The sequence below is a fragment of the Rutidosis leptorrhynchoides genome, chromosome 11 (genome assembly GCF_046630445.1).
Source record: "Rutidosis leptorrhynchoides isolate AG116_Rl617_1_P2 chromosome 11, CSIRO_AGI_Rlap_v1, whole genome shotgun sequence".
NCBI classification, from domain to species: Eukaryota; Viridiplantae; Streptophyta; class Magnoliopsida; order Asterales; family Asteraceae; genus Rutidosis; species Rutidosis leptorrhynchoides.
In genome coordinates this window covers 360,455,072-360,527,160 of record NC_092343.1, presented here as the reverse complement: position 1 = coordinate 360,527,160, position 72,089 = coordinate 360,455,072, and the positions used below count along the sequence as shown (strand labels likewise).

The window sequence follows — 72,089 nt, the reverse complement described above, 5'->3', positions numbered from 1 at the left end:
TAGCTTCTGATGACGAGACTCCGTTACCTTCCAATCTTTTCTCCTCGGATAGGAGCTTGCTAGTAACATCTTCAAACTTCAACGTTTCTTTCCCGTACATTAGAATAGGTTTCATGTGCTCATATGACGATGATAAAGATAATATCAACCTCAAATCTTTATCTTCATCATCCGTTTTAACTCCAATAGCCTCCAGTTCCGAAACAATACCGTTAAGAATACTTAGATGATCTGAAATCTTTGAACCCCCATCCATACGCAGAGTATGAAATTGTTCTTTAAGACACAACCGATTTGAGATGCCCTTGCCCTGGTACAACTGCTCTAGTTTAACCCAAAGCTCCTTTGCCGTTGATAACCCGTGCTCATTTGCAAGCACGTTCTTTGCAAGACACAAACAAATCGCACTTGCTGCCCTCAAATCCATATCATCCCATTCTTCTTCATCGAACTTACTGCTAGAATCACTGCCAGGAACAAGGGTGGGTTTACCCTTCAAAGCCTTGTGTAAACCGGACTGAATCAACACATCTTTGACTTGAACCTGCCATAAGCCAAAATTGATCCTCCCATCAAATTTCTCTACATCAAACCTCATTGGACTGAACTTCGACATCGTATCCGTATCCTATAAACAACACTTTCTCTGATTTTGCTCACGTTTCAAATAGCCAAAAGATGTAGCAGGTAGCCAGGACCCTTTAAATCGGAAATCCACAATTCGCCACTAACAAATCCAACTATTACTACGAATCAGAAAAATATTGTCTAACCAGATACCCTATACGATCAATAGAACTCGTTTCTGATGTGGACGATCCACTCCCGTGGCAACCACAGAGCATACTCCGACTCATATAACCGATACCCCCGTCAAACCTGACGCTCTGATACCAGTTGTTGGAAAATTACGGTCTCACTAATTCACACCACCCAGCCCAACAATAATAGTAAAGAAATAAGAACAATACACAACACAAGATTTAACGTGGAAACTCCAAAACAGGAGAAAAACCACCGGCCCCCAAAGAGAGAAATACACTATATCACAAATTGTTACAATGATATAGACGACTCTCTTAAGCCAACTACACTCTCCAAAATATTTAACTAATACAACTCTCAAACAAGGGTAAGAAAGAAAGAAATAATCAAATACTTAAAGTGTATTGATTGGTGCAATTTGAAAGTGAGGCTTAACATTCCTTTTATAACCAAGTCACCCCTTCCAAGTTCTTCCTCCCACCTATGTGGGATAACATCCATTTTACCAATATAGCTAGCAACCATATTCATCTTCTAACCAAAACTATAACCAACACGAAGTAGACCACGAAGAACGAGGATAATGATCGTGAAAAGTAAACCAAGAAGACCAAACATATGCCTCTACAAACGTTATTTACGTAACCCATTTAATTTTAAAGATATTTCCCTAAATCATATATAAATTAAAATAGATAATACATGAGTTTGGGATATATTTTTCAGTAGACGTGCTTGGTAAATAAGTTTTGTATTGGCATGAGTCTATGTTGGAGCTAATTGGTTAGGGTGTCCAACATAGGAAGTAGAAAGAAAAATATGTATGCATATAAGGTACTTGAGAACCTCTCTATCACCAATTGGTTTTAGAGAAAAGATGGACTCATGAGCTTATATGCATGGCATGTTGGTGGACCTAAATTGATCCTATAAATGGTATCAAAGCGGGTGGCATGGGTGTAATCATTGTGGCTGCGGCGGTTCATATCGGGGTGACTATGGACGTGATCAGGGAAAGAGGTCGGGTGTCCGGGAAAAGTCAAGATGTAAATGAACGGTTCAAGGATAGAAAGCTACATTGTATGATACGAGTGCATGAGCAAACCGATTAATGGGGAGATTGTTGGAGCTAATCGGTTAGGGTGTCCCACATAGAAAGTAGAAAGAAAAATATGTATGCATATAAGGCACTTGGGAACCTCTCTCTATCATCAATTGGTTTTAGAGAAAAGTTCACGGATTTGTATAAATGAAACAGTTTAATGATATGTTTTAGGTATTAAATGAATGTAAATGATAAAGTCATTTGGTTTAATGACCCGTGAAACCACGGACTCCGACTAAGAAACTTGTCGTTCTTTTTACAAATATATTGATGTACTTAACTTGATTAGAATAAATGAACTACATTTATTTTTCACCACCCTTTTCTAATTTCATCACAATTACTATTTTTCTTGTTATAAAAGTCTACACTATAACCTTTTATTGAAACATGTATTTCGCATACTTATGTGACATAATTAATTCCGTAAAAAGAACCCTTATTTATATAATAATAATATAATAATTATAATTATAATTATAATAATATTAATAAATAATAATAATAATAATAATAATAATAAAGTTTGCTTAAAAATTAAGTATTTATATTTTTAACAATAATTATTAGTAATAACAAATGACTCTTGAAATTTTTTTAAAAAATTAAAATACAATTATTAAAGCTGCTAGATTTATTTGTTTGTTGGTTTTTTCGGAATTATTTCTGAACCCGCTCTACCATAATTTAAATTTTAATTTAAAGTGGTATAGTGAGAACATTTTACAGCAAACACCTCAAATAAATTTACATACAGCAAACATTTTCCGAATCTTATTCTAAAATAGTTCTATCTCGCTCCATTTTTATTCATCTTTTTTGGGGTGGGATGTTACATTTCAAGATGGATGCCTTATTGGTGAAGATAATTCGGCAAAAAATGGTTTTCTATTGTGTAACAAGGTTAATTTCTCTTTATTTGGTGATATGGTTTACCAATACGTTTGAGTTGCAAAAACGTTATGCACATTGGAACTCATACTTTGGTATGATTTTAATGATTCCGTATACAACGATCAAATTTTTGATAACAATGGTTTGGAGACAGTATATTTTTTGTCTGAGAGGAACCACAATATCAAGCTCAATCGAAGTTAGGTTGGCGAGCATCATTCCTACACAAGAATCTCATTTTGTGAGTCATATGCATAATATTATGCAATCCTCTCAAAATATTCAATATGAGCACGGAGCTCCATCCACATCTCACAACCATGAATATGTATTTGAAGATGAAGCCGTAGAGGGAGAGAAAGGTGAAGATGCTGATGATGCATTGTCACAAGAAAGTAATGAAACTGAAGAGAGTTTTATCATCCAAGGAGAAGTTTCAGAAGACTATGAAAACTAAGAGGATGTGGAGACTGATATGACCGAAACGGGCAGTTTTGTTTATGCGGTGTCGTTAGTACGCAAGGCGTCAGAATCAGCTATCTAGAGGGAGAACAATGGTTTATTATTTATATTTTGCGGGGCCAAAATTTTAAGTTAACCTAGGGTCGTAATTTTGAATGGTTTAACGAATTGAAGATCAAGTGGATAATTGTCTTTGGTTAAATTACCTAAATGAACGAGAGTAGTTGGTTTTAAGCTAATGATCCTAATTAAGGAAAAGTAAAGGTGATGGAGGGATATCCGGAGTATGCAGATCAGGGAAATGTTGACCAAGATATCAGTTTGGGCTAGGGAAAGGTAATTATGTTTATGTTAAAGTTATGATTAGAACGGTGTAGATCTGGTTGGATGAGCCAATTACACTATAACGACCCTCATTTTTTCATTTTATATTTTTCCAATATTAAATGCCCAAACGATATAATTAAACTTAACGATTAAACTTTAATCAATAATTGATAAGCGTTAAGAATTATAAAACATAATAATTAACTTTGTGTAATAAATGACAAGTTAATAAAAGGCGGAAATAATAAGCTAATTAATTTTTGTGAACAAAATATAATACTCTAAAACTTGTAGCCTTTAAACAATTTAATTAGAACCTTTAATGAGCTATTTAGGCTAAACCAAAGTACAAGGGTTAAAACAAAAAATTTCCAAACACTCCCTTGCTAACCCTAGCCGAAATTTAAAGGGTAAAATTACCCTTTTGCCCCTCAAATTTTCGGCCATAATCATCCCCATCACCTCCTCATTTAAACCTAACTTGTTCCCTAAGTATTACTTGCTAAACCCTAATTCTAGAATTCTCTAATCACTCCTATAAATAGAGACCTAGGCTAAAGCTTTTCATGCACCAAAACATATTTACAATTCTCTCTCAAAAATCACAAATCTCTCTCCCCTCTCTTGTGACGACCCGGAAATTTCCGACCAAATTTAAACTTTAATCTTTATATTATTCCGACACGATAAGCAAAGTTTGTTAAGTTAAATCTCAAGAATTTTAAACTGTGTTCATACATTCATTATAACCTCGACCAAATTCCGACGATTCACGAACCGTTATATATAAATAGATATGTATATGTATATATATATTATAACTTGAGAATATTAATAAAGTATTAAACGTATAATACTTTACACGAACGTATTTGTTTCAATATGATTTTTGACGAAATTAAAAAAAAATATATTAAATGATTGAATTATCAGAAACATTGAATTATGATTACAAGTCTCTGTTGAGAGGTCCACTATGATTTGAGAAAATCTATTCCTCTTAACGATATTCAGAATAATTTGTAAAGCTATTTATAAATAAAAACAAAAAGTGTCATTTACGAAAGTTAGACAAAAGTTAGTGGAGAATTGGTTTCCATAATATTCTATTAATCAATTTTCAAACGTACAAAGACGTTTTTAGTTTAAAAAGAACTTTATTATTAAAACGTATATAACTTTTATAAATATCTAGAATCACTTTTGACAACTCATTACTTAACCAGTATAATAAATATAACGATATTTATATTTTATTTCATTAAATATATATAACGATTTAAATTAATATTATATATATTTATACGCGTATTATACATACATACTTTTTATACTTTTACTATACTTTAACTTTACTTTTACTTTACTTTTACTTTACTTTAACATTAATAATTCACTTTAATAATTCATACTTTAATAATTCACTTTAATAATTCATACTTTAATAATTCACTTTAATAATTCATACTTTAATAATTCACTTTAATAATTCAAAAAGCTATTATAAATAGAATTCAATAGGTTTCATTATTTCATAGAATTGAAAATATATTTCTCTAAACTATCTCAATCGATTTATATATATATATATATATATATATATATATATATATATATATATATATATATATATATATATATATATATATATTTGCTCTATATTATTTCAAGATATTATTAGTATACATAAAATATTACGACGGATTGCTGTCCGAGTGATTTCAAAATAGTTTTTTTGAATGAGTCGAAGCTAAGGAAATTATGGGTTATAGCTATGGAGGTGATGGGTATGGTTCATGGGTATGCTCGTAAGGTCAATCTAGTGTTTATCATCTCCGTTGCGTCTACGTACTTTCCTGCAATATTGAATCTCAATATTGATACGTTCGTGAATCCGAGGCCAACCTTGCACTTGTTAAATGACGTTATATGTATTTTTACTACGAAATACAGTATTGTGAGTTTCATTTGCTCCCTTTTTAATTGTTTTTGCAATATATATTTTTGGGCTGAGAATACATGCGCTGTTTTATAAATGTTTTACGAAATAGGCACAAGTACTAAAACAAATTCTACGTGGGTTTAAACCAGAAATATACCCTTAGCTTGGTAACATTAAACTACTTGTCTATGTACGGTAGGCGTGAATCCTAAAGATAGATCTATTGGGCCTGACAAACCCCATCATGACTATGGGATGCTTTAGTACTTCGAAGTTATATTAAACACACCTGATCTGGTGTACTTAAGAGGGTAAAATATGAACGTTAAGGCTTGTTACCGGGTGCCTACAACTTATAGAATACTTTTATACACTTGCGAGTGTACATATATTTATAAACGGAAATCTTGTGGTCTATTAATATATTGAAATGATTGTTATGATAAACCTATGAACTCACCAACCTTTTGGTTGACACTTTAAAGCATGTTTATTCTCAGGTATTAAAGAAATCTTCCGCTGTGCATTAGCTCATTTTAAGGATATTACTTGGAGTCATTCATGGCATATTTTGAAAGACGTTGCATTTGAGTCATTGAGTTCATCAAGATCATTATTAAGCCAATTATAGTTGGATGTATTATGAAATGGTGTGCACGCCGTCAACTTTTGTTGTAAAGAAAGTTTGTCTTTTAAAAACGAATGCAATGTTTGTAAAATGTATCATATAGAGGTCAAATACCTCGCGATGTAATCAACTATTGTGAATCGTTTATAATATATATGAACGGGTCCTTTCAGTTGGTATCAGAGCGATGGTCTTAGCGAACTAGGTCTGCATTAGTGTGTCTAACTGATAGTCGTTAGGATGCATTAGTGAGTCTGGGCTTCGACCGTGTCTGCATGTCAAAAGTTTTGCTCATCATTTTTGTCGGAAATTACTTGCTTATCATTCTTAGTCTAGACACATCTTATTGCATTGATTGCATGAATAGTGTATAGACAAAATTCATATTTTAGCGTATCTGCTAATTCATATCTTAGCGTATCTGTTACTATAAACTTTTCCTGACATATTCCGTAAATTCCTCCGTAATCTACGAAACCTTTTGCTCTATATAATTAGAATACCACCCGATAGCCGGAAAATCATTTCATATCGAAAAATTCTTTATTCAATCGTATGAAATGGAATTCGTCATTAGTTCAAGTCCCTCGGATTCCGAAATGGAATCCCACTCAAGTTCCGAAAGCAGTGTGACCGGAATGGATCAACCAATTAGTCATCATCTATTCTGGATGAATTGGGGATGAGTTCGTAGCCTCCTTAATCATTGGAGACAAGAAGAAGGTGATCCCTTCCATCCACCACATTGCCCTCATGGCGAAGAACATGAAGCACTTACCGGCGAACCTATCCGAAACACCATTTTCTCTCTTATTTCTAGAGTATCTCGTCATTACATACTACACCAAATTCTAGATGTTATTTATCCGCTCGTCCGAACCGACAATCATCCCGGTGTAATAGAAGAAGTCAATGAGCTTCGCGCTCGGGTAGTGGCTTTGGAGAATATGGTGCAAAGGTTACAAACACCAGCAGCAGCACCAGCAGCATAAACAGTACCACCATCAGTAACACCAACAGTACCATCACCACCACCACCAACAACATCCACATCCCACACCGCAACATCACAATCTGTATCTCAAACATCAACGTCATACGCCCTGTAAATATCCAGGAATATCAACAACAACAAACGATGAAGTATTAATTCATAAACTTCATTGAAGAGATATCTCTGCGGCAGTTATGTAATCTCCAAAATCTTAGAGATTATTTAATTCTGACCGTAAATCGGATGAGTGAACGGAGATGGTAGAGTAGAAACTTTGATCGGAAATGGTGTACGATTTACAAGCTAGAATTGTTTTACCAACAGCATCAACAGGACCGTAGCATCATCAACACAGTCAGTGCCGTCAGTATCGTTAGAATTAACAGCACCTCTAACATCACAAACTCTGTCAGTTCAAGAATCATTGTGGACATCATTACGAATCAAAAACAAATATATTGTATCAACGAGTTATGAAGTATTAACTCATTTCCAATCGAAATATTTATATGTATATTTTATATGTATAAATTTTTAAACCATAATAAATCTTCCCGTACTAAGCTATTATGTGTGAATCTTAACTACCCAGTTAATTCATATTACAAATATGCAATGATGTACGTCCTTCGTCCGCAACTTAACCATCGTTAATTACAATCTCTGTCTCAATTCAATAAATTCCAATTCATAATAAATCAAGTGTATTATTCAAATATATGTTTGATTTTACACTTTCATCATCGATGTACTCGAAACTTTTCAAATAACATCATTCGTACCTTGCGAAGTTCACAGGAATTTCACGAAAACCAACAAATAACAAAGTAATGATTCATAATTTCAATATTATTGAAGAAATACTTATGAAATTTATAAAGTTTTAGGGATTACTCAATTCTAGTTCCAACCATAAAACAAATGAGTTTAATTTAATATTAACTCATTAAATCTATATTACATCTAAAGAAAATATACACATATATTTTCATAAAGACTGTAATAAACTTCTTTTGTACAAAATATTAATTGTGAAATTTTTTTTAACGGGTAGGTAATACCCGAGAGATATATAAATTCACAATTAATATATTACATTTTTCGAAACTGATTCAGCAATCATCAACTATACTCCCTACTTTCACAACAATATCCATTCTTTCATATAAATCAAAACAATCATACTCATTCAAATTCAATTACATATTCTGATTTTGAAATCGCATAATTCAATTCGAAATATAACCAGTATCATCACTCTTAGATTCCTATATCTTTTAAAGCTATACTTTGACTTCAAAACTGTGTTAGAACATCATATGTATTAACGATTACAATATGTGCTCAAACCCTTCGAAATTCCTGAAGACACTTCAACTAAGAAACAATCGAGATGATGATCCAACCACATGTTACCCACAGTTATACACCTGAAAAACTCTCAAAACCCAAGTCATAGTTCGACACGTATCCGTGTTAGACCCTTTGGCATTTACTAGCTAAAATAACTTTTCAATTCTGTTTCAAAATAGACAGTTTTGTCACAGCTCCAGCAAGTCAACTTCGACTTCTCAATCAAAACAGTCTTATTATAACCTCGATAGATACATTGCCCTTTCGCCAACGTTACCGGGGAATCGTTTATATTCACCACATTAGCAATAAACTTACCAACAACTTCACTGATCTTTGACTTTCCAAAAAAAAAATCATTATAATTATCGAAACCCTATCATATACTCATTCGTACCTTATAACAAGAATTGTCATACCAATTATTGAGAATCAGCAATCAGTATTTTGAAACCTCGCAGCATGTCTACATCAACAATTACATATACACACAACGTCTACCTCCAAGACTTACATTATTTGAATGAGAAATTTCTGAAAAACACCCTAAACTGCGAACCAGTTCTCGAAATTTTGAAAAATGCTGATGAAGCAGCAAAAACTATAAATGACCTTAACATTAAAAAGTTGGATGATAAAGGATAGTATATTGGCAAAGTTCAGAAAAAGAGAAGCTTTGGAACTGGAAAACGGATTGAGCAAAGTATGGAGGAGGCTGTGGACAAATCACAAAGGCTGAACCTGCCTTCAAAGAATCCAAATGATTCAGTACTTGCTGAAGTCATTAACGAATACCTTGCTCCTGACTCTAAACCCCTGCGGACAATATCCTTCATCATCCTCTGATATTAGACATTCTAAGATATCATCGTATCTTTCATTATAAATATCATCCATACTTCTGAAGATATTTTTATAATTATTCTTATCTGAAATCATTTACCTCTTCGCGCTATCTGTATTATATCATAAAAGAAACTATTTTAGTTTCTAAATTCTGAAACATTCGAGTTTAAAATAGGAATATTCTTGAAGAAGTGTTGGGAGCTGAAGCATGAGTTAGTATAATATAATCACACTTGATCAACGTGATTATATTACAGTAATTCATGCTGAGTTTCTAAATGGAACATGATGATTCACAGATCATAACGTCATCATGTGCTATGTTACACGACTCTTGTATTCTCTTTGATCTCTAAATATCAAGAAAATATTTCTTGATGATTCGGCCTTTTCAGAGGTATTCTGGTAATTTGACAAGTCAAGATCGTGTCATTACAATTTCCTTCTTAGAACATTAACAATGTTCATTCCGAAATTTATATCTGCGAATTCTGGACCATTACAAGCGGTGCTTAATCGCAAGAAGAAGAAACGAAAGGACAAAGCTCCGAACTAGAAATGGGAGTATAAATCATAGCAAATAGAAGAGAGCATTAACTGTGGATGACAATGATTATAGAAGAAGCAAGGACTTTGAAATATAAGGGAAGATATAAAACCCAACAACAACCCAAAAATCACAAACCGTATATATCAATGCATATAGCAATATAAAGACACGGGAAAACTAAAAACACTATAAAACCAAGAGTATAGTAGAAGTAAATAGATTCTTCCGGAGGTAGATGAAAAAGAAGAGCGACAGATATGAAAGTGATGAGTATATCAAGAATCAGCACTGGATGAAACATATTGACAAATACTTTAAAATATGAGTTGAGAAGGTGTGAGTTGTAAGAAAACAAATGAGGTGGATTTATAGTGAAATATCCGACAGAGAAATCAAAATGGATTACCGCATTAATTCGAAAAGGATCATAATTTCCTTAATCGTCGAATAATCAAATCCAATATAGATTACAAAGATTTTCTTTTCGGAAATCAATCGTGATGATGTCAAAAGATACGACGAATCACTATTATCTTATTTCATTCATTTACGATAACTTCACTCACACGCTTCGAGTAATCGAATTATTTTATCCATTCTTCTTGAACATGATAAAACTCTATAATCATTATAATAACATTCTCATTGTTAGTCATGACGACCTCTATCAAATTTCGGGGACAAAATTTCTTTAACGGGTAGGTACTGTGACGACCCGGAAATTTCCGACCAAATTTAAACTTTAATCTTTATATTATTCCGACATGATAAGCAAAGTTTGTTAAGTTAAATCTCAAGAATTTTAAACTGTGTTCATACATTCATTATAACCTCGACCAAATTCCGACGATTCACGAACCGTTATATATAAATAGATATGTATATGTATATATATATTATAACTTGAGAATATTAATAAAGTATTAAACGTATAATACTTTACACGAACGTATTTGTTTCAATATGATTTTCGACGAAATTAAAAAAAATATATATTAAATGATTGAATTATCAGAAACATTGAATTATGAATACAAGTCTCTGTTGAGAGGTCCACTATGATTTGAGAAAATCTATTCCTCTTAACGATATTCAGAAAAATTTGTAAAGCTATTTATAAATAAATAAAAAAGTGTCATTTAAGAAAGTTAGACAAAAGTTAGTGGAGAATTGGTTTCCATAATATTCTATTAATCAATTTTCAAACGTACAAAGACGTTTTTAGTTTAAAAAGAACTTTATTATTAAAACGTATATGACTTTTATAAATATCTAGAATCACTTTTGACAACTCATTACTTAACCAGTATAATAAATATAACGATATTTATATTTTATTTCATTAAATATATATAACGATTTAAATTAATATTATATATATTTATACGCGTATTATACATACATAGTTTTTATACTTTTACTATACTTTAACTTTACCTTTACTTTACTTTTACTTTACTTTAACATTAATAATTCACTTTAATAATTCATACTTTAATAATTTACTTTAATAATTCATACTTTAATAATTCACTTTAATAATTCAAAAAGCTATTATAAATAGAATTTAATAGGTTTCATTATTTCATAGAAACTTGAAAATATATTTCTCTAAACTCTCTCAATCGATTTATATATATATATATATATATATATATATATATATATATATATATATATATATATATATATATATATATATATATATATATATATATATATATATATATATATATATATATATATATATATATATATATATATATATATATATATATATTTGCTCTGTATTATTTCAAGATATTATTAGTATACATAAAATATTACGACGGAGTGCTGTCCGAGTGATTTCAAAATAGTTTTTTTGAATGAGTCGAAGCTAAGGAAATTATGGGTTATAGCTATGGAGGTGATGGGTATGGTTCATGGGTATGCTCGTAAGGTCAATCTAGTGTTTATCATCTCCGTTGCGTCTACGTACTTTCCTGCAATATTGAATCTCAATATTGATACGTTCGTGAATCCGAGGCCAACCTTGCACTTGTTAAATGACGTTATATGTATTTTTACTACGAAATACAGTATTGTGAGTTTCATTTGCTCCCTTTTTAATTATTTTTGCAATATATATTTTTGGGCTGAGAATACATGCGCTGTTTTATAAATTTTTTACGAAATAGGCACAAGTACTAAAACAAATTCTACGTGGGTTTAAACCAGAAATATACCCTTAGCTTGGTAACATTAAACTACTTGTCTATGTACGGTAGGCGCGAATCCTAAAGATAGATCTATTGGGCATGACAAACCCCATCCTGACTATGGGATGCTTTAGTACTTCGAAGTTATATTAAACACACCTGATCTGGTGTACTTCAGAGGGTAAAATATGAACGTTAAGGCTTGTTACCGGGTGCCTACAACTTATAGAATACTTTTATACACTTGCGAGTGTACATATATTTATAAACGGAAATCTTGTGGTCTATTAATATATTGAAATGATTGTTATGATAAACCTATGAACTCACCAACCTTTTGGTTGACACTTTAAAGCATGTTTATTCTCAGGTATTAAAGAAATCTTCCGCTGTGCATTAGCTCATTTTAAGGATATTACTTGGAGTCATTCATGGCATATTTTGAAAGACGTTGCATTCGAGTCATTGAGTTCATCAAGATCATTATTAAGCCAATTATAGTTGGATGTATTATGAAATGGTGTGCACGCCGTCAACTTTTGTTGTAAAGAAAGTTTGTCTTTTAAAAACGAATGCAATGTTTGTAAAATGTATCATATAGAGGTCAAATACCTCGCGATGTAATCAACTATTGTGAATCGTTTATAATGTATATGAACGGGTCCTTTCATCTCTCTTTGGTTTACGGCCAAGATCACCACCACAACACCACCATCTTCAAGCAATCTTCAAGTAATCTTCAAGGGATCTTCATCGTGTTCTTCGCATTCATCAAGATCTTCAAGTGTGTTCTTCATTATTCAAGTGTTTGATCTTCATCTTCAAGCAATCATCATCTTTTCTTGTTAATCTTCATCATTGTTCATCAAGGTTAAAACCCTAGATCCAAATCTTTTAAATCTTACTTTCATTTCATGTTTATGTTCATAATCATATTCATGTTCTTTATCTTAATTCGTAATCATATTTTGCATGTTAAAAAAACTAAAATATATACATACACATACATTCCTACGAAAAAAAGAAAGGAAAAAAAAGAAAAGAGGTTTAGATCTACAAAACCCTAAAGATTTGTTAAGGTTTAGTTAATAGTTAAATAAGGTAACAAGATATATACATACTAAAAATAGATACACCATGCATATATATATATATATATATATATATATATATATATATATATATATATATATATATATATATATACATATATTAAATACATAAAACCCTAATATTACTTGAACCCTAATTAACCTAACACTGATTTATTAAAACCCTAATTTACTACCTAAACCCTAAACATTAATTATTAAACCCTAATTATATAATAATCATTACCTAATAATTTAATCATTAAACCTAATTATTACTAAACCCTAATACTACTTTAATTAATTAAACCTAATCAATTAATACTACTACTTATTACTTACACACCTATACTACTACTAACACTTATAGGGTACTACTTATATTATAACACTTATGTTATAAGATTTAAAACATACACAATAATGTGAATTAGCTCGAACGTCAATGCTACTTAAGGCCTAGGGTGATCCTCGGTACCACTATGGGACGCTTGTGGATTTTAAATGCCAAACTTAGATTTTAGTCGAGAAATCCTGGGCCAACCGGTAACAATTGGTCATTCTGGTGACTCGGCGGTGGAATAGATGTTTGGGTATGATGCACAATGTCAAACCCGACTATAGTAATCAAACACTTAGTTACTTTCACACTTAATGAGAGGTAGACTTAATAAGGACAACTCACTAGTGTTCAACACTAACTTACTATAAATGGAAAATTTATAAATGTGGAAACTATCTAAACATGGAAACTTACTAAAAGAAGAAACTTACTAAAAGTGGAAAACTTTCTAGACATGGCAACTTTCTAAATATGGCAACTTTCAAAAAATGGAAACTTACTAAGGATAGAAACTTAGCAAAACGAACTACACTTAAGTACATACATACTTAAACTTAACTTAACTCGGGCAAAACATCTAAACTATTCTTAATGTCATTAGGTTGACATTCGGCTCACGATCATCCAACTCATTTATCTTTCTCTTCCAAGGAATAACTCTCTCATCTGCTTACTAAGGTGAACTTCATAGCCCCACTTTACTTTGTGCACAACTTATTTAACTTATTTGGGGTGAGACACATGCTGCTTTTACTATTTACAATTTAGACACAAGTACCAACTGTTAAACTATGCTATACGCGGCTATGTCTGACTAAGTTCCTACAATGATATTTTTAATTGCTCGTTGAACGCATTCTTAATTATTGGGGGTAGGCCTATCGGGAGTAATGTCCCTGATACATTTGGCCAAGTCATTGTATTACTTAATAATGAAATTAAACCTACAAGGACAGACACAACTTGTCATTGGGGGAAACTTTGAACGTTTAGTCTAAATATCACGAACTGGCATAACTTTTTGATCCCTGCGAGATCAACTTTTAAGATCTTTGTGATCTTCTGTGACAACTAAAGATCTGTGTGATCTACTTTTGAAAACAAAAATCTTGTGATCTAAAAACAACGATAACTACTTTTGTTAAACCTATGATTTCACTCAACCTTTTTGGTTGACACTTTAGCATGTTTGTCTCAGGTGCCGATTGATCAAGCTTACTTATTTACTGCTTATGTGGTGCTACTTGGAGTTAGGATCAAGAGATATTGCATTTATTATTCTTGCATTTGAAACAACTACTTTATTGTAATTTCCATTCTTGTAACGACATTTCATTTTCCACTGCGTACTCAATAAAATCTGTTTTCATCATTTAGTATTGTTCTCGTAATTATAATATGTTGGTTTATTTGATATTAGTGACGTATTCTTTCAGACCCTATCTGGAGGACGGCACAGAGTGGTATCAGAGCATAACCAGGCTGTTATAGAGAACCAGGATTGCATCTTTATGTGTGCCTTACTTATTAGCTAGGGTGCCTTAGCAATCTAGGAAACTATAACCTTTCCTTCCATAGACTTTAAAGCACTTAGGATTGCCTTGTAATCTTAAAACATATGCTTTACAATCTTATCTTAAATCTTTTTCCTAATGTTAGGATGCCTAACTCTCATCAAGCGAAAAAAATGAATCTTTTCAAGCCAACCGAAAAAGGAGCTGAAAGGTCTTCCACTGAAAGACTTGTCCAAAGTCCACCTTATGGCTTTGGTAGTCCTCCCTCACCAAATTATAGCCCAGATACTCTACCTACTTCTCCTGATTTTCACCCGACTCAAGGATTTGAAAAGCCCTGCTAATTCTGCCGACTCTGGATCTTATCACTCACTGGTATTTAAACCAATGAGTACTCCCAAATGGGATGCTCTTCAAGATCTCCCTAACTACGACAGTGACTTCTCAAATTATGAGCCGGAAGAAGAGCCTATTAAAGAATCATCTGAAAACTCAACTCTAAAGAGAAAGCAACCCGAACCCGCTACTACTAGTGAAACCAGTCCATTATTTTGTAATAACATGGAGCACGTAATGGTGAAGCTTGATATCATCAACCTTCAGAGTAGTTGTGAGAAGAATAGAGAGTATAGCAGACGCCATGTTGCTCGGATAGAAGTGCGTCTAAACAACCTAGAAAAAGAAAAAAAATCTTGAAGGAAATCATCAAAGAGTCCTTCGACTCTCAAACCGAAAGGCTAGAGAAACTTGTGAAGAATAACATGGACAAAGTGATGGAGAAAGTGATGGCTGAGAAAGAGAAGAAATGAAGCGTATCTTGTTCTTTGTTTTCCTATTTATTTATTTTCCATTTTCCTATCTATGTAAAGGCTATGCCTTAAATTATTCCCATTTCTAACTCGTGTAATAAAGGCTTATTTATTGCCTCTTTCTTAATAATATAAAGTGTTTCGTTTATCTTTATCCCGCTTAAAATTTTTCAAACTTATGACCTATCAGATTTATCAAACTTCCATACACCCCTGTGTAGTGAAGAATCATGGTTCGTCCAACCGCACCAACTCTTACCACGACGTTACATAACTTTCTCGTTTGACCACGTCCATTTCATGACTTCCATAACTTTCAAAGATATGAAAGTTGACCAAGTCTATAAAGACTGTAACTTAAAACTAGCCAACCATGACTCGATAAGTTTGTAACTGTTTTCATGGATGACATTTTGATCTTCTCCAATAGTGAGAAAGGATGTGAGCAACATTTGCAAATTCATTCTTGAACTCTTAAGAAAAAGAACAACTCTACGCAAACTTTTCCAAGTGCAAATTTTGGCTTAAAACCGACATGTTATAGATCCAGCTAAGATTACTGCTATCCTTAACACACTATATTAGAAATCATCATTGATCACATATCCTGACTATATGGAGTGACCTTGGAATGGAAATATGAATTAGTGAAATATAATGACGGTGGCCAACATGATTATATTCCGGTAATTCATAGAAATATTCCAATATCATGACATTTGGAATAGAAAGTGAATCAAAGAAAACTCTCAAGCTATCTGTTCAAAAACCCAAATGCAAGGGCATGAAAGGAGAACAATGATCATCTTGATAGTTAGTAGATATGAAGAACTCATTCTAATCAAACTATATATCTATCTCATACTCATTTAACAAACTTTCATGTACCATAAAGGTTGTAAACAATCGAATCTTGAAATTTTACGTTCATTTATCCTAAATGGATATATCATGATCATTGATACTTAATCATCACTTGTTATATCCAAATCCTCTCGGTTATTACACTTTCGGTGTAAATTTTCATATGACTTACAAAAACCCATGTCATTTGAACCCTCGAACGTCGGTATTGCAAACGCCATGTCTAATATTACATTTTCTATTTCGAGATGATAAATATATCTTATGCATAATCTTTTGAAAAATGGAACCTCCATACGTGTATCGTGTTGACTATCATAGTCAAGAAACTTCTGTACTCGTACATCTACTTATAATAGACTACTTGGCACCATGCAAGTAATGGTGTCATACTCAAACAATAATCGATCATTGTCAACTCAAAAATCAAAGGTGATATACACTATGTCAAGTTGTGGCTTGAGCTAAACTCATCACATCTGAAAAACTGCTGTACCAATTGAAATGATTCCATCATACTTTAACGTATGCTCCTCTCGGGCCAATTAAGGCTGAATTCAAACGATCATTACATAGTTGAAAGTCATTGCTTTAGCACTTATTTATACTTGTCTATGCGACTGTCAGATTATTCATGCCTTGTTCTCGAACTCTCACTATCACTCGAACAATTCAAAATTGCAAATCTTATTTGAAGTTCTTTCATACTTAACTCTAAATCCGAGGGATTTACTCATTTGATGATAATCACATTATCTTCCTTCTTACTTTAATGTTAACATTTTGAGTCCAAGAACTCATGCCCTGATAAAAGTCAATTCATTAGTTTTCACTACCTTGAAACAATTATTACACAATTATCCTCCAGAATTTTTAAAATCTTCAATCAAATTTTCTCAAACAAATTAACTCTTAAATACAAGTACCTCGTTTTCCAAAGATTTCTTACACGAGCCTTTATTTTCAAACTATCTCGGAATTTATAAAAATAATTTTTCACTTATGCGATTTATAAAATCTTATACATAAATTTAACTTTACGTACTTTGACTAATACATATCAAATTATATTTTTGCTTCTACAAATTTCCACTTTGATTAAATCGGAATTATTTTACAAAATTTTACGTAACCCTAGTTTTACTATGAACATCATTTTGTCACCTCCTCTAAAATTACTTTCACTAATTATATAAACACTTTCGCATTTTTATCAATTTACCTTTGTTTTATCAAACTAAACATTCTTTTAATCAACTCTTTTTCGTAATGTTCAAATTATTTCACGTAAAATAATATGTGTTGTATATAACTCAAGTCTTACTAATAGCTTCGCTTCATTTATATTAACCCATTAAACGTCACAACTTTTCAAAAACTACTTTGGCTTATTACTAAAACTTTCATATTGCTCTCCAATGTGTTTGGATCATTCTCCGTGCAAGAACGAAACTTATCTCCCTACAAACATCATCTCTTCCTTGCTGTGATAGTCATTAAGAAATTTCTACTTTCGGTATTTCATGACTAAACCACAACACCCTCGTAAACATCAATACTACGATCATTCAAACAAAGAAGCAAAGGCTCCTTCATGATAGAAACAATACCTTATAAACAATGATTCACATTTGAAATGTCCCGTTCTTATTGATTAAAAACGTTCCATATTAATTGATTTCGTTGCGAGGTTTTGACCTCTATATGAGACGTTTTTCAAAGACTGCATTCATTTTTAAAACAAACCATAACCTTTATTTCATAGATAAAGGTTTTAAAAAGCTTTACGTAGATTATCAAATAATGATAATCTAAAATATCCTGTTTACACACGACCATTACATAATGGTTTACAATACAAATATGGTACAACAAAATAAGTTTCTTGAATGCAGTTTTTACACAATATCATACAAGCATGGACTCCAAATCTCGTCCTTATTTAAGTATGCGACAGCGGAAGCTCTTAATAATCACCTGAGAATAAACATGCTTAAAACGTCAACAAAAATGTTGGTGAGTTATAGGTTTAACCTATATATATCAAATCATAATAATAGACCACAAGATTTCATATTTCAATACACATCCCATACATAGAGATAAAAATCATTCATATGGTGAACACCTGGTAACCGACATTAACAAGATGCATATATAAGAATATCCCCATCATTCCGGGACACCCTTCGGATATGATATAAATTTCGAAGTACTAAAGCATCTGGTACTTTGGATGGGGCTTGTTAGGCCCGATAGATCTATCTTTAGGATTCGCGTCAATTAGGGTGTCTGTTCCCTAATTCTTAGATTACTAGACTTAATAAAAAGGGGCATATTCGATTTCGATAATTCAACCATAGAATGTAGTTTCACGTACTTGTGTCTATTTTGTAAATCATTTATAAAACCTGCATGTATTCTCATCCCAAAAATATTAGATTTTAAAAGTGGGACTATAACTCACTTTCACAGATTTTTACTTCGTCGGGAAGTAAGACTTGGCCACTGGTTGATTCACGAACCTATAACAATAAATACATATATATCAAAGTATGTTCAAAATATATTTACAACACTTTTAATATATTTTGATGTTTTAAGTTTATTAAGTCAGCTGTCCTCGTTAGTAACCTACAACTAGTTGTCCACAGTTAGATGTACAGAAATAAATCGATAAATATTATCTTGAATCAATCCACGACCCAGTGTATACGTATCTCAGTATTGATCACAACTCAAACTATATATATTTTGGAATCAACCTCAACCCTGTATAGCTAACTCCAACATTCACATATAGAGTGTCTATGGTTGTTCCGAAATATATATAGATGTGTCGACATGATAGGTCGAAACATTGTATACGTGTCTATGGTATCTCAAGATTACATAATATACAATACAAGTTGATTAAGTTATGGTTGGAATAGATTTGTTACCAATTTTCACGTAGCTAAAATGAGAAAAATTATCCAATCTTGTTTTACCCATAACTTCTTCATTTTAAATCCGTTTTGAGTGAATCAAATTGCTATGGTTTCATATTGAACTCTATTTTATGAATCTAAACAGAAAAAGTATAGGTTTATAGTCGGAAAAATAAGTTACAAGTCGTTTTTATAAAGGTAGTCATTTCAGTCGAAAGAACGACGTCTAGATGACCATTTTAGAAATCATACTTCCACTTTGAGTTTAACCATAATTTTTGGATATAGTTTCATGTTCATAATAAAAATCATTTTCTCAGAATAACAACTTTTAAATCAAAGTTTATCATAGTTTTTAATTAACTAACCCAAAACAGCCCGCGGTGTTACTACGACGGCGTAAATCCGGTTTTACGGTGTTTTTCGTGTTTCCAGGTTTTAAATCATTAAGTTAGCATATCATATAGATATAGAACATGTGTTTAGTTGATTTTAAAAGTCAAGTTAGAAGGATTAACTTTTGTTTGCGAACAAGTTTAGAATTAACTAAACTATGTTCTAGTGATTACAAGTTTAAACCTTCGAATAAGATAGCTTTATATGTATGAATCGAATGATGTTATGAACATCATTACTACCTTAAGTTCCTTGGATAAACCTACTGGAAAAAAGAAAAATGGATCTAGCTTCAATGGATCCTTGGATGGCTCGAAGTTCTTGAAGCAAAATCATGACACGAAAACAAGTTCAAGTAAGATCATCACTTGAAATAAGATTGTTATAGTTATAGAAATTGAACCAAAGTTTGAATATGATTATTACCTTGTATTAGAATGATAACCTACTGTAAGAAATAAAGATTTCTTGAGGTTGGATGATCACCTTACAAGATTGGAAGTGAGCTAGCAAACTTGAAAGTATTCTTGATTTTATGAAACTAGAACTTTTGGAATTTATGAAGAACACTTAGAACTTGAAGATAGAACTTGAGAGAGATCAATTAGATGAAGAAAATTGAAGAATGAAAGTGTTTGTAGGTGTTTTTGGTCGTTGGTGTATGGATTAGATATAAAGGATATGTAATTTTGTTTTCATGTAAATAAGTCATGAATGATTACTCATATTTTTGTAATTTTATGAGATATTTCATGCTAGTTGCCAAATGATGGTTCCCACATGTGTTAGGTGACTCACATGGGCTGCTAAGAGCTGATCATTGGAGTGTATATACCAATAGTACATACATCTAAAAGCTGTGTATTGTACGAGTACGAATACGGGTGCATACGAGTAGAATTGTTGATGAAACTGAACGAGGATGTAATTGTAAGCACTTTTGTTAAGTAGAAGTATTTTGATAAGTGTCTTGAAGTATTTCAAAAGTGTATGAATACATATTAAAACACTACATGTATATACATTTTAACTGAGTCGTTAAGTCATCGTTAGTCGTTACATGTAAATGTTGTTTTGAAACCTTTAGGTTAACGATCTTGTTAAATGTTGTTAACCCAATGTTTATAATATCAAAAGAGATTTTAAATTATTATATTATCATGATATTATAATGTACGAATATCTCTTAATATGATATATATACATTAAATGTCGTTACAACGATAATCGTTACATATATGTCTCGTTTCAAAATCATTAAGTTAGTAGTCTTGTTTTTACATATGTAGTTCATTGTTAATATACTTAATGATATGTTTGCTTATCATAATATCATGTTAACTATATATATAACCATATATATGTCATCATATAGTTTTTACAAGTTTTAACGTTCGTGAATCACCGGTCAACTTGGGTGGTCAATTGTCTACATGAAACCTATTTCAATTAATCAAGTCTTAACAAGTTTGATTGCTTAACATGTTGGAAACATTTAATCATGTAAATATCAATCTCAATTAATATATATAAACATGGAAAAGTTCGGGTCACTACAGTACCTACCCGTTAAATAAATTTCGTCCCGAAATTTTAAGCTGTTGAAGGTGTTGACGAATCTTCTGGAAATAGATGCGGGTATTTCTTCTTCATCTGATCTTCACGCTCCCAGGTGAACTCGGGTCCTCTACGAGCATTCCATCGAACCTTAACAATTGGTATCTTGTTTTGCTTAAGTCTTTTAACCTCACGATCCATTATTTAGACGGGTTCTTCGATGAATTGAAGCTTTTCGTTGATTTGGATTTCATCTAACGGAATAGTGAGATCTTCTTTAGCAAAACATTTCTTCAAATTCGAGACGTGGAAAGTGTTATGTACAGCCGCGAGTTGTTGAGGTAACTCAAGTCGGTAAGCTACTGGTCCGACACGATCAATAATCTTGAATGGTCCAATATACCTTGGATTTAATTTCCCTCGTTTACCAAATCGAACAACGCCTTTCCAAGGTGCAACTTTAAGCATGACCATCTCTCCAATTTCAAATTCTATATCTTTTCTTTTAATGTCAGCGTAGCTCTTTTGTCGACTTTGGGCGGTTTTCAACCGTTGTTGAATTTGGATGATCTTCTCGGTAGTTTCTTGTATAATCTCCGGACCCGTAATCTGTCTATCCCCCACTTCACTCCAACAAATCGGAGACCTGCACTTTCTACCATAAAGTGCTTCAAAGGGCGCCATCTCAATGCTTGAATGGTAGCTGTTGTTGTAGGAAAATTCTGCTAACGGTAGATGTCGATCCCAACTGTTTCCGAAATCAATAACACATGCTCGTAGTATGTCTTCAAGCGTTTGTATCGTCCTTTCACTCTGCCCATCAGTTTGTGGATGATAGGCAGTACTCATGTCTAGACGAGTTCCTAATGCTTGCTGTAATGTCTGCCAGAATCTTGAAATAAATCTGCCATCCCTATCAGAGATAATAGAGATTGGTATTCCATGTCTGGAGACGACTTCCTTCAAATATAGTCGTGCTAACTTCTCCATCTTGTCATCTTCTCTTATTGGCAGGAAGTGTGCTGATTTGGTGAGACGATCAACTATTACCCAAATAGTATCAAAACCACTTGCAGTCCTTGGCAATTTAGTGATGAAATCCATGGTAATGTTTTCCCATTTCCATTCCGGGATTTCGGGTTGTTGAAGTAGACCTGATGGTTTCTGATGCTCAGCTTTGACCTTAGAACACGTCAAACATTCTCCTACATATTTAGCAACATCGGCTTTCATACCCGGCCACCAAAAATGTTTCTTGAGATCCTTGTACATCTTCCCCGTTCCAGGATGTATTGAGTATCTGGTTTTATGAGCTTCTCTAAGTACCATTTCTCTCATATCTCCAAATTTTGGTACCCAAATCCTTTCAGCCCTATACCGGGTTCCGTCTTCCCGAATATTAAGATGCTTCTCCGATCCTTTGGGTATTTCATCCTTTAAATTTCCCTCTTTTAAAACTCCTTGTTGTGCCTCCTTTATTTGAGTAGTAATGTTATTATGAATCATTATATTCATAGATTTTACTCGAATGGGTTCTCTGTCCTTCCTGCTTAAGGCATCGGCTACCACATTTGCCTTCCCCGGGTGGTAACGAATCTCAAAGTCGTAATCATTCAATAATTCAATCCACCTACGCTGCCTCATATTCAGTTGTTTCTGATTAAATATGTGTTGAAGACTTTTGTGGTCGGTATATATAATACTTTTGACCCCATATAAGTAGTGCCTCCAAGTCTTTAATGCAAAAACAACTGCGCCTAATTCCAAATCATGAGTCGTATAATTTTGTTCGTGAATCTTCAATTGTCTAGACGCATAAGCAATCACCTTCGTTCGTTGCATTAATACACAACCGAGACCTTGCTTTGATGCGTCACAATAAATCACAAAATCATCATTCCCTTCAGGCAATGACAATATAGGTGCCGTAGTTAGCTTTTTCTTCAATAACTGAAACGCTTTCTCTTGTTCATCATTCCATTCAAATTTCTTCCCTTTATGCGTTAATGCAGTCAAGGGTTTTGCTATTCTGGAAAAGTCTTGGATGAACCTTCTGTAGTAACCAGCTAGTCCTAAAAACTGGCGTATGTGTTTCGGAGTTTTCGGGGTTTCCCACATTTCAACAGTTTCTATCTTTGCCGGATCCACCTTAATACCTTCTTTGTTCACTATGTGACCGAGGAATTGAACTTCTTCCAACCAAAATGCACACTTTGAAAACTTAGCGTACAATTCTTCCTTCCTCAATACTTCTAACACCTTTCTCAAATGTTCACCGTGTTCTTGGTCATTCTTTGAGTAAATAAGTATGTCATCAATGAAAATAATGACAAACTTGTCAAGGTATGGTCCACACACTCGGTTCATAAGGTCCATGAACACAGTTGGTGCATTAGTTAAACCAAACGGCATGACCATAAACTCGTAATGACCGTAACGTGTTCTGAAAGCAGTCTTTGGAATATCATCTTCTTTCACCCGCATTTGATGATACCCGGAACGTAAGTCAATCTTTGAATAAACAGACGAGCCTTGTAGTTGATCAAATAAGTCGTCGATTCTCGGTAGTGGGTAGCGGTTCTTGATGGTAAGTTTGTTCAACTCTCGGTAGTCGATACACAACCTGAATGTACCATCTTTCTTCTTGACAAACAAAATAGGAGCTCCCCACGGTGATGTGCTTGGTCGAATGAAACCACGCTCTAAAAGTTCTTGTAATTGGCTTTGCAGTTCTTTCATCTCGCTGGGTGCGAGTCTGTAAGGAGCACGAGCTATTGGTGCAGCTCCTGGTACAAGATCTATTTGAAATTCAACGGATCGATGTGGGGGTAATCCCGGTAATTCTTTCGGAAATACATCGGGAAATTCTTTTGCAATGGGAACATCATTGATGCTCTTTTCTTCAGTTTGTACTTTCTTGACGTGTGCTAGAACAGCATAGCAACCTTTTCTTATTAGTTTTTGTGCCTTCAAATTACTAATAAGATGTAGCTTCGTGTTGCCCTTTTCTCCGTACACCATTAAGGGTTTTCCTTTTTCTCGTATAATGCGAATTGCGTTTTTGTAACAAACGATCTCTGCTTTCACTTCTTTCAACCAGTCCATACCGATTATCACATCAAAACTCCCTAACTCTACTGGTATCAAATCAATCTTAAATGTTTCGCTAACCAGTTTAATTTCTCGATTCCGACATATATTATCTGCTGAAATTAATTTACCATTTGCTAATTCGAGTAAAAATTTACTATCCAAAGGCGTCAATGGACAACTTAATTTAGCACAAAAATCTCTACTCATATAGCTTCTATCCGCACCCGAATCAAATAAAACGTAAGCAGATTTATTGTCAATAAGAAACGTACCCGTAACAAGCTCCGGGTCTTCCTGTGCCTCTGCCGCATTAATATTGAAAACTCTTCCGCGGCCTTGTCCATTCGTGTTCTACTGATTCGGGCAATTTCTAATAATGTGGCCCGGTTTTCCACATTTATAACAAACTACATTGGCATAACTTGCTCCGACACTACTTGCTCCTCCATTACTCGTTCCGACACCATTTGTTCCTTTCGTTCTATTAACCCCTGGTCCGTAGACCTCACACTTCGCCGCGCTATGACCATTTCTTTTACACTTGTTGCAAAATTTGGTGCAGAACCCCGAGTGATACTTTTCACACCTTTGGCATAGCTGCTTCTGATTGTTGTTATTGTTGCGGTTATTATTGTTGTTGGGATGATTGTTGTAGTTGTTGTTGTTGTTGTTGTTGTTGTTGTTGTTGTTGTTGTTGTTGTTGTTGGGCCGTTTGTTGTAGTTGCGATTGATGTTGCAATTGTTGGGATAATTGTTGCGATTATTGTTGTAATTGCTGTTGTTGTTGTATTGGTGATTCTTATCACCGTTTTCCTCCCAATTTCTTTTGACTTGCTTCACATTGGCCTCTTCAGCAGTCTGTTCTTTAATTCTTTCTTCAATCTGGTTCACTAGTTTGTGAGCCATTCTACATGCCTGTTGTATGGAGGCGGGCTCGTGTGAACTTATATCTTCTTGGATTCTTTCCGGTAATCCTTTCACAAACGCGTCGATCTTCTCTTCCTCATCTTCAAATGCTCCCGGACACAATAGGCACAATTCTGTGAATCGTCTTTCGTACGTGGTAATATCAAATCCTTGGGTTCGTAACCCTCTAAGTTCTATCTTGAGCTTATTGACCTCGGTTCTGGGACGGTACTTCTCGTTCATCAAGTGCTTGAATGCTGACCACGGTAGTGCGTACGCATCGTCTTGTCCCACTTGCTCTAGATAGGTATTCCACCATGTTAACGCAGAACCTGTGAAGGTATGCGTAGCGTACTTCACTTTGTCCTCTTCAGTACACTTACTTATGGCAAACACCGATTCGACCTTCTCGGTCCACCGTTTCAATCCGATCGGTCCTTCGGTTCCATCAAATTCCAAAGGTTTGCAGGCAGTGAATTCTTTGTAGGTGCATCCTACACGATTTCCTGTACTGCTAGATCCAAGGTTATTATTGGTATGTAGCGCAGCATGTACTGCGGCTATGTTTGAAGCTAGAAAAGTACGGAATTCCTCTTCATTCATATTCACGGTGTGTCGAGTAGTCGGTGCCATTTCCTTCAAAATAGTCAAATGGAACAAGTTAATCATACAGAATATTAAGAGTAGTTAATAGTATTTCGTAGCATAATATGAACTCATTTATAAAAGCTTTTTCTTCATATTAGCGTTTTATAAGTTCAAATTCGGGTAGTACCTACCCGTTAAGTTCATACTTAGTAGCTAATATACAATTCAACTACTACAATTCTATATGAAAAACTGATTATAATAATATTTCGCGTTCAAACTTTTACACAATATTTTACAAACTACAATACCGCTTATTTTACATATAGCATGAAATATAGCACACAATAAATTTGATACAAGATGGTTGTGAAGATAATTCTAGCTAGTACACAAGTCGTTCAGCAAAGGCAATAAAGACACGTAATTCATACGTCCAGAAACAAGTCATGCATTCTGGTTTTACTAGGATTACTTCCCATCCTTGGTCTTGTGGAACATAACCGTTATGGCCGTTGATAAGACAGCGTGTTGTAACGTCGTCAAAGGACGAGGGTTACGTAATGTCCAACAGTCCCGTAACAATCTAAAAACCTCATTTCTTACCCCAATTACCGACTCCGTCACTTGTGGAAACGTTTTGTTTAATAGTTGTAGCCCGATGTTCTTGTTCTCACTTTGGTGAGAAGCGAACATTACTAATCCGTAAGCATAACATGCTTCTTTATGTTGCATGTTAGCCGCTTTTTCTAAATCACGAAGTCCAATATTCGGATATATTGAGCCAAAATAATTTCTTAACCCGTTCCGTAAAATAGCATTTGGGTTCCCCGCAATATATGCGTCAAAGTAAACACATCGTAATTTATGGGTTTCCCAATGTGATATCCCCCATCTTTCAAACGAAAGTCTCTTATAAACCAAGACATTCTTGGAACGTTCTTCGAATGTCTTACAAACTGATCTCGCCTTAAATAGTTGTGCCGAGGAATTCTGATCGACTCTAGACAAGATTTCATCAATCATGTCTCCGGGTAGGTCTCTTAAAATATTGGGTTGTCTATCCATTTTGTGTTTTTAAACTGTAAAATAGACAAGAGTTAGATTCATAAAAAAATACTTATTAAAACAAGCAATTTTTACATATATCATAAAGCATAAGCACACTATATTACATATATTACACCACGCGAATACAACTATCTTATTCCGACTCGCTCGTTTCTTCTTCTTCGGTTTTGGTTCGTTTTGCCAAGTTTCTAGGGATATATGATGTTCCCCTAATACGAGCCGTAATTTTCCACATTGGTTTAGAAAAACCTGGTGGTTTAGAGGTTCCCGGGTCATTGTTACAACTTAAGGACTTCGGGGGTTGACGATACATATAAAGTTCATCGGGGTTGGAATTAGATTTCTCTATTTTTATGCCCTTTCCCTTATTATTTTCTTTTGCCTTTTTAAATTCAGTTGGGGTAATTTCTATAACATCATCGGAATTCTCGTCGGAATCCGATTCATCGGAGAATTGGTAATCCTCCCAATATTTTGCTTCCTTGGCGGAAACACCATTGACCATAATTAACCTTGGTCGGTTGGTTGAGGATTTTCTTTTACTTAACCGTTTTATTATTTCCCCCACCGGTTCTATTTCTTCATCCGGTTCCGATTCTTCTTCCGGTTCCGATTCTTCTTCCGGTTCCGACTCTTCTTCCGGTTCCTCTTCGGGAACTTGTGAATCAGTCCACGAATCATTCCAATTTACATTTGACTCTTCATTATTATTAGGTGAGTCAATGGGACTTGTTCTAGAGGTAGACATCTATCACATAATATCAAACGCGTTAAGAGATTAATATATCACATAATATTCACATGTTAAAAATATATAGTTTCCAACAAAATTTGTTAAGCAATCATTTTTCAAGTAAACACGGTCGAAGTCCAGACTCACTAATGCATCCTAACAAACTCGATAAGACACACTAATGCAAAATTCTGGTTCTCTAAGACCAACGCTCTGATACCAACTGAAATGTCCCGTTCTTATTGATTAAAAACGTTCCATATTAATTGATTTCGTTGCGAGGTTTTGACCTCTATATGAGACATTTTTCAAAGACTGCATTCATTTTTAAAACAAACCATAACCTTTATTTCATAGATAAAGGTTTTAAAAAAGCTTTACGTAGATTATCAAATAATGATAATCTAAAATATCCTGTTTACACACGACCATTACATAATGGTTTACAATACAAATATGTTACAACAAAATAAGTTTCTTGAATGCAGTTTTTACACAATATCATACAAGCATGGACTCCAAATCTCGTCCTTATTTAAGTATGCGACAGCGGAAGCTCTTAATAATCACCTGAGAATAAACATGCTTAAAACGTCAACAAAAATGTTGGTGAGTTATAGGTTTAACCTATATATATCAAATCATAATAATAGACCACAAGATTTCATATTTCAATACACATCCCATACATAGAGATAAAAATCATTCATATGGTGAACACCTGGTAACCGACATTAACAAGATGCATATATAAGAATATCCCCATCATTCCGGGACACCCTTCGGATATGATATAAATTTCGAAGTACTAAAGCATCTGGTACTTTGGATGGGGCTTGTTAGGCTCGATAGATCTATCTTTAGGATTCGCGTCAATTAGGGTGTCTGTTCCCTAATTCTTAGATTACCAGACTTAATAAAAAGGGGCATATTCGATTTCGATAATTCAACCATAGAATGTAGTTTCACGTACTTGTGTCTATTTTGTAAATCATTTATAAAACCTGCATGTATTCTCATCCCAAAAATATTAGATTTTAAAAGTGGGACTATAACTCACTTTCACAGATTTTTACTTCGTCGGGAAGTAAGACTTGGCCACTGGTTGATTCACGAACCTATAACAATATATACATATATATCAAAGTATGTTCAAAATATATTTACAACACTTTTAATATATTTTGATGTTTTAAGTTTATTAAGTCAGCTGTCCTCGTTAGTAACCTACAACTAGTTGTCCACAGTTAGATGTACAGAAATAAATCGATAAATATTATCTTGAATCAATCCACGACCCAGTGTATACGTATCTCAGTATTGATCACAACTCAAACTATATATATTTTGGAATCAACCTCAACCCTGTATAGCTAACTCCAACATTCACATATAGAGTGTCTATGGTTGTTCCGAAATATATATAGATGTGTCGACATGATAGGTCGAAACATTGTATACGTGTCTATGGTATCTCAAGATTACATAATATACAATACAAGTTGATTAAGTTATGGTTGGAATAGATTTGTTACCAATTTTCACGTAGCTAAAATGAGAAAAATTATCCAATCTTGTTTTACCCATAACTTCTTCATTTTAAATCCGTTTTGAGTGAATCAAATTGCTATGGTTTCATATTGAACTCTATTTTATGAATCTAAACATAAAAAGTATAGGTTTATAGTCGGAAAAATAAGTTAAAAGTCGTTTTTATAAAGGTAGTCATTTCAGTCGAAAGAACGACGTCTAGATGACCATTTTAGAAATCATACTTCCACTTTGAGTTTAACCATAATTTTTGGATATAGTTTCATGTTCATAATAAAAATCATTTTCTCAGAATAACAACTTTTAAATCAAAGTTTATCATAGTTTTTAATTAACTAACCCAAAACAGCCCGCGGTGTTACTACGACGGCGTAAATCCGGTTTTACGGTGTTTTTCGTGTTTCCAGGTTTTAAATCATTAAGTTAGCATATCATATAGATATAGAACATGTGTTTAGTTGATTTTAAAAGTCAAGTTAGAAGGATTAACTTTTGTTTGCGAACAAGTTTAGAATTAACTAAACTATGTTCTAGTGATTACAAGTTTAAACCTTCGAATAAGATAGCTTTATATGTATGAATCGAATGATGTTATGAACATCATTACTACCTTAAGTTCCTTGGATAAACCTACTGGAAAAAAGAAAAATGGATCTAGCTTCAATGGATCCTTGGATGGCTCGAAGTTCTTGAAGCAAAATCATGACACGAAAACAAGTTCAAGTAAGATCATCACTTGAAATAAGATTGTTATAGTTATAGAAATTGAACCAAAGTTTGAATATGATTATTACCTTGTATTAGAATGATAACCTACTGTAAGAAACAAAGATTTCTTGAGGTTGGATGATCACCTTACAAGATTGGAAGTGAGCTAGCAAACTTGAAAGTATTCTTGATTTTATGAAACTAGAACTTTTGGAATTTATGAAGAACACTTAGAACTTGAAGATAGAACTTGAGAGAGATCAATTAGATGAAGAAAATTGAAGAATGAAAGTGTTTGTAGGTGTTTTTGGTCGTTGGTGTATGGATTAGATATAAAGGATATGTAATTTTGTTTTCATGTAAATAAGTCATGAATGATTACTCATATTTTTGTAATTTTATGAGATATTTCATGCTAGTTGCCAAATGATGGTTCCCACATGTGTTAGGTGACTCACATGGGCTGCTAAGAGCTGATCATTGGAGTGTATATACCAATAGTACATACATCTAAAAGCTGTGTATTGTACGAGTACGAATACGGGTGCATACGAGTAGAATTGTTGATGAAACTGAACGAGGATGTAATTGTAAGCATTTTTGTTAAGTAGAAGTATTTTGATAAGTGTCTTGAAGTCTTTCAAAAGTGTATGAATACATATTAAAACACTACATGTATATACATTTTAACTGAGTCGTTAAGTCATCGTTAGTCGTTACATGTAAATGTTGTTTTGAAACCTTTAGGTTAACGATCTTGTTAAATGTTGTTAACCCAATGTTTATAATATCAAAAGAGATTTTAAATTATTATACTATCATGATATTATGATGTACGAATATCTCTTAATATGATATATATACATTAAATGTCGTTACAACGATAATCGTTACATATATGTCTCGTTTCAAAATCATTAAGTTAGTAGTCTTGTTTTTACATATGTAGTTCATTGTTAATATACTTAATGATATGTTTGCTTATCATAATATCATGTTAACTATATATATAACCATATATATGTCATCATATAGTTTTTACAAGTTTTAACGTTCGTGAATCACCGGTCAACTTGGGTGGTCAATTGTCTACATGAAACCTATTTCAATTAATCAAGTCTTAACAAGTTTGATTGCTTAACATGTTGGAAACATTTAATCATGTAAATATCAATCTCAATTAATATATATAAACATGGAAAAGTTCAGGTCACTACAACATTTATTCTCATTCACATTTAAACTCATAAGTAAATAATAGACCGACTCGCCATTTGTGCAAAAACACTTTTCTTACTCTGAAGGAGTTACCTTAAACATTTATAAAGATACTCTAAATATTTCTCCATTTTTGGTTTGCAACTAGATGTTATTCTAGTCAAGTTTTAATCTATGATTCGACATGAAACTGAAATCATAAATCTTAAAGCTACATCCTGAAACTATTTCTAAAGACAAGTTCTCATGTATACTGAACAATGTCTTTCACTCGTATTATCCCGAGGTCAATGAATCCTCAACTAACATCTCATTTGTCTATTAGACATCTCTTGAAAACTAAAGGTATTATGGTTACCTTTCGCTACTTGAAGCTGGTACTACCTCTAATAAATACCAGCCTTACATCAAACTACATAACTGAAATCTTTCGTACTCTACTCTATTTTATCTGCCCTACTATTGTGGCATGAACACTCAAGACTCTAATGAGCTCAATGACACATTTAATGTTGGTATAGCATCATCTTTCCTTTTAAAGGAAAACTAGTCAAATGACATTCTTGTTTTTCCTTGGAAGATCCCCGCATTTAATGCACTTTGCAAACGACCTATTAAGCTTAAGGGTCATGAGATCAAACGTGTAAACAAAACAATATACTTATTGTTAACACTCATTTGAATTCACGTAAGGGCCCCGATTGTACCAGGGAACGTGAAAATCAAACTCAATTGTTAAAATCCGTTGGGATTCGCGTAGAAGCCCCTAACATACATGGGAACGCGAAGACCAAATGATACGGAAATACCTCATCTCTTCTCAACTACTGAGGCAAACGAGAAATCTACTTAAAACTTCTGGACGAAGTTTCCAATAACGGGGAGGTAATATAACGACCCTCATTTTTTCATTTTATATTTTTCCAATATTAAATGCCCAAACGATATAATTAAACTTGTTAGGACCCCGAAGTTGTATAGTGTTAATGTGAATTAAGCTTAAATGAAGGTTCCTTAGAAGAGGGCTATATAAGGAACCTATGTAGTCCTAATTAGATAGCCATTGCTTTGTAACTGAGTTCTAGAAGCTGTGGAATTTAATTTGTACCGATTCTCTCTCATACCGAGTCCTTTTCCTATATATCGAATCTCACTATATCTTATCTTTTCTCTCAATCTCAACATGATCTGACCTATCATTTGGTATCAGAGCTTCCAGGAAGTGATTCTACATCACTATATCGATCCAGAGATTGTAGATTACAGAATCTGAATACTCTCGGTAGAATGAATCAGATTCGGTACTATCGAATTTGATAATCTAACGTTCAGATTCTTGTGATAAGTTCAGTGAAGGTGTATTAGGTCTATTAGAAAGAGTTTCAATCATCATTACAGCTTTTTAACTTCAATTATGGAGAATCAAGTTGATTTTTAGAGTTTGTGGCTAAAACTCTTGGTATTGCTTAATTCAAGCTTGATTCTGGTGTTTTGTGAAGATTTAAAGATTCAGTTGTGTTCGTGAGGTGTTAAATCAAATTTCTGTCGGTTCAATTTCTCCAATTCTTCAAGTTTTGAAGATTTGATCAACATTTGGTATCGTAACTGTCATACCGAATCTGCTTCATTACTGGAAATTCATCTTAAGTGTTGTAGATTGTGGTGTGTTTGTGATTCTATCACATTCGGTTTGTTCATACATAGCTAATTAGTGTGGTTTGAGAAAGGATTCTGTTATATTTCTAAGTTTTAGACTTAGACTCGGTATTGTCAACTGCTACAGTTGACATTCGGTATCCTGAATCTTCAGTATCATTGATATTCTGTTTGTTACAAACTTGTTTTCTTGTGCAGCAAGGTTACTGAATCTAATTCAAGGGAATTGGATTGAGTTTACACATAATATTTTACAGAATTTGACTACCGAGTCATTTACCGAATCAGAATCTCGGTTTCACTTAATTATTTGGTTTTAAGTATTCTGAGGCTTCAAGTTGTGTGGTTACCAAATCCATACCGAATTTGGGTGTGTTACTTGTGATTCTTATCAGTTTCTGATACAGAATCTGGTATACCGAATTGTTACCGAATCTACTACAGTACCAAACCACTTACCGAATCTGCTACCTTACCGAATCTTTACCGAATCTGACATTCTTGTTAGATTTTATACTGAACCCTGATCATAGATTGTGTTTAATACCAAATCTATACCGAATCTACCTCAATTTAAGATGTCTACTCAAGATACTCTTATTAATGGATCAGATTCCCGACCTCCAGTGTTGTTTGATGGCAAGTACACTCAGTGGCTTCATCGTATCACTGAGTACATAGACTATAAGGGTGAGAAAGCTAAACATATATGGGCTTCTCTGAGAGATGGTCCAGTTGTTGATTTTCATCCGGATACTGGTATGCCAATTCCAGTCTATGACCTTTCTGATGATAAACGTGAAAGAGCTCAGGGTGACATAGAGGCTAAGAATATTACCATGCAAGCTATCCCATATGAGCTATTTGAAAATGTTGATAGCAACACTACTGCAAAAGATATATGGGATGAGATCAAACGACAATAAGAAGGTTATGACATGTCAGATGTTACTAAATTGAATAAGGCTATGGGATTGTATGAAGATTTCAAGCAGGAACCAGAAGAGCTACTCAAGGATACCTACCGTCGTTTCAATGGTGTTCTCAATGAGTTGAAAAGGTGTAAGATTGTAAAAGTACATGCTGAAGTCAACATGAAATTCCTCAAAAAGCTCAATGCTGATTGGCTTTCTTATGGAACCATTGTTCGATCTACCAAAGAGATTGACAAGTTGACTATTCATGAGCTTGTTGGAGTTCTTATGCATTACCAACCTGAAGTGTCTAAACTTCAAGAAGGAAGGAAAGAGTCATCTCCAAGTGATCCTCTTGCTCTAATTGCCAAAAAGAAGAGCAAATCATTTTCCAAAAGCTTGTCCAAGAAAGTGCTTGTTGAAGAATCAACTGATTCTGAAGAGTTGAATCTTTCTGATGTTGATGATTCACACCTTGAATTAGTCAAGATGGCAGCCATGTTCACAAACGCCTTGAACAAACACAAGTTTAAAGGTAAATCAAGCAATCAACGCAAATACTCATCATCTTCCTCGTACTACAAGAAAGTTGATCAATCCAAACAACAACGTGCTGATGATTCCAAGAAGGAAGATTCAATCTGTTTCAATTGTGGCAAAGCTGGTCATTACTCTCGTGAGTGCAAGATGCCTAAGAAGAAGGACGCAGCTTACTACAAGAAGAAAATGTTGATGGCTAAGATTGTGGAAACTGGGGGAGAGCTGAAACCGGTTGATGATACTTGGTTTAACTGGACTGATGATTCAGACTCAGAGGTGGAACATGCAAATGTTTGCAAGGTTACTAAGCTCATCAAAGCTAAGGAAGCATTGGAGAATTCTGACTCAACATCTGACAATGATGAGGTACAATCAACTGAAATCTCACCTGATTTTATAAAAATGCAAAATGACTTGATGAAGAATCTTGTCTCAATGTTAAAAGAAGTCAAAGGCTTAAAATCTGAAAACAAGATTTTAAAAGACAAAATCAAACTTTCTGAGACCAAACCATCTTCATCCAAATTACAATCGGAATTTCAAAAGTTGACCGTCCAACTCAGCTCCTCGGAATCTGAGTTGGAAGATCTTAAAAAATCAATTCATCCGATTAAAGTCGAACGAACTGATTATCGTTTAAAATCTGAACGACTTGCAGAAAAAGTTCAATTCTTAGAAAAAGATCTTTCTGATTTAAAAAACCAACATGAACCCACACTTTCAAAGCTAAACAAGAAAATTATTCATTTGGAAAACGCAATAATTGAAAAAGACACTGAAATCTCTTCATTGTCAAAAGAGTCTGTTCTAATGAAAGCTCAACTTACTCGATATGAGGAAAAACTCTATCGAACAGAGCAATCCAAAGCTATCATGGATATGGAACTTTCAAAACAAACGATTTTCATGAATAGACCAAAAACGATTCACGGTGAAAAGTGGGGGTTGGGTTTTGAAGATCCTAAGATCTTAGATGGAGCTTCCAAAAAGATTCCAGGATTATATCATTCTGATTACTTTCATGCTGGTTTACCACCACATTTTGTGCATTCTCCTGATGCTGATTTTGATGATATTATTGTTAATCGCAAATCTAAAAAATACCATCAAATTAGCTTAATGTATGAGAAAATTAATGCAAAAATGGGTAAATCAAATCCTGCTTTCTTGAAGGAACTTGTTGAAACTGAAAAGAATGTGCAATGTGCTAATTATGTGCAGATACGTAGATTGGTTTACATTCCTACACTCATGCTAGAGAAATACATTTTAATGCTTGAGAATGACATGTTTAACAAACCTAGTTCTAGCATTGTTAACATAGATGAGGTGTTTGATGAACCAACTTTTGATGTGAAATCAGTTCTACCTGCTTTACCTGCATGTTCTGATAATGTTTTTCGTGAAGACCTAGCACATGAACTAACTGTTTTCTTTGAGACAGAATCTCTAGGTCAAAATTCTTTAGATGAAAAAGTAGAACCTCATACTGAACCGATCATTGAACCTTTGATAGATTTTGAAAGTTAACTTGATCCTTTGCACGATTATTATTTGCATTTACCTGATGTACGGAATTTGAATCGTATAGTAGCTCAACTAGAAAAGGAGAATATTGACTTGCAACTTAAGTGCCAATCATTAGAACAAATGCTTGCTCTGTGTGATAAATTACCTTCACTGCCTAAGAAAGAATGTTCTTATGCATTTAAGGATGGTGAAGTGATAGTTTCTGCTGAAGAATTATGTCTTGAGATTAAAAGCTTAAAACAAAAGATAATTCAACTGAAACAGGCTAACACACTTAAGCAATCGTCTAATGTTGAAACCAATGTGCTTGAATGTATTGGTGGGATTACTAAGTAGGGAAAGGGAATGTCAACATCTAAGGATGTAAAACCCATTACTATTCTTAAAAATCCTCTCCGTTCTCAATTTGGCAATCGTGATTCAAAAGTTGTTTCTACAACTCAATTTGTTGTCAAAAAGGTTCATTCTCCCAATGGTTCTGTGTCAACTGAAAAGATTCCTATGATTCCAATGAAAAATACTTCAAAAGCGAGTCTTTTAACAACATCAGTTAAGTCCACACAACACATAAGTCCTAAACCTGATTTAAGTGAGTATGATGCAAAAGAACGTAAAATCAAATTGGAAATTTTGCAAAATCAATCATCTCATGTGTCAACTGAAGAGTTTGGACGTCTAACTAACAAAGGTGTTTCTCGTGTCACAGGTCATAATCCAAACTTGAATTACAAATCTGTATGGGTTCCTAAGTCCACGACTAAGAAAGTAGCAACCAAACCAACGCAATCTGCTAGTCGACCTAGGAAATCATCTCATGTTTTTCAATTTTTGTCTGTGAACAAAACATCTACTTGGAATAAGTTGTGTGTTAAGACTTCTGATAACGATGTAAAACTTGATATTGCGTATGATGCTTCATGTAATGTGGTTTTAAATGATGCTTTATTGTCTAAACTGCATGATGCTTTACGTGATTATCTTGTTGTTGATCCAAAGTTTATTGTTGGTACTAACCGTAGAGGACCCAAGAAACTTTGGGTACCTAAACTCTAGGAAATTCACATTTACAGGGTTTCGACGTCTATGTTTGGTATATCGATTCCGGTTGTTCTCGAAACATGACGGGCGATAAATCCTTGCTTGTCAACTTCATTGACAAATTCCTAGGAACGGTTACTTTTGGAAATGATGAAATTGCAACGATAACAGGTTACGGAGATTTTGAGCAAAATGGCATAACAATCAAACGGGTTTCATATGTTGAAGGTTTGGGGTGCAGTTTATTTAGTGTAAGTCAATTCTGCGATGGAGATCTTAAAGTTCTGTTTGAACGTCGACAATGCTCGGTGCAATCCACCGAAGGAAATGATCTTCTTGTTGGTAAACGTTGTGCTTCACTATACACTATTGACCTCAATGATGCATCTTCACATACAACCATGTGTTTGGCCACTCGTTCTACCAAAGAAAATTCATGGTTATGGCATCATCGGATGTCACACCTGAATTACAAGGGCATCAATCGACTAGTCTCCAAAGACTTAGTTGATGGTATTCCTACCTTTCACTATGATAAGCATCATGTGTGTCCATCATGTGCGATGGGTAAGCTGAAACGGACTAATCATCCGCTTAAGCAAAACCCCAGTACTTCATCGTCTTTGCAACTATTGCATATGGACTTATGTGGACACATGCGTATTTCTAGCCTCGGTGGCAAGAAACATGTGCTTGTCATTGTCGATGACTATACTCGTTTTACATGGATTTTTCTTTTGCGAACTAAGTCAGAAATCCCCGCCATTATCATTGAGTTCATTAAAAAGACTCAACGCTCTTTTAACAAACATGTTAAGAGCATTCGAACTGATAATGGGACGGAATTTAAGAATGACCTGCTTGATAGTTATTTGAAAGACCAAGGCATTGAACATTAGTTCTCTGCTGCTCGGACCCCCCAACAGAATGGAGTAGTCGAACGACGTAATTGCACGTTGTGCGAAGTAGCTCGAACGATGCTTGCTTACTCCAAACTACCTCCAAAAATGTGGGGGGAGGCCATTTAAACTGCATGCTATACCCAAAATCGTTGTATTGTTAATAAACGTTTTAATAAAACTCCATATGAGTTATTATATGGTAGACGCCCGAATGTCAAATATTTCCGTGTCTTTGGTTGTATATGCTATGTGCTTAACGATTTTGAAAGCCTCAGAAAGTTTGATCCAAATGGCGATCAAGCCATATTTCTCGATTATTCTTCGAACAAAGTTGCTTATCGGGTTTATCACAAACGGACAAAAATGATTAAAGAGAGCATCAATGTCAAGTTCAAAACCCGATCCTAACCTGGCTACTTCTTCTTCCGTGCAAAACTCAATTTTCTCGACGAAGGGTGTTCCTACGGATACATTAGAGGAACTGGATATCTTGTTTGACAGTCTTTATGCTCCTCAACGGATTTCAAATGTTCAAGCCGTACCGGTTACACCGTCACAGTCAACTACTGTGGAGACTCAACAAAGTCTTTTTGATGAAGATATAACACCAATTGATTCACCTGTTGCTTCTTCATCCTCCCTACCACCTCCTGTTACTGATAATCTTGAACCAATTCAAGATTCATCAGTTGATACAACTCCAGCTGTTTTTCCAGATAATCAAATGAATCCACTAGATAACGTTACATCAGATCAAGCGGATCAAGGCTCAACGTCAACAACGGTTGATGTTTCAATGGATACCACTGATGTACAACCTCTTCCACACAACCGATGGACTAAAAGTCATCCAATAGATCTTATTATTGGTGATGCATCTGCTCCAGTCGCAACTCGAAGGGCTACTTGGAATATGTGTTTATATACTGCCTTTCTTAGTAAGATTGAACCAACAACGGTTGGTCAAGCATTACTAGATCCGAACTGGGTGGTTGCAATGCAAGAAGAGATCAATCAATTTGAACGGTTGAAAGTATGGCGATTGGTTCCAAGACCAACTGGTCAACGACCAATAGGGGTTAAGTGCATTTTTAAGAACAAGAAGGATTCTGATGGAATTGTGGTTCGGAATAAGGCACGTCTTGTGGCCAAGGGATATCGACAACAAGAGGGTATTGATTATGACGAAACGTTTGATCCGGTTGCTAGGATTGAGGCTATTCGTCTTTTCCTTGCATTTGCTTCTCATATGAAGTTCACGGTGTTTCAAATAGATGTCAAAACTGCTTTTCTGAACGGTCATCTTCAAGAGGAAGTCTATGTCGATCAACCAGAAGGCTTTGTCGATCCCATTCATCCAAATCACGTATACTACTTGGAGAAAGCTTTATATGGTCTGAAGCAAGCACCGCGTGCATGGTACGAGACCTTAACAAAGTATTTGCTGGACAACGGCTTCTCTCGTGGAACGATTGATACAATGTTATTCATCTGTAAAAACCACGGTCACATTCTCTTGGTTCAAATTTACGTTGATGACATTATTTTTGGATCCACGTCCCCGGCCTTATGCAAAGAATTTGGTGACCTTATGGCCAACAAATTCGAAATGAGCATGCTTGACCAGTTAAATTTCTTTTTGGGGTTACAAGTAAAACAAATACCAAACGGGATTTTTCTCAGTCAAACAAAGTATATCAATGATATGCTAAAACGTTTTAAAATGACTTCTTTAAAACCAATGACAACCCCAATGAGGACTTTACTGGATGCTGATGCTAATGGGGAACCCTTTGATGTTACACTTTATCGAAGCATGGTTGGTTCTTTAATGTATCTGACTGCAAGTCGACCCGACATTACACTTGTTGTAACTGTCTGTGCCCTCTTTCAGTCAAACCCTAAGAAATCTCATTCCAAAGCGGTTGTTAGGATTTTTCAGTACCTTAAAGGTACACCTAACCTTGGGATCTGGTATCCTCATGGATCCGATTTCAATCTCACTGCTTACACTGATGCAGATCATGGCGGTTGCCATATTGATAGAAAAAGCACATCTGGATCAATTCAGATGTTGGGGAATAGGCTAGTTGGTTGGTCATCCGAAAAGCAGAACTGTGTGTCTTTATCAACTGCTGAGTCTGAGTACATTGCTGCAGCTCATTGTTGTTCACAAGTTTTGTGGATGCAAATTCAACTTTTAGACTATTGCTTTAAGTTTTCTAAGACCACAATTTACTGTGATTTACAAAGTGCTATTGCAATAACAAGCAACCCGGTCCAACATTCTAAGACTAAACACATAGATATTCGCTATCATTTCATTAAGGACCATGTAGAGAAAGGGGATGTAGAGTTATACTTTGTGCCTACCAAAGTGCAATTAGCTGACATGTTCACTAAGCCTTTAGATGAACTTAGGCTAAAGTTCTTGATCAAAGAGATTGGCATGGTAGAGTATAGTGCTTGATATTCCTTAGATCTGTTGGGACTTATTCTTGGGATCTTGTGTTAAGGGGGAGTAGATACTTTCTAGGGGGAGCAACTACTTTCATATGCTTTGGATATCATCTTTTAAGGGGGAGTCTTTAGATTTATGATAACTTCCTGGATATAATTGTTCAATGGTTACGTAAGGGGGAGGTAACTCATTGATATCATATTTCAAGGGGGAGTTAATTCATTTTCTAGGGTAATTTATCAAAATGCTGATTTACATTCTTGTATATCACATTTTGAGGGGGAGAAAAAGGGAGAAAATGAGAAAATTACTCAAAAATATTGTTTTTTAAAAGTGAATTCATAAATTCTTTGTTTTATATCTGAAATAATTCACAAAGGCTTGTATACATCTCAGTATGCAACCCGTTTTAACAATTGGTATCACTGAAGATTTGTACTTTGTTCACAAAATTCATAGTTCTTTTAAGTACAAATCTTATTTTGGAAAATTCATAAAAATTGGAAAAGATAAAATCCAAAAATATTTGATTTTTACTGAATAAAATGCTATTTTTAGCATTATACCGAATCTGACATCCAACAGTATAGATTCGGTAAGTTCAAAGGTTTTCAAAAATTGTCTCAGAATTGTTTTTCATGAAAAGATTGAAATGAATTTTAAGAAGAAAAGTCAATTTGTCAAGATTTTGAAGTTAAATTGATAAAGTTTTGAAAAGTGGACTGAATTCGGTAAAATAGGCCCATTCGGTAAAGCCCATTCGGTATTTTCTCTTCGGTATCTATAAAAGGAGGGTCAAAGTCAAACAACTCTCTTACTGTGCTTAATTACCTATCGAGTCTTACTGATCATACCGAATCTGCCTAATCTACCGAATCCGTTCTTCTGTTTCTTCAAATCTTTGGTATAATTTCATTTTAATCATTGCTTTAGATACATATGTGTAGATCTGAGATAATTAAATGTTTTTCAACCAGAAAAGATCAAAATAACTAGAGTGTGACTCTTAATTTTGAAATTCTGTTGTTTATACCGAGTCTGAGTCGTATTCTTTTAATCTTTGATTAAACTAAATTGATTTGGTTAATTAACATGAATTCTTGTCTACTCTGAGTTATATTGATTGATCTATCATTTGACCGAGCTTGATTACATGTTTAATTGATTATTTGATGGATTCTGTATCTACCGAATATGTTCTATCTAAAGTACCGAGTTTGTTCATACGATTAACATGTTCTACTTCTAATTGAGTGGTTAATTGATTATGGTTGTGATTTTACATGATAGAATATGCATGTTTGAGTGTCTTTATGTTAATTTTGGAGATACCGAATCTGTTCTTCTCTTGATACCGAATCTGACTTTTGGTACCTTGAAAATTTTTGATTTTTATCTTCAAACACTTAACATGTTTATTCTATATCTTTCTGATCTGAAAACTCAAGCTTATTTGGTTACAGAATCTCAAGTTTTCATGACTACCGAATCTGCTTGAAATGTGTTTAAAAATTGACCAAGTGTTGTTCTGATTCTTTGTGTTATATAATTGATTTTGCATGATGAATTTGTATTGTGATGAATATCATATGAATGTCATGATTGTCAATTACTTGTTCATATTTGAGAATAAAGGATTTTTATATCTTAGAAAAATCATAAAAATCATAAAATATAAAAGATAAAACATATACAAAGGATTTCAAAGGCAAATAAGAATAGAGATATATGCTTAATGTTAAATATCTTGTGGTCTTCTATTTCTTATTTATACAGCTAAATGACGAACAATCACTTCATCAACTCTGAAACCAACATTCCCTGCAATTACTGGACTGCAATTCTAGAGAGGCACACTCTATGGCCTGCTCTAAACTCTACAGTTAGTGTACCTGTAACAGATCTGGAGCTACTTAACAGAACAATTAGGTTTGTGGAAGCTACACAACCTACTGCTGAAAATCCAGAGGGAACACAAGCTCGTTTTGAATTTCAACTGAGAGGAGTTCAAGGGAGGAGGAGTATCACTAAAGCTGATTTTAGGAGGATATTCAGACTTCCTGTTGTGCAGAATGCTCCTGCTTTTCCTGCTACTCAACAGATGATGTCATCTGTCTTTGATCTTGGTTATGTTGGAGCCCGCAATGTTCCTCCAGCTAAGTTTCAGAAGAAATATCTGCATTCAAGGTGGTACGTGATCTTCTCAATCATCAACCGATACTTGCTGATGATAAGGAGTGGATCCAACAGCCTGACTGTGCCAATGCTGAAGTTGTTCTACTCTTTCATAAGAGTAGAAACTCCTGACTATGCAGAACTAATATGGGATTTGGTTCAAGCTCAAGTTGATAAACCAAGGGGTTCATACATTCCTTGCGAAAGGTTTTTCTGTATCTTTATCCATGATGCTATAAATGCTTGTAGAAATGCAAATATATTTGTACCAGGTACACATGGATTATAGATGAAACGATTTGCGGAGCTGAAGATGAATACCCCGATGGTATCTGATAATCAATTCACTGCGCCGATTCCAAATTGGCTAGTAAGGCTAGCTGAACCCCAAGATGCTCGTATGCATTCTTATTTTGAGGCTGTAGAAATACCTCTTCCGAACCCAGTACAATAAGAACAAGTTGAATCCGCAGCGGTTCCAGCCCCAGAGGTTGTAGAGGAACCTGTAGTTCAACCACCCAGGCCAGCTAATCCTCTACTTAGGGTGAACCTTAAATGATCTAGGGCAGCACACCAAGCTCAACCCGTGAGAATCAGGGAACCTAGTCCAACTAGGATTAAACCAATCCTTTCCACAACACCCGAAGTGAGCAGTGACACCGACACTTCAGCAACAGCATCTGGATCGTCTCCCGAACATTCTCCTAAGAGAACTCGATATATACCTGATGAGATGATTCAGACTCCGCCAACCCAACGAGTAACTAGATCTAGGACTTCGACACCTATCGTCTGCCAAACAGTTACTACTACCGTTGGTGATACGGACCATGACCTAGAACCAATTAGGTCACCCTCACCCATCTCTGTATCACATCCAATAATAACAGTAAGCCCTACGCTAAATAAAGCGCAAGTTTCGGTAGGCAAGAAATCTAAACGCACGGATGGTAAAAAGACCACTAAGCCCATCCAATCTAAACAGGATTTAATAATAAATCCTACAAAGCAAGGTGCTTCGGCATCTAAGGAAGTAAAGTCTTCCTCTGCAGTAAAGTCTGCGTTGACTCAATCGATTGAGGAAACTCAATCATTGAAGTCCAGAACGGACGAAGGGGAGCCGAAAAGTCTTGAAAAGGCACCCTGTGTATCGGCTGGAAATCCTCCTGTGCCTCAACGTACAACAGGGTCTCGAGGTCCGGCTTATCTTGATGAGGAAGATCTGCCGCGTCCCATGGAAACGAGTCAACATGACAATCCTTCTGGATATTTATCAGACTTCCAGCAGATTGATCCCTTGGTTCATGAAAGTGATCCATTGGATCAAACCACTTCTCTTCCAGATTCTGAATCTCAGGGTCTGGAGGAAGAGTCTTTAACTGAAAGAGATTTACCACCTCATGGTATATCAATGATTTCAGGAGTCGGAGATAGCAATATCTCTGCGAGAGCTAAACCGACGGGTAGTTCTGCTACTCTGTCAGAGTCCCATGAGACTAAAGTCATGGAGGCAGATGCTTCGAAAGAAACTTCGCCGGTGACAACTTCGGTTGTTACCCAACCTCCATCAGAAGGGGATATCACGAATCTGACTAGTAGTATGTACAGCCCTACATATAAGAATAATACTACACAATCATCCTTACCTGCCCTCACGGAAACTCACACACTTCCATCGACATCGCCTTCAACAGATGCTGCTGATGCTGCTTTTGTTCATGGTTACACCGTTGTTTCACCAACTGGGTCACCTTCTCGAATTTCAAATAGATATGGATTACATTATCTCTCTGACATTGAGGTGGAGGAGCTCTATCTTGCTGAGTTTGCTAAACGGACTGATCTTGATGAAGTTCGCGTGACTATGATGATTTATCTTGAGCAAGCAAGGATAGTGTATCTTTTCTCTCCATGAAAGTCACCTGGACCAATTCACATGCCTGATCATGATGATTTCGATCCCGATAATCTTCATGAGGGGGAGAATAGACAAAGTGGTCATCGGTCCAGTGGTTATGAAGCTGGTACATCTAGTCAACAGAAGGATAAAGATGTTGTTGATATATCTGATTCCGGTAGTGATGAAATTGAGGAAATCCAGCAGTGTGAAAGTTTTCTAGATGAATCAGAAAGTCAGAGAGAGGGTGACTCAGGGATGTTAATGATTATGGATACAGCTGATCAATCAGAGAATAAGTCATCTCAAGAGAACAATCAAAATTTTGACAACATTGAAGATATTTTGAAGGGGTCATCGAGTATCGCCAATGAATTCAATAATCATCAATTTGTTAACTTGACATCTCCAACTGATGAATTCGGAATACACTTCGAAAAGGAGATTTTCTCTAATGGCAAAGAAGATACTACGACTCCTCCTGATTTGAATGTTTCATTTCAAACTGCAGAGATTGTTCTTGAGCGAGATGCTGATTACCAACTAAGTGAGGATGAAGAGAAAAAGATTCTTCGTTCACCATTCATTGGACAACAAGCATATAGAATCTATGGTGATTCTGATCTTGTCCTTTCAGCATCAATGAGTGTTCTGGGTGCATGGAAATATCATAAGAAACCAGAATATCTCAAAGCTTATCTGAGTATTCGCAATAAATTTAAATTGAAGAATGAAGAGAAACTTCAAATTCAGCGGAATTCAGAGATCAAAAGCATAAATAAGATTTTGATGATTAATAAGGATGAAGTGAAGATGCCATTGTTTCATGTTACAAGAATGGATGATGAGGATTATCAGTTTTCAGAAGCGGATTTTGATAAACTGAAGATGGACGACATTATTTTCATTTACAATTATTTGATTAACTTGAATGAATCTGTAACAACTTATCATGCTACTGCAATGAAGGCAGTCTACAGATTTATTCTTGATTCGATGAGATGGATGTCTGTTCATGATTTTCAAATGGGATTGGAATCTGGACACAAAAAGCTCTGAATCAAACCGCCAAATCAAGTGATTGAAGAGCTAAGATACATGTCCTTACTTGAAGTGAGCAACTGTCCATATGGGTGTGCATTTGTCAATTCTCACTATACAAAGATCTTCATCAGAGTCTCAGATTTCAGAAGATACTCAGACGGAACATTGGTGTATGCTTTCAAATACATGAGATGGAGACTGATCAATAACTGCTATTCAACTGAAGATAATGAGATTGTCAAGTACATTCTCACAAGATTGAAAAGTCGTCTCAAAACAAGAGTGAATATACGAAGATATAAGAATCTCAAGGGATTCAAATCTAAAGTTCACTTCAGAGGAACAAAGTTCCTTTAGTTCTCGATAGGATTATATTGTAAAGTTCACATTTAACACTAAGGGGGAGATTGTTAGGACCCTAAAGTTGTATAGTGTTAATGTGAATTAAGCTTAAATGAAGGTTCCTTAGAAGAGGGCTATATAAGGAACCTATGTAGTCCTAATTAGATAGCCATTGCATTGTAACTGAGTTCTAGAAGCTGTGAAATTTAATTTGTACCGATTGTCTCTCATACCGAGTCTTCTTCCTATATACCGAATCTCACTATATCTTATCTTTTCTCTCAATCTCAACATGATCTGACCTATCAAAACTTAATGATTAAACTTTAATCAATAATTGATAAGCGTTAAGAATTATAAAACATAATAATTAACTTTGTGTAATAAACGACAAGTTAATAAAAGACGGAAATAATAAGCTAATTAATTTTTGTGAACAAAATATAATACTCTAAAACTTGTAGCCTTTAAACAATTTAATTAGAACCTTCAATGAGCTATTTAGGCTAAACCAAAGTACAAGGGTTAAAACAAAAAATTTCCAAACACTCCCTTGCTAACCCTAGCCAAAATTTAAATTGTAAAATTACACTTTTGCCCCTCAAATTTTCAGCCATAATCATCCCCATCACCTCCTCATTTAAACCTAACTTGGTCCGTAAGTATTACTTGCTAAACCCTAATTCTAGAATTCTCTAATCACTCCTATAAATAGAGACCTAGGCTAAAGCTTTTCATGCACCAAAACATATCTACAATTCGCTCTCAAAAATCTCAAATCTCTCTCCCCTCTCTCTTTGGTTTACGGCAAGATCACCACCCCAACACTTTCATCTTCAAGAAATCTTTTAGTAATCTTCAAGGGATCTTCATCGTGTTCTTCGCGTTCATCAAGATCTTCAAGTGTGTTCTTCATTATTCAAGTGTTTGATCTTCATCTTCAAGCAATCATCATCTTTTCTTGTTAATCTTCATCATTGTTCATCAAGGTAAAAACCCTAGATCCAAATCTTTTAAATCGTACTTTCAATTCATGTTTTTGTTCATAATCATATTCATGTTCTTTATCTTAATTCGTAATCATATTTTGCATGTAAAAAAAAAAACTAAAATATATACATACACATGCATTCCTACGAAAAAAAAGAAAAAAAAAAGAGGTTTAGATCTACAAAACCCTAAAGATTTGTTAAGGTTTGGTTAATAGTTAAATAAGGTAACAAGATATATACATACTAAATATAGATACACCATACATATATGTAAATATATATATATATATATATATATATATATATATATATATATATATATATATATATATATATATATATATATACATATACATATATTTATATATATATATATACATATATATACATATATATATATATATACATATATATATATACACATATATTTATATATACATATATATATACACACATATATATATATATATATATACATCGACACATATATAAAAAAATATAAAAACTATATATATATACATATACACGATGCATATATATATATATATATATATATATATATATATATATATATATATATATATTAAATACATAAAACCCTAATATTACTTAAACCCTAATTAACCTAACCCTGATTTATTAAAACCCTAATTTACTACCTAAACCCTAAACATTAATTATTAAACCCTAATTATATAATAATCATTACCTAATCATTTAATCATTAAACCTAATTATTACTAAACCCTAATACTACTTTAATTAATTAAACCTAATCAATTAATACTACTACTTACTACTTACACACCTATACTACTACTAACACTTATAGGGTACTACTTATATTATAACACTTATGTTATAAGATTTAAAACATACATGATAATGTGAATTAGCTTGAACGCCAACGCTACTTAAGGCCTAGGGTGATCCTTGGTACCACTATGGGATGCTTGTGGATTTCGAATGCCAAACTTAGATTTTGGTCGAGAAATCCTGGGCCAACCGGTAACAATTGGTCATTCTGGTGACTCGGCAGTGGAATAGATGTTTGGGTATGATGCACAATGTCAAACCCGACTATAGTAATCAAACACTTAGTTACTTTCACACTTTATGAGTGGTAGACTTAATAAGGACAACTCACTAATGTTCAACACTAACTTACTATAAATGGAAACTTTATAAACGTGGAAACTATCTAAACATGGAAACTTACTAAAAGAAGAAACTTACTAAAAGTGGAAAACTTTCTAGACATGGCAACTTTCAAAAAATGGAAACTTACTAAGGATAGAAACTTAGCAAAACGAACTACACTTAAGTACATACATACTTAAACTAAACTTAACTCGGGCAAAACATCTAAAATATTCTTAATGTCATTAGGTTGACATTCAGCTCACGATCATCCAACTCATTTATCTTTCTCTTCTAAGGAATAACTCTCTCATCTTCTTACTAAGGTGAACTTTGAAATGTCCCGTTCATATTGATTATAAACATTCCATATTAATTGATTTCGTCGCGAGATTTTGACCTCTATATGAGACGTTTTTCAAAGACTGCATTCATTTTTAAAACAACCATAACCTTTATTTTATCGATAAAGGTTTAAAAAGCATTACATAGATTATCAAATAATGATAATCTAAAATATACCGTTTACACACGACCATTACATAATGGTTTACAATAAGAATATATTACATCAAAAATAAGTTTCTTGAATGCAGTTTTTACACAATATCATACAAGCATGGACTCCAAATCTTGTCCTTATTTTAGTATGCAACATCGGAAGCTCTTAATTATCACCTGAGAATAAACATGCTTAAAACGTCAACAAAAATGTTGGTGAGTTATAGGTTTAACCTATATATTATCAAATCATAATAATAGACCACAAGATTTCATTTTTATAACACATCTCATATCAGGCATTTCGCAAACTGCATAGAGATAAAAATCATTCATATGTTGAACACCTGGTAACCGACGTTAACTTAATGCATAGAATATCCCAAAAATAGAACCTCTCGTCTGTACAATAATCTCGAAGTACTAAACCATCCATAACCTGAATGGGGGTTGTTAAGTCCAATAGATCTATCTTTAGGATTCGCGTCAATTAGGGGTCATTTCCCTAATTCTTAGGTTACCAGACTTGAAGGGCGATATTCGGTTTAATAATCTAACCATAAAATGAAGTTTCGTATACTTGTGTCTATTTTGTAAAACATTTATAAAACTGCATGTATTCTCATCCCAAAAATATTAGATTTTAAAAATGGGACTATAACTCACTTTCACAGATTTTTACTTTGCCGGAAGTAAGACTTGGCCACTGGTCGATTCACGAACCTATAACAAATGTGTACATATATATCCAAGTATGATCGAAATATATTCACAACATTTTTTATTACGTTTTTATGATTTAAGTTTGTTAAGTTAGCAGTCCTCGTTAGTAACCTACAACTAGTTGTCCACAGTTAGATGTACAGAAATAAATCAATATATATTATCTTGAATTAATCCACGACCCAGTGTATACACGTCTCAGGCTAGATCACAACTCAAAGTATATATATTTTTGGAATCAACCTCAACCATGTATAGCTAACTCAAACATTACTGCATATAGAGTATCTATGGTTGTTCCAAATAATATATATAGATGGGTCGATATGATATGTCAAAACATAGTATACGTGTCTATGGTATCCCAAGATTACATAATATGTATAATACATTATAAATTAGTTAGGATATGTTTAGTCTAGATTTGTTACAAAATTTTTTTAGCTAAAACTAGCAAGTTTATCCAATTTTGTTTTACCCATCATTTCTTCGTTTCAAATCCGTTTTGAGTGATTCAAGTTGCTATGGTTTCATAATGAACTAAAATTTATGAAACTAAATAGAAAAAGTATAAGTTTATAGTTGGAAATACAGGTTACAAGTCATTTTTTAAAGAGGTAGTCATTTCCGTCGAAAAAATGACATCTTGATGACCATTTTGAAAAACATACTTCCACTTTGTGTTTAACCATGATTTTTAGATATAGTATCATGTTCATATATAATATCATTTTTCCAGAAAACAAACTTCCAATTCAAAGATTAAGATACTTTTTATTATTTTAAACCCAAAACAGCCCCCGATTTCACTACGACGGCGTATGTCCGGTTTTACAGTGTTCTTCGTGTTTCCAGGTTTTAAATCATTAAGTTAGCATATCATATAGATATAGAATATGTGTTTAGTTGATTTTAAAAGTCAAGTTAGAAGGATTAACTTTATTTGCGAACAAGTTTAGAATTAACTAAACTATGTTCTAGTGATTACAAGTTTAAATCTTCGAATAAGATAGCTTTATATGTATGAATCGAATGATGTTATGAACATAATTACTACCTTAAATTTAGTAGGTAAACCTACTGGAAGTGACAAGAAATGATCTAGCTTCAAAAGATTCTTGGATGGCTTGAAAGTTCTTGAAGTAGAATCATGACACGAAAACAAGTTCAAGTAAGATTTCTACTCGAATTAAGATTGTTATAGTTATAGAAATTGAATCAAAGTTTGAATATGAGTATTACCTTGAATTAGAGAGATAACCTACTGTAAGTAACAAAGGTTTCTTGATCTTGGATGATTACTTGGAATGGATTAGAAAGCTTGGAAGTAATCTTGCAAACTTGAAAGTGTTATTGGTTTTATGAAACTAGAACTTATAGAATATATGAAGAACACTTAGAACTTGAAGATAGAACTTGAGAGAGATCAATTAGATGAAGAAAATTGAAGAATGAAAGTGTTTGTAGGTGTTTTTGGTCGTTGGTATATGGATTAGATATAAAGGATGTGTAAGTTTGTTTTCATGTAAATAATTCATGAATGATTTATAATATTTTTGTAATTTTGTGAGATATTTCATGCTAGTTGTCAAATGATGGTTCCCACATGTTTAATGACTCACATGGGCTGCTAAGGAGCTAATCATTTAAGTGTATATACCAATAGTATACACATCTAGAAGCTGTGTATTGTACGAGTACGAATACGGGTGCATACGAGTAGAATTGTTGATGAAAATGAATGAGGATGTAATTGTAAGCATTTTTGTTAAGTAGAAGTACTTTGATATGTGTCTTGAAGTCTTTCAAAAGTGTACTAATACATCTAAATACACTACATGTATATACATTTTAACTGAGTCGTTAAGTCATCGTTAGTCGTTACACGTAAGTGTTGTTTTGAAACCTTTAAGTTAACGATGTTGTTAAATGTAATTAATTCATTGTTATTATACTTAAATGAGATGTTAAATTTTTATGTTAACATGATAACATGGTGTATGAACATATCTTAACAACATATATATATATATATATATATATATATATATATATATATATATATATATATATATATATATATATATATATATATATATATATATATATATATATATATATATATATATATATATATGTTAAAATACTATTACAACGATAATCGTTACGTATATATATTGTTTCAAAATTCTTAAGTTAGTAGTCTTGTTTTACATATGTAGTTCATTGTTAATATACTTAATGATATATATAATTATCATTATATCATGTTATATATATATATATATATATATATATATATATATATATATATATATATATATATATATCATCATTATCATATAGTTTTTACAAGTTTTAACGTTCGTGAATCGCCGGTCAACTTGGGTGGTCAATTGTCTACATGACACTCATTTCAAATAATCAAGTCTTAAAAAGTTTGATTGCTTAACATGTTGGAAATATTTAATCGTGTAAATATCAATTTCATTTAATATATATAAACATGGAAAAGTTCGGGTCACTGCAAACTTCATAGCCCCACTTTACTTTGTGCACAACTTATTTAACTTATTTAGGGTGAGACACATGCTGCTTTTACTATTTACAATTTAGACACAAGTACCAACTGTTAAACTATGCTATACCCGGCTATGTCCGACTAAGTCCCTACAGTGATATTTTTAATTGCTCGTTGAACGCATTCTTAATTATTGGGGGTAGGCCTATCGGGAGTAACGTTTAGTCATTGTATTACTTAATAATGAAATTAAACCGACAAGGACAGACACAACTTGTCATTGGGGTAAACTTTGAACGTTTAGTCTAAATATCACGAACTGGCATAACTTTTTGATCCCTGCGAGATCAACTTTTAAGATCTTTGTGATCTTATGTGACAACTAAAGATCTGTGTGATCTAATTTTGAAAACAAAAATCTTATGATCTAAAAACAACGATAACTACTTTTGTTAAACCTATGATTTCACTCAACCTTTTTGGTTGATACTTTAGCATGTTTGTCTCAGGTGTCGATTGATCAAGCTTACTTATTTACTGCTTATGTGATGCTACTTGGACTTAGGATCAAGAGATATTGCATTTATTATTCTTGCATTTGAAACAACTACTTTATTGTAATTTCCATTCTTGTAACGACATTTCATTTTAGCCTGCGTACTCAATAAAATTTGTTTTCATCATTTAGTATTGTTCTCGTAATTATAATATGTTGGTTTATTTGATATTAGTGACGTATTCTTCCAGACCCTCTCTGGAGGACGTCACATACACAGACATACTTATCTCTAGACTCTCGAAGTTCTCGTTGAGCAGTGAAAATTATGTCACTTGGTTGTATAATTGAAAGGTAACTATACATCGGAGGTAATCCTTTAGTAAAGCACTAGGTTATTAGTAAGTTAAGTTCTAATCCTAACCCTCGTTATCAGTTTGGGTAACCGAATAACAACGTGCCGTGTTGAGTGAACACTGATCACAAATGGAAGGAGTCCGTCGGGTCAAGTTGACAAAACATTAATGTAAACTAACAACCATTCAATCATACTAATGAGATCGTACCAATCTAATCATTATACAACATTACAATTGATATACTGAAAGTAAAGCAGATAGAAACCTAATAGATACCTAAACAGTTGATATGACTTAATCCTACAGCAACAATCAAACAAGAACATGCAATAGGTTTGGTTCACACGGTTAAGGCACTAACTAGATCTTAATAGCTCCTAAGAGGTCTCTTTGGAACAATTAATAGGCATACTAGGTCATGCATGTCTCAATTCGTAAGTTTCGTGTCCTAAAAGCGCATTAGATACCTCTCAGGAACTCCAGCCATACCGAATTAGTCTTTCAAGAATGGCTTTCAAAAGTAAAGTCGAATTTATGTTTGATTTTCGGAATTGGATCATAAAGACTAGAAGAGAGATGATTACTAACAATACGAGGCTTGACTATGCATTAATAAAATGTTTCACAAGCGGAAAACTCTACAAGGGTACTAAAGAAGCTTATCCATGTACGTGGAGTGGTACTGGTTTACGTAGGAACAAATACCATATATGGCGTATTTCAAAACGGGTCGATAACCACAATTGCTACGAATATGTTCATGGTAACAAAAATCGTTGTTTAACATTAATGGTGTATCCTAGGAGATACACGCATAAATACATCATTTTTAATCAAAAGAAATGATCGAAAAGCATAAAAGATAGCAATTTTGACAGTTTTTATCATTATCCGTCCAGCGCTCAGCAGGCCGCCCAGTGACATGCGTAAGCCCTGCAGGCAGCTTCTATGCTTAAGCCCTTTGATTTAGCGCGTGAGCGGCATACAGCTACGTCAGTACACGCCTAGGCAGTTCCGGATATATTGCATAACTGAATTAGTTAGCGTGTAACACGTGTTCCCGAGAATTTTGGACATTCTACGCCTATAAATAGACCCCCTAGGTTACCACATTTCACATCTGAACTTCAGTCAGAGAGAAGTACACTTTCTCTCTCACACAGTACTTTCTCACTCTAAAACTTTAACCGCTTAGCAACATAACGCTACACGGACCAATTCCAGTTTGGTTCAAAGACTGATTGAGGCCACCCCACGGATTTCTCATCCGTGTTCCGGGTCTGCATTGATTCTTTCTCGAGGTCAAACATCAGTCGACAACAGATCGTTCAACGCTAGGCTGTTATCGACAACAGATCGCTCACCCGCTAACACTCTTAACCATAACACCAATTCCATTTTTCTGAAATATCACGTGACCCATTTATATTTACCCCGTTTTTCTTCTGTTTCTAATTTCTCTTCTTCTGTAACTTCAATTCGAACAAGACTATGACCAATCCTTCAACGAGTTAAATTACTTAGTTTTTTTTTAGGATTTAAACTTTAATTAATGGTGATTAGCTTAATTAAAAAAAATTAAAAAAAATTGACAGACACACATAGCTGCTGTCGCAGCTTTTTTTATAAAAAAATATTGATTTCAATTTCGAGCCCGTTTTGGACGATTATTACAACATGAAATAGATTCTAAATTGATCATATAAACTTTCTAAATCATCAATTTCAACATAAATATTAAAACGATTACGAATTTTGCGATGAACACAATTTTTGACTTTTTTAGAAATTATCTTTGACTTCAAAATTTGAGATCGTTATGAGGAATTGGAAGCTCAAACTTTGCAGATAGTTTTAGTGGATGATTTCTAACAACACTACATTATTACCTTTTGCAATTGAATTCGAATTCTAGTTTTTGAATAATTGAACCAAGAACACTATAAACTCTAAATTGGATTTTAAATTTTAGATAGTTTTAGATTATAATTACAACATGAAATGTGTTGTAAATGATTCCGGGAAACTTTTAGAATACTCAATTGAATCTGAAACATCAAAAGAACTTTGAATTTCCTTGTGAACAAAATATTTAACTTTTTGATTTAAAAGTTTGACTTCAAAATTCGTAATCAAAAGATTAAATTGAGGTCTGAAAACTTACAGATAGTTTGTTTAGATACTTCCTAACAACTTTACATTAATAGAATTTGAAATTTTTTGTGAAATCGAGCTTTTGGAAAAATGAAAAACAAGAACAGGGGTCGAGCTTATTTTCTGTATTTTGTTGGTTTTAACTCTTTCTCAAATGCAGATGTGTATATAAGGAATGAATTTTGCTCTGCAATGTACCTTGAAATTGACAAATAACAAATTGTAGACAAGAACAAAAATTGATAAAAGTTGAGAGTGATCGGTAACTGATTTGGAATCTGTCTGTACGATCTTTTTTTTTAATAATTGATAAATATAAATATATATATTGATAATAATAATTCTTTTAATATAATTAATACAAATAATAATAATATTATAGATAACAAAGATGATGATATTTATTAATCATAATGTTTATAATAATATTAATAATAATAATAATAACATTAATGATAATAATATAAATAACTAGTCCGGATCCGGCCCGCGCGATGCGGCTGGAGCTTTCGGTCTGCGTATTCATATTTAACGTAACTTTATGTATTTACAGAAGGAAAAACGGCTCATGAGTTAAGCGCCGTTGTATGTGTCGTTGTCTTTAGCGTTTTTTAAAAAGTGTCCGTTTCGAACGTAGTTAGTTTCTTTTTGTTCATAAAATTATTTCGAGTCTGGCGGTGCCGTCGAAAAAATTTAACTCGCGGCGAGCAGTAAGATTCGGGCTGTCGTTGTGTTTAGCGTTTTTTAAAAAGTGTCCATTTCGAACGTACTTATTTTCATTTTGTTCGTAAAATTATTTCAACTCTGACGCTACTTTCGAAAAAATTTAACTCGCGTCGAGCGGAAAAGATACGGGGTGTCATTGTGTTTAGCGTTTTTTAAAAAGTGTCCGTTTTGAATGTAGTTAGTTTCCTTTTGTTCATAAAAATATTTCGAGTTTAACGGTGTGGTCGGTGAAATTTAACTCGGGGCGAGGAGAAAGGTACGGGCTGTCGAAGTTTGTGCGGGGAGTTTTTATTTTAAGTGAGATAATTTACGTTTTACCCCATGTAGTTCAGGGTATTTTTTGTAAGTAGGTTATAGTTGAGGGGGTATTTTGCAGTTTTGGAGATGGGTTTTGATCAATGTAGTTTTGACCATGTTTTGTGAGTGAGGTGGGTTCCAAACGACACGGAAGACCACCCCTTTTAGTATATAATAATAATAATAATAATAATAAATAATAATAATAATAATAATAATAATAATAATAATAATAATAATAATAACAATATAACAAATTATACATCTAAAATTTCATATTTATTTACATATTATATTATAATAATATTAATAATACAAATAATAATATTAATATCAATATTTATATAATACTATATCTAAACTTGTAATTATACTTAATATATTAATTTTACATATACCATTTTTAATATATATATATATATATATATATATATATATATATATATATATATATATATATATATATATATATATATATATATATATATATATATATATAATAACATTTTCGCAATATTTAATATTTATACATTTTATATATATTATAATTTACTTACAATATTAATTATATATAGAAATCATATTTATTTTCAATATTCATAAACACGTTTTAAATACACGTTGCGAGTTATTTATATATTTAATTCTAATTATTAATATCATATTGTATATATACTCAAATTATGTTATTTAAACAAAACATTTTAATAATCAAATTCTATTGAATTGAAAAACGTTTTTGTACGTTTGAAACTAAATCAATCGAATATTATGAAATTCAATTCTCCACTAACTTTTATCTAACCTTCATTATTTGACACTTTGTTCCTACTCGTAAATCACTTTACCATTTATTCCGAATATTGTTAAAAGGAAACGATTTCTCAAATCAATGTGGACCTCGTAATAGAGACCTGTAACAATATCATAATCCTTAAGGGACTTGATAAATATCTTTTTAATTAATCGTTTGACATTATCTTTTAAATTTGATAGTTCAATATATCAAATAGATATGGAAACCAATAAGTTTAATGTACGGTATCATAAACGTAATACTTTGTTAATGTTTTTAATTAGTATATATATATATATATATATATATATATATATATATATATATATATATATATATATATATATATATATATATATATATATATATATAAAATTGTATATGCACATAAAGTTAAATATAATTGTTCGTGAATCGTTGGGAATAGTCGAAGGGTAATTGCATATATGAACATAGTTCAATTTTTTATTTTTTTTTTGACTTCAACATTACAGACTTTGCTTATCGTGTCAGAAACATATAAAGATTAAGTTTAAATTTTGTTGGAAATTTCTGGGTCGTCACACTCGAAGATGTCCCAACCGTTAGAAATTTTCCTTAAGGTCCTTCCGAGAGAATTACCATGTCTTCCACCGCATAGAGACGTGGAATTTCAGATTGACTTAATGCCGGGAGTGGCGCTTGTAGTACGTGCACCGAATAGACTTGCACCTTCAGAATTGCAAGAGTTGTCTAGTCAGTTACGAGAGATTTTAGACGAAGGATTCATTCGACCGAGTTCTTCGCTATGGGGAGCTCCAGTTCTATTTGTAAAGAAGTAGGATGGATCTATGAGACTCGGTATCGATTACAGGGAATTGAATAAGCTGACTATCAAGAATAGATATCCATTACCGAAGATTGATGATTTTTTTGATCGATTGCAAGGATCAGCATGTTACTCTAAGATTGATCTAAGGTCAGGTTACCATCAGATGAGAATAAAGGAAACAGATATACTGAAGACAACGTTTAGAACACGCTATGGACATCATGAGTTCACAGTAATGCCGTTTGGATTGATGAACGCACCGGCAGTGTTCATGAAACTCATGAACAGTGTGTGTAAGCCATATCTGGACAAGTTTGTTAATGTATTTATCGACGATATTTTGGTATATTCTAAGAACGAGGAAGAACATGAACAACATCTCCGTTTAATACTAGAGATGCTCAGGAAGGAGCAGATGTATGCGAAGTTTTTAAAGTGTGACTTTTGGTTACAAGAAGTTCAAATTTTGGGTCATATCGTAGGTGTCAATGGTATTCAAGTTGATCCTGCGAAGATAGAAACGGTTAAGAAGTGGGAGACACCTAAGTCGCCAATGCAGATTCGACAGTTCTTAGGTCTTGTCGGTTATTATAGAAGATTCATTGAGGGATTTTCTACTATTGCCTGACCATTAACAGCATCGACTCACAAGGGTAAAAAGTATAAGTGGACTGAGCAACATGAGTCTGCATTTCAGTTGTTAAAACAGAAATTGACTATTGCTCCAATTTTGTCTTTACCCTAAGGGAATGAAGATTTCGTGATTTACTGCGATGCTTCACGACAGGATTTTGGTTGCGTGTTGATACAACGGAAGAAAGTGATTGCCTATGGATCACGACAGTTGAAGATTCATGAGCATAATTACACGGCGCACGATTTGGAACTTGGTGCTGTGGTCTTTGCACTGAAGATGTGGAGACACTACTTGTATGGTACTAAGTTTACTGTTTTCATGATCACAAGAGCTTACAACATATCTTCGAATAGAAACAGCTCAACATGAGACAGAGACGTTGGATAGAGATATTGAATGACTACGACGGCGAGATTTGCTATCACCTGGCAAGGCTAATGTGGTTGCAGATGCCTTGAGTAGAAAGGAAAAAGCTAAACCTCTCCGAGTTAGAGCATTGAACATGACTGTCTGAACACAACTAGAGGCATTGAAAGAAGGGAATGTTTCTATGGAATCACTTAGAGGAATGGACAAGAAGTTTGTCATTCGAGAAGGTGGAACCCGGTACTTCATAGATAGAATTTGGGTACCGAGATTTGGCGGATTAAGGAAACTAGTGCTAGATGAGGCATACAAGTCAAGATACTCTATTCACCCTGGATCCGACAAAATGGATCATGATCTTAAGGCACTATATTGGTGGCCCAATCTGAAAGCCGATATTACTACCTATGTTGGTAAATGCTTGACATGTGCTAAGGTCAAAGCAAAACGTTAGAGACCGTCAGGACTATTGACACGGCCAGAGATTTCCCAGTGGAAATGGGAATGTATTACTATGGATTTCATTACTAAGTTGCCAAAGACTGTGGGAGGTTATGATACGATTTGGGTTATCATTGATCATCTCACAAAGTCATCTCATTTTTTACCAATTAAGGAGATGGATAAGATGGAGAAGTTGGCACAGATTTATATCAAAGACGTGGTTACCCGACACGGAGTGTCGATATCCATTATTTTCGACAGAGACAGCAGATTCACATCTAGATTTTGGCAGATACTGCAAGATGCAATGGGAACTCGTTTAGACATGAGTACAGCATATCACCTACAAACCGATGGACAGAGCGAGAGAACCATTCAAACGCTAGAAGACATGCTGAGAGCGCGTGTTATCGATTTCAGAAATGGATTGAATAAACATCTACCACTAGTAGAATTCTCATACAACAACAGTTACAATGCTAGCATAAAGGTCGCGCATTTCGAAGCACTTTACAGTAAAAAGTGTAAATATCCCGTATGTTGGACAGAACTAGGGGTTAGTCAACTGACAGGTCTCGAGATCATACACGAAACAACTGAGAAGATTGTACAGATACAAAAGAGACTGAAGACTGCTCGAAGTCATCAAAAGAGTTATGCCGATGTTAGAAGGCGAGATTTTTCAGGTTGGAGACAAAGTTATGCTCAAAGTATCACCCTGGAAGGGTGTAGTGCGTTTTGGCAAGTGAGGCAAGCTAAGTCCTAGATATATTGGACCGTTTGAGATTACCAAGGGAATTGGACCGGTAGCATACTGACTGAAGCTACCGCAAGAACTCAGTGAAATTCATGACACTTTTCATGTTTCTAACTTGAAGAAATGCCTGGCAGACGAAAGTTTAGTAATTCCTTTAGAAGAGATTCAAGTTGATCCCAAGCTTCATTTTATTGAAGAACCTGTTGAGGTTATGGATCGTGAGGTCAAGCAGTTAAAGCAAAGCAGAATTTCGATAGTTAAAGTTCGATGGAACGCCCATAGAGGACCCGAATTCACGTGGGAGCATGAAGATCAGATGAGACAAAAGTATCCGCAACTGTTTCCTGAAGAGACGATTACGGCGGACGTCCATTTAAAATTTCGGGATGAAATTTTTAATAACAGGTGGGTAATGTAACAGCCCGACTTTTTCTGTTAACTTTTCGTTAAATACCTAACGACCATTAGTTAAATTCTATGTATTTATACGCCAAAAATTTTTCTTAGAAAACAATATTTTTAATATGTGCTACATATTAAATGATTTCATAGTTTGGTTTAGAAATATGCGAGAAACTTAGAAAACGCAAGAAAAACACGGTTAGTGAAAACTGAAAAAACGTCTTTAAGACAACGAAATGATTGGTAAGTCACTTTTAATAATTATTTTATATAATTATTATGCTTTAAAGATAATTTTAATTTATTAGAGTTTTATAAATTTAAAACGTGTAGAATTCGCTAAAACGTCCGGGTAACGTTACGATTTGCGTTTTCGGCTAACGACACTTCAAGGCTCTTAACCGGATCCCATAGAAAGTCATCTACCATCATTTTTGAGTCCATGAACTTCCTTTTGGACCCTTTTGGCTGAAAATTCCCATATATGGGCACCCCTTGATTAAATTTGGCCCACTCGTTAATTACATTCCTTAAATAACTAACCTATTACACTAATACCTAAAAATAAAACACGGTTCTTCTCCCTCTCCTAAATCACGACTAGGAGCAGCCCCAAACCCCCAAAACAATTTGACATCTTCATCTCCTTCAAACCCTAATCCTTTTAGATCTGATTGTGTTCAATTATATAGTGTACAAGAGTCCAGTGCTCAATTAAATGCGATTAGAGTTGTCGTCAGTTGTTAAATTGCTCGATTGTTGTCGTTGCTATGAATCAAGAATTTGTATCTTATGAATCTGATCAAATTGATTTGTGTACTAATCTTGTATGATGTTTAGATGAATTCGTCTCAAAAAATTAATAAGTTTGGACTTTGATTTCGCATGTTTTCGTTATCGTATGCTCAAGTTATGATTAAACGAAGTTGTCGTTAGGGTTTTGCATGATGTACGAATTTTTTGGATTATTTGTTTTGTGAATTAGCTATTGAAATGTGTACCATTGTAATCCTTGTTAAAAATCATGCAATTTGGACTTAATATTTGCGTCAAAAGAATTTGTAATGCCCTCGGTACATCAAAACGAAGATTCGTGTTTTAAAGAGAGCGGAAACTGTTTTCAAATGTGAAAGAAAATATCTAGAGTGAACTAGAAATTGATTGAGGCTTTGATCTTATGGAATATATTATTTTATATGTTCCTTGATGTATTTCATTTGTATGCAAACTTCTGAAAACGTGAATTGACATGAGTTATAAGCTTGACCAAATGATATGTCTGTTTATTGACTAAAACTGAAGGGTCTATAAAGATTGGCTAATCTGTACAAATTGGATAAATGAATGTCTTTGATTATTGTATCACTAAAACTTTGAGATGTTTGGAGTAAGCTCCAAATGGACATTCGTCAAAATCTATATTCAGTATTTTATGAGAAATGTTTCAAAACTGATGCGCGTGCAGAAACTGATTTGGTAAACCGTAAGTAGACCTTTTCTGAAACCCGACTTGTAGACATCGTATGAGGCTCGGGTTAGACCTTTTGGAATTGATTTTGAGTCTAGTTGTGATCTGGAGTTTGCCATATTTTCATGAATTATGTGCTAAGAGTTATACTCGTTGCTTTCTATGATGCGCGTATTTTAAGGACATGTGATAAACTACGAATGTGCGAATTGTTGAACTATGAGATGTAACATGTTACTTGACTTAGGAATGACATGTTGACCATGATTGCATGAACTACTGAGATTTTTTACTTTAGTTGACCACTTTGACCGAGTTGATTTTTGGGTTGACTTTTGTTGACTTGCTTGGACTAGTTGACCTTTACATGCATATTGAGTCAGTCTGAGCACTAGGACTTTGCGTACACTATGGGTTGACATAGTGTGACCTATATGTATACTTAAGATAACCTATTTGACTAGATTGCGTTGTTCAATCGAGATTGTTCGACTACTGTACGGTTTTACTAAGAAATTTCAGTGTTTTTGCTAAGGTGAGTCTACAGTCCCTTTTTCATCAACATTTTTGGGATGAGATACATGCTGCTTTTGAAACTATTTTTACAACTGTTTTAAATATTAGGCACGAGTAACTTAAACAATATACATATGAGTTCAGATCAAAAATCCCTTAACTTGATTATATTAATTACTTTACGTAAGCTCGATTTATAGAGACGGTACCGTTAAGTTTGACAAACCTCGCCTCAACCTACGAGGTGCTTATTCTATCGTAACTTGTACACTAATCAGTTTTTTCTTAGAAAGTGTAAATGGAAGACGTGTAGCGCTTTAGCTATCCGCAGGGTTAAAGCTTTATAATCAAGTGCTCATGATAAATGTATACTTTTAAGATGCTTTTATTTCAGAAATCTCATGTCCTAACTTACGATAAATGTTACTTAAACTTGATGTTTACAAACTAGAAACTAGACATGGTAATGTCTACCAGCAGTTGAAACAAAAAGAACTTTTTGATGTCCTACTCAGTTGAAACTTGACATCTTACAAACAGTTTATTACTTAGCATTTACTATATGCAAACTTTCGATATTAAACTTTAGTGGTTTATAATGATAAATGTTTACTGATTTTCGACAAATGATTTATGGAAACTGTTTTATGAAATATACGAGAACTATTTACTCAAACCTGTAGATTCAATCAACTTTATGTTGACCCGTTTTGCATGTTTTATCTCAGATATTAGTTGCTTCCGCTGTAGAACATTGTTGTTACGTAGAAGTCAAGCCGAGCACTAGGACCAGAGTTAACATTCCGTTAATGGATTTTGACGGGGTGTTATACCAGATAACACATGGAGGATGTGTGTAGATTTACAGGCATCAACAAAGCTTGTCCGAAGAATAATTATCCTTTGCCAGAAATAGATTGGAAAGTGGAGTCTTTAAGTGGATATCAATTTAAGTCTTTTTTGGATGCTTATAAAGGATATCACCAGATATCCATGGCAGTATGAGACCAGTATAAAACAGCTGTTCACACGGCGGATGGAATATTTTGTTATGTGAAAATGTCTTTTGGATTGAATAATGCAGGAGCAACTTACCAGCGTGTCATTGATATGACATTTAGAGATCAAATAGGTAGGAATGTGGAAGCCTATGTTGACGACATTGTTATCAAAAGCAACACGGAGGAAAGCATGCTAAGGGATATTCTTGAGACTTTTGAGTCATTGCGAAAGATTAACATGAAGTTAAATCCTAAGAAATGCACTTTTGGTGTTGAGGAAGGTAAATTTTTAGGTCATGTTGTAACGGAGAGGAGAATCAAAGCGAATCCAAAGAAAATTCAAGCAATTTAAAATATGACTTCCCCGAAAACAAAGAAAGAGGTGCAAAGTTTAAATGGAAGGTTGGCAGCATTAACAAGGTTTTTCTCAAGAGCAGCAGAGCGTTCATTACCATTCATGAAGGGTTTTAAAAAGTTGTTTAAACAAAAAGAATTTTGCATGGACGGCGGAAGATGAAGCAGCTTTCTAGGACATTAAACAACTCTTAAAGGAATTTCCAACCTTGACAATAACAATTGCAGGTGAAACATTGATACTCTACATGGCAGTGTCAGCAGAGGCCATTAGTTCTGTTCTAATTGCATAACGGAATGGAGTTCAAATGCCAATATATTTTGTTAGCAAGCTGCTACAACAAAGTGAAATCAATTATCCGCCAATCAAAAAATCGGTATATACTTTAGTGCACACAGCTAGACGGCTAAGACGATATTTTCAAGGACACCCAATTCTTGTCTTAACAGACCCACCAATTAAACAAATTTTGAAACACCCAGAATCATCTGGGCATTTAGCAAAATGGGCAGTGGAGTTGGGTGAATATGAAATAAATTTTTCACCTAGGCATGTAGTTAAGGGACACATTTTGGCAGATTTCCTTTTAGAAACAACTGAAAAAGTAGATTGTCCACATGAGATAAAGAGCAACAATTGCATATAGGAGTTACATACTGATGGATCATCAAGTGAGGATGGAGTAGGTGCAGGATTGGTGCTTACGAATCCGAAAGGAGAAGAACATACGTATGCACTTAAGTTTTGTTTTTATGCATCTAACAATGAAGCTGTATATGAGGCGTTGCTTTTCGGCCTCCGTATAGCGACATAAATGGGGATAAAGCATTTACGTGCTTATGTGGACTCTCAGATTGTTGCACAACAGGTTAATAGAGCATTTGAGGTAAAAGATATATCAATGAAGCGATATTTATAGTTGGTTGAAAATATTTCTGAGAATTTTGAAACCTTGAAATTTGTGCAAATATCAAGAAACAAGAACAAAAAAGCAAATGTATTGAGCAAATTGGCAACATTAACATTCGATCATTTGCATAAAAAGGATTTGGTGGAAGTTTTGAAAGATAAGTCAATTGATGAAAAGGTGGTAATAGCAACAATTGCGAAAGAGGGATAATGCTGGATGACTCCTTTTGTTAAGTATTTGCAGGACGGAACACTGCCAGACGACGTCACGGAAGCAAGACGGATAAAGTTAAGAGCTCGGCTCTATGTATTGGAGAACGGTGTGCTCTACAGAAAATCTTTAAATGGTCTAAATTTGAGGTGTTTAGCACTACAACAGAAGGTTTGTGTCCACAACATTCTGGTTATAGAACAACTGTGGCAAGAATTATGAGGCAAGGATATTATTGGCAAACAATTTATAGAGATACAGCAGAAACAATCAAAGCATGTGATGCATGTCAGCGGCACGGAACCATGCAGCGTTTATCGAAATATGATCTAATATCAGTTTCATCTGCATGGCCATTTTGTAAGTGGGCAATTGATATAGTGGGACCATTCCCAAGGAGTGTTGGCAATGCAAGATTTTTGGTGGTTGCAATCGATTTTTTCACTAAGTGGGTAGAGGCAAAGGTGTTAACACGGATAACACGTGAAAACATGAAAAAGTTTGTTTGGAGCGATATTGTGTGCATATATGGTTTGTCAAACGAGATTGTAAGTGATAATGGTAAACAGTTTACTGAAAATCCATACAGAAGTTGGAGTGAAGAGTTAAGTATTAAGCAAACGTTTACCTCTGTTGCTCAGCCACAGGAAAATGGCCAAGTTGAAGTAACAAACAAGGAAATTGTTGCCGGCATAAAGGCTAGATTGGGTTTAAGTCGGGAAATATGAGTAGATGAAGTACCATATGTTTTGTGGGCTTACCGTACAATGCCAAAAAAGAGCACGGGTGAGACGCCGTTCAGCTTGGTGTATGGTACTGAGGCAGTAATACCAGCTAAAATTCATGTACCAACGCATAGAGTTTTAGCATTTGATGATGAAAGCAACTCATCCGTTTTGCGTGAAAATTTGACTTGTTGGAAGAAAGGTATATCATGGCCGCTATACATCAAGAAGAAGCTAAGAAACGAATGGCAAAATATTAAAATAAAAGAGTAAAACATGTGCAATTCAAAGAAGAAGATTTGGTGTTAACGGATAATGAAGCAAGTAGACAAGAAAAATAGGGGAAGTTGGGGCCACGATAGGAAGGGCCGTACAAGATCATAAAGGCACATCCAAATGGGTCCTGAACCCTTGCAGCGCCCTCTGGCGAGGAAATGCAGCGAACATGCAAATGCAATGAGTTTAAAGAAATTTTATGCATGGTATTGCATATTCAAGTAGCCTGGTCAACTATTTTGAATATTAGATGCAATCATAAATGTAAAAATTTCATTAAGAAATAAGAATTGAAACAATTATACTTGTGGCACAATATTCATATTTCTATCCTGCCAAGGATTTTTAATCAAATGTCATAAAGCTGTGTGTCATCCCTGCCCACAGAAGAGAAATTTATTCTCGATGGCAGAATTTCAATCGTAAACAAAAGGTTGAAATGGCAGCGGATGACGTAGACTCCGCTGAGCATCCAGGAAATAGATTGTATCTACGACCGTCTTGACATAAAACACTTAAAATAATACATGGCTAGCCAGTATACTTGATTCTTGCAATCAAACATATAAAGCTTTGGCACAAATAATAGAAAGTAATAACACACACACACACACACACACACACACACATATATATATATATATATATATATATATATATATATATATATATATATATATATATATATATATATATATATATATATATATATATATATATATATATATATATATATTTCACATTTACATTCAAAACATATTAAATCGTTGCATATTACAATTGAAAATATAAAATATCGTCCACCGATGCAGAAGGGTTAGGGAATGACAAATTTTTTATTTGATTCCCTACTATTTTAACCCTATCAATAGCATCTTGCTTCAGTTGTGAAGTAATAGCATCTGGCAGTGGATCAGGAAAGTTAGGCACCTTTTTCTTCAACGTTTCAATGAACCTTACCCGTTCAGCGAACGGTTTAGTCAGTGCTTCATAATTAAACGCTTTCTTTACAATCTTCAGGATACCTGTAGCAAGGTGTCTAGTTTCATTGTTGCTTGTCTGCAATTGTTCTTTTAAAGCTATTTCAAAACTGGTCAACGTTTAAATTTTATGCACATATCATATCTCTTTCGTTTCTAACTCAGTGGTACGAGCTTCTGCAGCACGCTTTGCAGCAATTGCAGCATCTAGTTCAAGTTTGGCAGTTTTTACCAACTCAGACTCCTTTTCAATTCTCTCTGAGTTATCTCGATGCACTTGGTCAGAACGCTCCACGCGTTTCAAGTTGTCAAATTCTGAGGCAATGTTCCAGATAATGCCTTGTGCTCGAGATTTATGAACATCACTCTCGGATAAACTTTCATAAAATCCGCATAGGTACCCGGAGGACCCGTAAGAAATGCTGACAGACTGACTGTATCTAAATTGGGGAAGCTGATCTATGAACTACTTTCACCTATTATGTTACGCTGAACGGGAGGCGGAAGAGCAAGTCTTTTATGTGTTCCTCCTTCAGAAGGTGTAGCTGGATCAAGAGAGCATTTATTATTTATAAACTTTTTCCAGTCCAGATATCATAATTCAAAATTCAATAAAGGATATCTAAGTGGGTCAACATTATAATAGCCACCATTGTTGGGCATGTGAAAAAAGTAAAAAAGATTTTCTTCTGCAATGCATTCAAAAGAGAGGTTACCAGCTGCACGTCGTTTGCGTGAGTTTGCACGAGTTAAGGCTGACTCATCCACCGGCTCATTATCAGACATGCTTTTCTCAAGCATTTCATCAACCATCTTTTCAGATGATAATTGTAGCTCATCATACTTTATATGATGTAGAGCGGTGCGCGGAGTAGTAACTGGAACAAAAAAATTTCACATTTATTCTACAAGTAACCATAATGAATGAGAAATAGTAATTACTAATTTTGTCATACCTTTATTCTTTAACATCACAATTGCAACACCGCGTGCCACTTCATCCCACTCCGTGTTAATTGTACATAAAGCTAGCATGTGCTCTGGATAACACCAGTTAGGAATTCTCTCCTTCATTATCATATTTAGCAGTCTTCGTTCATCTGTTGTCAGTCTAGGATAGGTAATTTTGGGTGGCTCGAGTGAGGTATGCTAATAGAAAGCCTTTGTTGAATAATTGGGAATTATATCGTTGTTGATAACGAAAAAGGTATTTTGCCAATCTTCTGAAACATCACTGGAGGTAAGAAAAAATCTGTTAAAATTGGAGATACAGAACCATCCTTTATCATAGGATTTAACAATAGCAAGATGACAAAAGAGGCGAATAGATTGTGTAATTTTGCGAGTGTTACAGTACATCTCAAAAAGTAGGATCTTCAGAATTGACATCGGTTCAAATTGGCCAACGCTGACACAGTAAAAACTGCAAACATTCAAATAGAATGTCGTAAAAGGAATACGAAAAAAGGAATAGAACACTACACGACCATAAATGGCAACTTTGCCAGAAGGGGATGTGATGCACGCTCATAAGGAAGTGGTATTACGACGTCGGCTCTAAAGAATTTAGGAAATAGAACTTTGACACGATCTGAATATGTTGAAGTAATTCCGCTACGAATTTTGTATACATTTAAGGAAGCCATTGATTGGATGATGATAAAGGAGAATTTTTTCAGAAACTTTAAGGTAGATGAAGGTGTAATTAGGGTTGGAGTAAATGTGAAATAGTAAAATCGGGGTTTAAATAAAGGCGTGAAGATAAACAGTTGATGGAGATCAAAGGGCTTATAATTCGCCACGTATCCAGCATATGTAAGTATATAAATAAACAAAAAATTCAAAATTCAAAGGGGCACTTTTTACAGACAAATCATCAAAAAGATATTGTTCCTGCAGAGAAACAGATGCCTGTGGTAGATTTGTGTTCCGAAGGAAAAAGACACTCTTTATTTTTTATAGTTTAATGACTTTATTTTTTACAAAAATAAAGACATTAAACTGGGGGACTTAATGGTGTATCCTAGGGGATACACACATAAAAACATCATTTTTATACAAAAGTAAGGATCGAAAAGCATAAAAGATAGCAATTTCGGCAGTTTTTATCATTATCCGTCCAGCGCTCAGCAGGCCGCCCAGCGACATGCGTAAGCCCTACAAGTAGCTTTTATGCTTAAGCCCTTTAATTAAGCGCGTGAACAGCACGCAGCCACGTCAGCACACACCAAAGGAAGTTCCAGATATATCACATAACTGAACTAATCAGCGTTTGATACGTGTTCTCGAGAATTTGAAACATAAGACGTCCTGGGTCACCACCTTTCACATATGAACTTTAGTCAGAGAGAAGTACACTTTCTCTCTCACAGTACTTTCTCACTCTAAAACTTTAACTGTTTAGCAATAGAACGCTACACGGACCAATTCCAGTTTGGTTCAAAGACTGATTGAGGCCACCCTACGGATTTCTCATCCATGTTCCAGGTCTAAGGGATTCTACTGAAATGTCCCGTTCTTATTGATTAAAAACATTCCATATTAATTGATTTCGTTGCGAGGTTTTGACCTCTATATGAGACGTTTTTCAAAGACTGCATTCATTTTAAAACAACCCATAACCTTTATTTCATCAATAAAGGTTTAAAAAGCTTTACGTAGATTATCAAATAATGATAATCTAAAATATCCTGTTTACACACGACCATTACATAATGGTTTACAATACAAATATGTTACAACAAAATAAGTTTCTTGAATGCAGTTTTTACATAATATCATACAAGCATGGACTCCAAATCTCGTCCTTATTTAAGTTTGCGACAGCGGAAGCTCTTAATAATCACCTGAGAATAAACATGCTTAAAACGTCAACAAAAATGTTGGTGAGTTATAGGTTTAACCTATATATATCAAATCATAAAAATAGACCACAAGATTTCATATTTCAATACACATCCCATACATAGAGATAAAAATCATTCATATGGTGAACACCTGGTAACCGACATTAACAAGATGCATATATAAGAATATCCCCATCATTCCGGGACACCCTTCGGATATGATATAAATTTCGAAGTACTAAAGCATCCGGTACTTTGGATGGGGTTTGTTAGGCCCAATAGATCTATCTTTAGGATTCGCGTCAATTAGGGTGTCTGTTCCCTAATTCTTAGATTACCAGACTTAATAAAAAAGGGCATATTCGATTTCGATAATTCAACCATAGAATGTAGTTTCACGTACTTGTGTCTATTTTGTAAATCATTTATAAAACCTGCATGTATTCTCATCCCAAAAATATTAGATTTTAAAAGTGGGACTATAACTCACTTTCACAGATTTTTACTTCGTCGGGAAGTAAGACTTGGCCACTGGTTGATTCACGAACCTATAAAAATATATACATATATATCAAAGTATGTTCAAAATATATTTACAACACTTTTAATATATTTTGATGTTTTAAGTTTATTAAGTCAGCTGTCCTCGTTAGTAACCAACAACTAGTTGTCCACAGTTAGATGTACAGAAATAAATCGATAAATATTATCTTGAATCAATCCACGACCCAGTGTATACGTATCTCAGTATTGATCACAACTCAAACTATATATATTTTGGAATCAACCTCAACCCTGTATAGCTAACTCCAACATTCACATATAGAGTGTCTATGGTTGTTCCGAAATATATATAGATGTGTCGACATGATAGGTTGAAACATTGTATACGTGTCTATGGTATCTCAAGATTACATAATATACAATACAAGTTGATTAAGTTATGGTTGGAATAGATTTGTTACCAATTTTCACGTAGCTAAAATGAGAAAAATTATCCAATCTTGTTTTACCCATAACTTCTTCATTTTAAATCCGTTTTGAGTGAATCAAATTGCTATGGTTTCATATTGAACTCTATTTTATGAATCTAAACAGAAAAAGTATAGGTTTATAGTCAGAAAAATAAGTTACAAGTCGTTTTTGTAAAGGTAGTCATTTCAGTCGAAAGAACGACGTCTAGATGACCATTTTAGAAAACATACTTTCACTTTGAGTTTAACCATAATTTTTGGATATAGTTTTATGTTCATAATAAAAATCATTTTCTCAGAATAAAAACTTTTAAATCAAAGTTTATCATAGTTTTTAATTAACTAACCCAAAACAGCCCGCGGTGTTACTACGACGGCGTAAATCCGGTTTTACGGTGTTTTTCGTGTTTCCAGGTTTTAAATCATTAAGTTAGCATATCATATAGATATAGAATATGTGTTTAGTTTATTAGCATATCATATAGATATAGAACATGTGTTTAGTTGATTTTAAAAGTCAAGTTAGAAGGATTAACTTTTGTTTTCGAACAAGTTTAGAATTAACTAAACTATGTTCTAGTGATTACAAGTTTAAACCTTCGAATAAGATAGCTTTATATATATGAATCGAATGATGTTATGAACATCATTACTACCTTAAGTTCCTTGGATAAACCTACTGGAAAAGAGAAAAATGGATCTAGCTTCAACGGATCCTTGGATGGCTCGAAGTTCTTGAAGCAGAATCATGACACGAAAACAAGTTCAAGTAAGATCATCACTTGAAATAAGATTGTTATAGTTATAGAAATTGAACCAAAGTTTGAATATGATTATTACCTTGTATTAGAATGATAACCTACTGTAAGAAACAAAGATTTCTTGAGGTTGGATGATCACCTTACAAGATTGGAAGTGAGCTAGCAAACTTGAAAGTATTCTTGATTTTATGTAACTAGAACTTGTAGAATATATGAAGAACACTTAGAACTTGAAGATAGAACTTGAGAGAGATCAATTAGATGAAGAAAATTGAAGAATGAAAGTGTTTGTAGGTGTTTTTGGTCGTTGGTGTATGGATTAGATATAAAGGATTTGTAATTTTGTTTTTATGTAAATAAGTCATGAATGATTACTCATATTTTTGTAATTTTATGAGATATTTCATGCTAGTTGCCAAATTATGGTTCCCACATGTGTTAGGTGACTCACATGGGCTACTAAGAGCTGATCATTGGAGTGTATATACTAATAGTACATACATCTAAAAGCTGTGTATTGTACGAGTACGAATACGGGTGCATACGAGTAGAATTGTTGATGAAACTGAACGAGGATGTAATTGTAAGCATTTTTGTTAAGTAGAAGTATTTTGATAAGTGTATTGAAGTCTTTCAAAAGTGTATAAATACATATTAAAACACTACATGTATATACATTTTAACTGAGTCGTTAAGTCATCGTTAGTCGTTACATGTAAGTGTTGTTTTGAAACCTTTAGGTTAACGAACTTGTTAAATGTTGTTAACCCAATGTTTATAATATCAAATGAGATTTTAAATTATTATATTATCATGATATTATCATGTATGAATATCTATTAATATGATATATATACATTAAATGTCTTTACAACGATAATCGTTACATATATGTCTCGTTTAAAAATCATTAAGTTAGTAGTCTTGTTTTTACATATGTAGTTCATTGTTAATATACTTAATGATATGTTTACTTATCATAGTATCATGTTAACTATATATATATC

At 33.9% G+C, this 72,089-nt stretch overlaps 1 protein-coding gene across 1 annotated transcript; it reads left to right on the top strand.

Annotated features, from left to right (window-relative positions):
- Positions 1-63,103: 63,103 nt before the first annotated feature.
- LOC139875888 (uncharacterized) lies at positions 63,104-65,248 on the top strand. The gene is made up of 4 exons (XM_071863182.1): positions 63,104-63,326; positions 63,883-63,953; positions 64,047-64,200; positions 64,554-65,248. Exons 1-4 carry the CDS (start codon positions 63,104-63,106, stop codon positions 65,246-65,248), a joined length of 1,143 nt encoding a protein of 380 aa, XP_071719283.1.
- Positions 65,249-72,089: the final 6,841 nt, after the last annotated feature.

What these genes read in the sequence shown, in the direction of transcription:
- LOC139875888 (XM_071863182.1), top strand. Translation starts at nt 63,104, where the DNA reads ATGTCTTTTGGATTGAATAATGCAGGAGCAACTTACCAGCGTGTCATT. An exon ending in CACTTTTGGTGTTGAGGAAG is followed by an intron (nt 63,327 to 63,882) that starts GTAAATTTTTAG and finishes TGAAACACCCAG; the next exon opens with AATCATCTGGGCATTTAGCA. An exon ending in GGCGTTGCTTTTCGGCCTCC is followed by an intron (nt 64,201 to 64,553) that starts GTATAGCGACAT and finishes AAGTATTTGCAG; the next exon opens with GACGGAACACTGCCAGACGA.